This window comes from Coenobita brevimanus, chromosome 77 (genome assembly GCF_032717465.1).
Source record: "Coenobita brevimanus isolate Jiangsu-jjx chromosome 77, ASM3271746v2, whole genome shotgun sequence".
NCBI classification, from domain to species: Eukaryota; Metazoa; Arthropoda; class Malacostraca; order Decapoda; family Coenobitidae; genus Coenobita; species Coenobita brevimanus.
Window position 1 is genome coordinate 28,083,072 of NC_137030.1, and position 72,089 is coordinate 28,155,160.

A 72,089-nucleotide genomic window follows, 5' to 3' on the forward strand; every position below is an offset into this window, starting at 1 on the left:
CTCTCTCTCTCTCTCTGGATAATCGAGAGAAAAATGTTAACTCATATTTTCATCATCCTCTTCCCTCCTCTCTCTCTCTATCTCTGGATAATCGAGAGAAAAAAGGGTATCTCATATATTCATCCTTCTCATCCCTCCTCTCTCATTCTGTCTGATGGACGGTATTCGTATTTTATCATACATATCCTTAAGTCTGTGAATAGTTTTGGCAAACACTATTTCATCCGGTGGTGCATTCCACTGATCAGTTGCCTTATTTGGGAAACTGAATTTCCTTACGTCTTTATCACTCCTCTTTTTATGTATTTTTTTGCAATGTCCTCTTGCTGATACTTCCCCATAGGTTATATATTCATTTATGTCTTTTTCCCTTTTCCCTGACATGCACTTATGTAGCATAATTATGTCTCCTCTTCTTTTTCTCTTGTAGTGTTGATAGATTCAGTTTATCTAGTCTTTGTTCCTAGCATAGATCCCTTAAGCTTGGTACCCATCTTATAGCTGTCCTTTGTACTTTTTCAATCTTATATATGTGCTTTTTGAGATGAAGATTCCAAACTACTGATGCATAGGGTTGGCCTGATGAATGATGTTATTATCTTTCTCAGCATGTCTTCATTATATATGTGAATGCTATTTTCATATTAGCATGCAGTGTATACGTGTTACGTACCTTCTCACTGATGTGGTCAGCCAGAGATAGTCTGCTATTGATAATCACTCCTAGGTCCTTCTCCCTTTCTGATATGTGTAGGGTTGAACTTCCTAACTTATAATCCCAATCTGGTCTTTTTTTCACTTTTACCAACCTTGATGACATGACACTTGTCCACATTGAATTCCATTTGCCATGTATTGCTCAATTCATGAAGTTTATTTAATTCTTCTTTTAGCTCTTTACAAGAGTCCGCGATAGTAATTCTCCTTTGTATTTTTGCATTACCAGCAACAGTGGTGTTCCTCAGGGCTCTGTCCTATCACCAACTCTCTTCCTTTTATTCATCAATGATCTTCTAAGCTGTACATCTAACCCTATCCACTCATACGCTGATGACTCCACCCTTCACCTTTCCATTCGGTTCCCGCAACGCCCATCTCAACAGTTACTTCAAGAAACAAGGGATGAGGCTATGGCACACCTAATGTCTGACTTGGCTCATATCTCTGACTGGGGTAAAAATAATATGGTTGTCTTTAATGCTTCTAAGACTCAGTTCTTACACCTATCAACCCGACAAAATCTTCCACAGGTATACCCACTAATGTTTAATAATATTCAGATTAATCCTGCATCATCCTTGAACATGCTTGGGGTTTCATTTACTCGGGACTTATCTTGGAAAGATCATATTACATCTCTTGTAAAATCTGCTTCCAAGAGATTGGGTGTGCTAAGCCGACTCCGCTCTTTCTTTACCCCTGCACAATTGTTGACTCTATACAGGGTTTTATCCGCCCCTGTGTGGAGTACAACTCTCATGTGTGGGGAGGCTCCCCACATACAGCCCTTCTCAATAGGGTGGAGTCAAAGGCTTTTCGTCTCATTAACTCTCCTCCTCTTACTGACTCCCTTCAACCTCTGTCTCTTCGCCGCACTGTTGCATCTTTATCTCTTTTCTATCGCTACTTTAATGGTCACTGCTCCTCTGAACTGTCTGCTTGCATTCCTCCACCTCTACGACGGGCGCGTAGCACCCGTCTGGCAGCAAACTCTCATCCCTTTTCTGTCCAACTCTCTAATGCAAGAGTTAGCCGTTACTCCCAGTCTTTCATTCATGCAACAGGTCAGCTCTGGAACTGTCTCCCTCTGTCTGTATTTCCTCCTGCCTATGATCTCCAGTCTTTCAAACGCAGTGTGTCCAGGCATCTCAAAATGATCGGATCTTGAATTTGGCTCTCTATTGTATTTTGTTTTTCTCTTGGAGGGAACTGTTACTGCGGGCTCATGGCCTTTGGTTCCTTCTTCCTCGCATAAAAAAAAAAAAAAAAATTTAGATAGCTTTCATTTGCAATGTTGCTATCTGTATCATTTATATACACTAAGAACATAATTGGTGCCAACACTGAGCCCTGTGGAACTCTGCTAGTCACTTCCCTCCATGATGAGTATTTTCCCTTTAGTACTGTTCTCATTTCTCTTTTTTTGAGAAAACATTGCATCCAACAGTACACTTTGCCTCGGATTCCTCCTTGATATTACAGTTTCCATAAAAGTCTTTGGTGCGGTACTCTGTCAAATGCTTTCTTGAAATTTAAATAGATACTGTGCACCCATCCTTCTCTTTTCTGTAATGGTTCCATTACCCGGTCATAGTAGCACAACAGAGTAGTAACACATGATTTTCCCTTTCTGAAACCAAACTGTCTTCCTGTTTTCATATTGTGTTCTAGATGATTTCCGCAGGGCTGTACATGTCATGCGGAGCCATGTAGAGCTGAGAACAGACACCGAATGATTCAGTCCAGACAGCAGCTTGTTCAGGGTTGGTAGAAATACTCTTCAATCCTCCAGCTTCCTTTTCTTGCTTGATATAAATGTCTACTCCCCAGACTGATCATTGAATACTGCAGCAGCTCCTTTGGAATGACGACACACGTGAGTTCCATCAAGGAAATCTTTCTTGGCATCCTGTGGTAGGTGCTGCATATCCCGCAGTTGCCAGGTGATTTAACGTGTGTAATGATGACACCCACCAAAAAAGAAATATGGCAGCATCATCTTCAGACAGTGCTGCTGTTGTAGCCAGTCACCCTTGCACTCAGTTCTCAGGAACTGGTGTGCAAGCATTGTGGGTTTGATGAAGCAGTCCACCCAAACTTTGCCTGTAGGATGTTCCCTTGCCTTCTCAAGGTATGCAACAATCTCATTATGACCTTTCTCTCCTGTCTGCAAAAAATCATGAAGGAGTGCGGCAATGACCATACGAAAGGCTCACAATGCTTTTGGCCATGCTTTCCCCCTGAAGATACTGGTCAAACTGCCACATGCTGCACCAACAAGCTCCTCAGCACCAGTACCTTTCACGTTGTACCCAATTGTTCCTAGGAAAGACATCAATGTATGCACCATTCCTGGTCTCAGGATCACACTTTTCCAGCATGCGGGATCATTCCATTTGATTAGGCAGGCAATGATGTAAAGCTGCATGTCCAATGTTAAGTGTACGTGGAGCATACCAAGACTCATGAGTGTACAACTGAGGTAATCCATGGTCGTCATGACAGTGTCTGGATGAGGCGGAGGAGAGTCAATGAGTGGACCATACATACAAACCGTCTTGGGCTAGTGCGTGCCATCCTGAGACCGATCCTAGTGAACATTAAATCTTGATCATTCCTTTGGTTTGTCAGAATGAATCTGCGAGAAATATGTTGCATCTTTGCTCTGAGCTTTGTCCAGCTGACTGAGAGTAGTTGACTTTTGGTATGTGACCGAACAATCTCTGGAAGAGGCGGTGACTTCATATGCTTTGGTCCAGTGTAATGCTTAGTTGGGAGTGATCTTTGAGTAAGGCAGAGTTTAGCTGCTTCTTCCTTTCTAAGACTGGGAATTTTCAGACGCATCACACCAGGAGTATCACTGCCAGGTTGTATAATGCCTACTGGGTGCTGTGTGAGCTCTGTCACCATAGCATTAACCCGCTGCGTCCCGGAGACTTGAATTCACGTCCTCACATGATGTGCACTGATATCCCGGAGACGTGAATTAATGTGCAACATTGTAAGGTCCCTAATTTGCACAATTTTCAATTTTTGCGAGTGATTTCGCGAGTGATTTTTGGGACGTATACACGGAACACCTTTCTCTATTCCTCTACAAGATGCCAAGCAGGGACAATGCCTTACACCGCATAACCTCTCCCCCCCCCCCTGCACGCCATTGTCTCGGCAATTCACCTGTTACCAGTGACCTGGCCAATAAAGACATTCAGGGCCAGAGTGATTCCCCAATCGATGACAATGTGGAAGACAAAGTTTACATAGCATTAGAGGAAGAAACAGTCAGAAATGATAATCAGGTAATGTGGGAAGAAAAGGTCATAAATGGTGATGAGTTAGTGAGCGAAACAATGCTTATAATGCCTATATTACTGTTTGAAAACCAATATACTCTTGTACTACATATAAATTCGTACCAAGTAAATAAATAAATACTGTTTATGAGTGGATAAAATTGTTACCCTCCCATAGAACTCGTTTTCTTTGGTGCCAGCCTGTTAGAAAACCCAGTCAGGTAAGGAGGTACTCGTACCTGGATCGAGTATGTTAAACCTCAGGTGAGCGCATTCTCTATGAATTTTCGATTTTTCTCACCAGAAGCGGATGTTTGAGCAAAAAAAAAAAAAAATGTCTAAAAATGTCCTGTCTGGGGCGTACCACTGCCCAGAAAACGTCGGGATGGCGCGGGTAAATGGCACGACGCCCGTTGGGAGTGAAGACAACCAAATCATAGTTGTAACACCAGCTGAATATTGGACCAGTGCAGCATTCAAGACCCAGTGCTCTGTGGTACACTTCGCTATTTTCAGATACATACTTGGCAGCTGACTTTCGGAAATGCAAGACTTCATCATAGGACACTAGGATACTGTGTTCATTCAGGGTGTTGACAAGATTGGAGCTTCCATATTTATGGTGCCACGTCACCGAAGGTCCCAAACTAGTTTGATTGGTAGTTTTGCTGACATGATGCTGGATACACTGAGATAAAATGGGTGACGGTTTATAAGTCTCACTTGTAGACACAAGGCTAGATACAAATGCTAGGAGAGTTGGACTTGTGTCTTGAATGGTTTTATCACAAGTCACAATCCCGATGCAATGGAATGTTCCTGACTTCTTTCTTGACCCTTCTGACTGAGTGGTCAACATCATCATCAACATCAGAAGCTTCGGACAGCTTGACCAGTTTCAGAGTCTTGCCGACAAACTTTCGAAATCCAACAATCAATGAACAACCTTCTAAATGCAACATGACAATCTCCTCACCAAAATAGTCAAGTGCACAAGCATTTACTTTCTCGTAAGTTGACCTGCATTTTGAGTGTAAACATTGCGCAACTCAACAACTGTCCACGTAACTGACACATTGGCTTTCATATGATTGATCACAAACTTAAAAGAATCATCAACACATGACTTAAAGGATTCGGACTTGGTTTAGTCGATGGGCATCTTTCTAAAAATTATTGTAACATTTATTGTGGTACTGAGCATCTGCTGCGGAAAGATCATTTGGAGCACCATTGACCCTAATCTGTACTGCTCTGGACCAATCATCTTGGCGTTCATCACAAATGTTAAGTATCACCTGCTTGAAAGTGGGCTGACTACGCCTTTTTTCAGTCTCACACAAGTTCCCACCTTTTTGAATTTGGGGAGTCTTTCGGCTCACAGATGTAGCCACAGAATAAACAATCTCTTTTGAATACAAACTCAGGCACATGAGAACGGCTAATTCGTACAGGAGGCTCATCATTCATTGGCCAACCACTGGATTTTCTTTTGGTACCTATTATATTTCTAGACACGGATGTATATGAGCTCTAGCATGATTTGTGACACATCACTGATTCATTTTTGCAATGCAAGTATAGACTGAAGTTTTTCATGGATTCCATCACCACGCTCATGGCTTCTGATGATGAGTGTCCGTATTCCTGTTACCCCACATTTTTAAAACCCCTTCTTTCCTCCACAGGGTGCAAAGAAGAACTACATTGCCATATTACTATGCAGGACCTGCAAAACAAAACATTATAGTGCAATAGATTATAATAAAGTCTCTAGGTGGTTTGACAAAGACATTAATCATTAATCAGTATTTATTGATTTGAGCAATCAATATGCTAATTATGTCAATAATCCAAATTGCTCAAATATGCCAATTAACATCCGGCAGTTTCTGCATCCTTAGGATGTGTACATTTCGTTTCAAACATAAAACCTTACTGAACTCAACATTTCCAGGTTCAATGTAGGGCATATAGGGACGGCTAGTAGACTATTACTCATGTGATTCTCTTAAGATTAATCTTTATCAACTTTAATCAATAATTATAGTACTTTTCAGTTGCTTATTTGCACTTTCACCCAAATTGGATGTGATATTCTTTTTGGGTGGGTGGGTGGGTGGGCCCATCATCCACCCACTTAGTGTAGTGATACCCTGTTTTTGGAGTAGCTCTACACTGAGTGGCAAGCCAAATGATTTCCTGTTAACCAGGAAAGCATTTACAACGCTGGATGTAACCTTATAACCAGTCAAACACGTGTTCCCTACGGGACAACAAGTGGGTTGGCGGAGGGTTAGTGCCCCTCCCCGGAAAACAACTAACTAATAATACGAACAAGAAGCCTCAGACCAGGACTGATCAAAATGTGACGACTAAGGAACGAACAACGGGCGTGGTACGGATAGCTACATGGAATGTAAGGGGAGCAAATGATGAGGTGAAAGAAAGAGAGATTGTCCATGCGCTTGAGGATGCAGAAGTGGATGTATGCGAACTAACTGAAACTAAACAGAGAGGTGAGAGTGTGAGAGAATGGGAGTATGGATGAGGTTTATGCACGGGAGTAGGTGAGAATGAGACGGCAAAAGAAGGAGTGTGTATTGTTGTGAGTCACAAATGGAAGGAGAATATAAGAGAGTATGGATCAGTTGGCTCAAGGATTGTGTGGGGCAGAGTGAAAGTTGCACTACAAATGTGGGCGACTGTGTGCATGTATGCGCCAGCGCAAGGTCGTGCAAGCAGAGTGAGATAAGAGTTCTGGACAAATGTGGAAGTGTGCTTGGAAAAGTTTGAAAGGAATGAGTGAGTGTTTTTGATCGGAATGTTAAGGTGGATGGTGTAGTTGGTGAGTGGGGTGTGCCTGCAGAGATGGATGAGAATGGCAGTGATTTAGTTGACATTTGTGTCAGAAGGGTGTTGGTGATAACTAATACCCTCTTCAAGCACAAAACGATCCATAAGTATAGGTTGCGAGTGATGAGAAGGGTGGATGGTGAACTGAATGAACGGAAGGCAATGATTGATTATGTGTGCGTAGATGAAAGGATGAGGTGTGTAATGGATGCAAGAGTATATAGAGATTGGGGGACTGGACTTTCGGACCACCACTTAGTGGTGGTCAGAATCATAGTCCAAACAAAATGGAGAAATAGAAGAAGGGAAGGACAGGAGAATGTAGTTCTTACAAGGAGGGTAAAAAAGTTACAAGAGGATGGAAAAAAGGCAGAATATAAGAGGGAAGTGGAGGAGTGATTGGGTAAATATAGACTGGACCAGACGGGGGAAGTGGAAGGTGTGTGCAAGACATTCGCAGAAGAAATCTGTGCAGCATGTGAGGTGGTGTGTGGGGTGAGGAGAAGACGGAGGGGGATGCAGGGAACAGCATGGTGGACTGAACAGGTAAGAGAGGCTGTTGTACAAAAGAAGAAAGCATACGGTGAGTGGATGAGAAACAGGGGGGTCGAAGAAGTTGAGAGACGGAAGAAAGAGTTATATGCAAAGAGGATGAGAGAGGTGAAAAGATTAGTGAGAGAGTAAGAAGAGAGAGGATTAGGATTTTGGAAAGAATTTGAGTGTAAAGTGGAGGGAATGTTAGAAAATGTTCTGGAAAGAGTTAAAGAGAGCTAGACAGGGTGCCAAAGAAGTTAGCTGAGGAGTGAAAGATAAAAATGGTAGACTACTAGTGGAGAAGGGAGAAAAAGTGAGCAGATGGAAAGAACACTGTAGTGAACTGTTGAACATAGAGAATGAAAGTAATGCAAGTATAAGTGGCTGGTGAATGGCTGGGAGAAGGAGGGATGTGAGAAAAGAGGAACAAATCAGTAGGATGGAAGTTGTGGAAGCAATGAAGAAAGTTAAAATGGGGAAAGCCTCAGGAATTGATGGAGTGTGTAGTGAAATGCTGAAGCATGAGGGAGAGATAGTAATAGAATGGATGTGAAAGATTTGCAGATTGGCCTGGGAGGAAGGTAGAGTCCCAGAGGATTGGAAGTCAGGTATAATTATTCCCCTATACAAAGGAAAAGGAGAAAAAGAAGTGTGTGGTAATCATAGAGGCATTTGCCTTCTTAGTGTAATAGGAAAAATATATGGCAGGATACTTATTGGCAGAGTTAGGGAAATAACGGAGGAATCAGTTGGAGAAGAACAGGGAGGTTTTAGAAAGGAAAGACGTTGTGTAGATCACATATTCATTCTTAGATCTTTAGTGGAAAAGTTTCTAGAGAAGGGAGTTGTATGCAGCCTTCATGGATTTGGAAAAGGCATATGACAGAGTGGATAGACAAGGACTGTGGAAAATATTAAGAATAATGGAGTAGAGGGGAAGCTGTTGAAGATTGTGAAGAGTATGTACAGTATGAGGGTGTTAAGGCTGCAGTGTGTGTGGATAGTGAACTGAATGAATTTTTGTATTTGAAGGTTGGATTGAAACAAGGATGTGTCATGTCTCCATGGTTGTTCAATCTGTATATGGATGGGGTTATAAAAGAGATACAAGGTAGGGCAATGGATGTTGGAGTGGCCCTAGTGAGAGAGGGTAGTGTATGGAAACTCCCTGCACTGTTGTTTGCAGATGATACTGTGTTGTTAAGTGAAGACGAAGGGGAGATGCAAGGCTTGGTGGATGAGTTCGGGAGAGCATGTAAGAAACGGAATCTAAAAGTGAATGTAGGGAAGAGTAAAGTGATGGTCTTTGAGAGAAATGAAGTCAGTGAATGTACAGTGAGATTGGATGGGGAGGAAATGGAAAATGTGAGTGCGTTTAAGTACTTGGGTGGTGTGATGAGTAAGGATGGAAGTTTAGAGGGTGAAGTGCTTGAAACGGTGCAGCAGGGAAGAAAGGTTGCTGGTTCCATGAAAGCAGCGATAAGAAACAGGGAAGTGAGCATGGAAGTGAAAAAGCTACTACATGACAGTATTGTGATACCAACTCTAACTTATGGAAGTGAAGCTTGGACGTTGTTGGAGGGACAGAAGTCAAGAGTGAGAGCAGTGGAAACTAGTAATTTGAGAGGAGCCTGTGGAGTTACATGGAGAGACAGACTGACAAATGAGGAAGGGAAGGTGTGTTATGGTGTGGATGTGGATGTGATAGAAGCGTTAGGAGAAACACATTAAGGTGGTTCGGCCACGTAGAGAGGATGGACAGTGAGAGATTGACGAGGAGAGTGTATGTGAGTGAGGTGGAGGGGGGGTAGAGGGAGGGGGAGGCCAAGGATGAGATGGAGGGATGGAGTGGACAGGTATATGAGAGAGGGGTGTGTGAGCTGGGAGCTGGGCATAAAGGCCTCTGGCAATAGAGAGATAGATAGGGAGGACAAAGGAGTCGATGAAACTTTATTTTGTTGAAGTAACTTTATTTTTTGCCCATCTCTTGACATGAATAGTTTCGATGGACACTTTCTCGTAGGCGAGTCATCATATCCCGCCTTACTAAACTTTCATGCACCTCTTGCCACACGTACCGAAATGACAGCATCGGTACCCTGGGAATTGGCCGGAACACTCACTGTCGCTCAGACAGTAGTCGTGGGCTATGATGCACCAGATTCCAAAGGAGAAGGGGTCGGGGCACGGATCATACCTGGGGAGAAGAAACGCGTAGAAACAACCTCCTAATAGCATTCAGAAATTAGCCTGCATATAGCATACTCCTCCTCCTCTTCATTATCATCATTATTATCATTATCATCAACATCATCATCATCATCAACATCATCATCATCATCATCTTCATCATCATCATCATCAACATCATCATCATCATCATCATCATCATCAAGACCTTTCCCACCCACAACCTGGGTGAGGTAGAGTTTAGAGGGCCAAGGAGAAAAGGAAAATGGATAAAATTCCATAATAACAAACGTGTGCCCATTAACAACACTCCCATCCACTCACCATTGAAGCTCACGGAATCCTGGCTCCACAAACGCTTTTAAACATACTCCTTAAAACATTCAGAAATTACAACAAACATTAGAACACTCCTTACAGCATTCAGTAATTGCGTATTTTAACCTTAGCTTGGGAATGATTGACACCGCAATAAATATAGGTGACTAGCCCTGGACCCCACGCTTGTGACTGGGAAGAAAAGAGGATTAGATGAGAGAGAAAGAGAGAGAGAGAGAGGCTATATACGAATACATGGATACATATACACTCCTAGATACATACATACACACATTCTCGTAGATACATACATACATGCATACTCGTAGATACAGTGCATACATACGTACATACATACTCGTAGATACATACATACATACATGCTCGTAGATACATTCATACATACATACTCGCAGCTACATACATACATACATACATACATGCACATACATACATACATAACCAAGCAGAGAAAGAGACATCATTTTATAGACAGAGTAAAGCCGCCTGCCATCCCATCAGTGACATCCCGCCAAAAGCCCTCAACTCACACTTATACATCGTGCAATAATGTATAGTTCCGGTCAGCAGTTCTTTGACATTCCAAAAATGCATCAGAATCAAAATCTTCCTACTTAACCAGCAATATTCAAGCGAGATGAAAAGGTTGGAATCTTGCTTTGTTTGTTCTGAACCCCTGTGTGTAAAACTTGGGAGATAATCTTGTTGGAGGGAACGAAGGGAGCGAAAACACTAGTAAAGAAGGGAAGGTTTCGGCTATATCATTCACATCACCCAAAAGATGCTATTTCTAACACTGTTAAAGTTATGGAGACTATATGTACATCTTTGAAAAGCTTATGAAAAGTATTTCTCGTTATTTAATTGGCAATTCTGACGATTCCCCACCGCAAAAGAGAAAAAATAAAATTCAACACCAAACAACATCTAAAGTAGATATATTTCGGAAACTATTAAAGCTACAGTGGACCTACGCACATCGTCAGAAAGCTTATAAAAAAGAAGATAGAAAGACAAAGAAGAAGAAGAAGAGAAAAGAAATAAAAACAGGCAATACGTAAGTGAAATTTCTCAAAAATCGACAATACTTCTGACAAATGCCAACATACGCCAAACTCAGCCTCAAAGTGAAGTTATCTCGGAATTTATCAAAGCTACAGTGGATCCACGAGCATCGTTGTACAGCTTATGGAAATTTAGTGGATGTTTCTAGAGTAGCTTTGCTGAGCTGAAAATGGGTGATAGATCTCTGTCGTATGAACACATACTATAGCTATATGATGAAGACAAGTACATGTATAAGCAATCTCATACACAACCTAGGCTGAAGAATGTTTATAGATATATCTCAATGACATTTAAGTTGTGCTAAGGTGTTTGTTCCTGCTGACGACTGACTGACTTACGGGGGGTCTTTGGTGGGTGACGTAAGTCCCACCTCGGCCATACCCTGCAAGGAGAGAGAAAACACATTAATGCCGTTGTTTGACAAGTGGACAGATAGGAGAATAATAACATGAAGTAAATAAATAAATAAATAAATAAATACAACACAACCACCACCACTACCAACAACAGCACCAACTTCTGGACTACAACTACTGCAGTACTACTACTACTACTACTCCTGCTACTACTACTACTGCTGCTACTACTACTACTACTAATACTAATAATAATAATAATAATAATAATAATAATTAAAAGATAATAATAATAATTATAACGATTTCCAAATTCAGTCTAATGACATACTATTAATATTTTTCCTCATTTACAATTTTATTCAACTTCAGAAGGACCCTTATTGGTGAAGACCTGAAGGTGTTCATGAAGGCTGCATCTGACTCCCCTTGGAGGGAGAAAAGTCTTTCATAATCTGATTTAAACCATCCGACACCACGAGCGTCAGTAAGAACGAAAACACCAACATCAAGAGGAAAAATCTCCGCTTTGTATCATCCAGTTCTATATTACCCCATAAGCATAGTGCCCAGGACTATGCTACTTATTCCCGACATTTAATACGAGGGTCACCAGTTATTACACCCTGAGTGGCATTATATGAGCAACAGGCCCCAACCTTTCTTCGGATGTAAACTCTTTTGCGTCATCTGGTAAATTACCAATATGCTGGGAATCGAACCAGGGACTCTCAGATGAGAGCCAGGCAGCATACCACTACATCTGGTAAATTACCAATATGCTGGGAATCGAACCAGGGACTCTCAGATGAGAGCCAGGCAGCATACCACTACACCACGACCAGGTAAAAGTTAACTCACGTTGTCACAATCTTGTAACCAACGTCCCTCCGCCCCCACTCCCTCCGCTCTCATCTGAGAGTCCCTGGTTCGATTCCCAGCATATTGGTAATTTACCAGATGATTTTTCCTGTGTACAGTACAGGTTTCTCCCTTCTTTTGCGTCACATTTGGTTGGAGCGCCTTATATTACTAGACCACCAGGCGTCCATTGGGTTGTGTGGTTACCAGAAAACATATGATTTGTTACACGATGTGCTTCCTCTGTACTCCTTTGTAGACTACATCAGCTGAGTACAAAGATACAAAGGAGTACAAAGGACAGCAAACAGCAGCAAACCTGTTGGTCCTGTCCTGGCTGTTTGGTATGGGGAAGGTTGTAAATAACAAATCAACTCTACTAGTTAAAGACAAGGACAGATATGCAGGAAGGACAGTGGGCGTCCCCACCTACCAAAAACCAAGGAGAGAGAGAGAGAGAAAAAAATGTAAGGTAATTAGGTACTGGAAGAGGGGGATGAAGGGGGAGGGAGAGAGGGCGGGGGTGGGCGATGAAGAGAAAGGGAGAAGGAAGGAAGAGAGGAGTGAGAGTGAGATGCAACCCCTTACCCCCTTGTCCCTTTCCTCCACCTCTGTCATAAAACTAACTGTTATGCCGCGCAATCTGGTCCCGTCTTCTTGGGTTCAGGTACGGTGCGGACCTTGGGTTCTTTGTTCACGACCAGGCCAGAGTATGCAGACAAGGAGGGGAAGCCCAGACACTGACTGATCAAAGACACACATATATTAACAATAAAGCAAGTTACAAAACAATACACACTAAGGTCCGTGACCAAACCTAGTTAATACAGAATATTGACCAATACAGAGAAATATACCCTACACTTACACAGAGTAATTCCACACTGCAATACACTTGTAGTACACACAATACGTCAGGTGTCTCGCTAACATATACACAGAGGTGGGAGTAACACAACACTTCCACTACAGTTTACCTCGATATACACAGCTTGTGACGGGCGGGAATATATTCTCATTCCATAGCATATCCGCATGACATAGACGGAACCTTATACCAACTATATCACATCCGCGTGACATAGGCGACATATAGGCTGTCTTATGTTACACCTGCATGACATGGGACGGAGAGATATATCACTTATTACCTACTCACGTGACAGGGACGGAAGACACTATTGTGACAGTATTTTTGCATAACCTGGACACAGAGTAAAACCCTTAGTACATTCACTCGGCGTCGCCGGGATAGGACTATGGGGGGGGGGGCATGAAGTGTATGACAACTCAGGGACAGAGGCATGACACTGATACTTAGAGGGAGTCCACCGTGTATTGCACTGGGGGGGGGGGTCACACGTGGAAGATGGCCGGGGCCTCACGCCTTTGTCTGAGTCTTCCTGGGATTACAGTTCACTACACATGGGAGGGGGGTAGAGGCATCACTAGGGTCACTAGGGAAGGACTGCTTCATACAGGGTCATACTGTAACACTGATGGGGGATGTAACAACAGTCTCAGAGTCTTTCTACTCACGGGTACAGGTGGTGAGGGGCACCAGGGTGCGCCGAGGGGCCCGCTACACTGGCAGTCGCAGGTGGCGGCTGGGCGTAGGGGGCGGGCCGTCAGGAGTGTGTTCCCAGTGTAGGTCACTGGCGGGATTGCCACGGATCCTGCTGTAGCTGAAGGGCAGTGGTGGGCGGCCCTTTCTCAGTAGGGGCCCTGGGAGAGGGGTGGCCCTCAGGGCTAGGGCCGAATAGGGCCAGGAGGGATGCAGCACGGCGCCTGCCCTTCATTGTGGTGAGGGTCCTGGGGGCAGACCTGGCTAGGCCCAGGTCAAGGGTTGGCTGCGGGTTGGGCAGTGCCCTCACGGAGCTGCGATCCCATCCTGGGGAGGCGGCTGTCAGGGGTTGGCTGTGGCCGCTCGCTCTGGGGAAGTCCGGCAGTGTCTGTCAGTGGCGTGGGCGGTGCCGCAGTGATAGGATGCCTAGCCTCGGGGTGGTCTGACCCTGGCTGGTCTCTGGTGGGGTACCTGCAGGGGAGCTGTTCCCACCCTCCGTACAGGAGGAGTGGGGAGAGAGGCGCCTTGCTCTGCCGCAGGAGGGGCGGGCAGAGCAAGGGGCATCACCCTCACTAGGAACCTCTTGGATCATGGAGGGGGAGTGACCGGTGGTCTGCTCCCCGGCTTGGCGGGCCTGATGGTCCCTGCCGGAACTCCGTGTCAGGGCATGAGAAGGAGACCCAGTGGGCGCTCCTTCGTCCAGACAAACCCGGAGGGCACTGCCTAGGTTCCTACTCGGGGCAGTGGCCGAAGGAGATCCGGAGGACACTCCTTTGGGCAGCCACTTGTCCCAGGGACGACCGGAGGGGGAGGCCCGGTGGGTCTCCTGGTTGGCCCCACAGGTCCGGTGGACTCTGTCCTCCTGCCGTCGGGGGATGGTGCAGCTGGGGGACGACCGGTGGTCTGACCCTCGAAGGTAGATCCGGTGGATACTACCCCTGGGCCCGCCTCCCTCTTGGGGAGATCCAGTGAAGGTCGTCAGAGAGACATGCCGATGTGCTGGCTCCCGAAGGTGGGTGGTAGAGGGAGGAGACCCGGTGGTCACTCCTCCCACAGTAGATCCAGAGAACGCTACTGTGCCACTGCTCCCCTGGGGTATTGCAGGACGTGAGGCTCCAGTGGAGTCCCCTCCTCTTGTGAAGGCCGATCCGGTGGACATGGCGTCCAGAGGCCTGCTTGGGACTTGGCTGTTGCAAGTCCCACCCCGATTCTGGCAAGTGCTTTCTCCGTCAGAGTATAGTGCACTCAAACTGCGCACTGCCTGGTGGTCCGGCTGCGAGGAAGAGGAGTGTCGGGTCACGGGGGAGATATGTCATTTCCGCTCGGAAAGCGGAACAGCCTCCCCATCATCTCCTTGTGGGGTGGGGGTCACCTTCCTGTACCCTCCTCCTGGGATGGTGGTGTCTGGCTCTCTCCGCCGAGAGGGTGTTTCACTAACTAATACACACAAAAAGCTGGCTGTAATTTCAACCATGTAATTATCCTTCATCTAGCAAACCATAATGGCAGCTTTCTCTTCGTTCAAAACTAGGGATGTTATATTGAGTCAAGGTAACACGAATTAATTTTACCCACAAAACAGAAATTATGTTACTGTTCAACTCTTTCCTTTATATAGCAACCCTTTGAATACAGTGTTGAGTTGTGCTAGAGGCTTGGGGTGGAGGGGGAGGGCAGTGGTGCTGAGATATGACAATGAGATTTGGTGGGGATTTTACCTGAGTCTAAATATGCCAGGTTTATGGAAGCAATATTTAATTATTTTGTTGTTGTTGTTGTTGCAGATAAAATCAGGATAAACCTTCACTATAGACAAATCATTAATCCTCCTGCTTGTATATTCACAGGTTATCCACACACAAACACACACACACACACACACACACACACACACACACACACACACACACACACACACACACACACACACACACACACACACGCACACACACACACACACACACACACACACACACACACGCACACACGAACACACACACACACACACACACACACACACACGCACACACATTTTATATCTCGAATGTATGTATGTATGTATGTTTTTTTTAAGCTGGTAAGAAGGAACCAAAGGCTAGTAGCCCGCAAACAATTCCTTCCAAGAAAAAAACAAAAACAATACAAAAGAGAGCCAAATTCAAGATCTGTTCATTTCGAGATGCCTGGACACACTGCATTTGAAAGACTGACTATCATAGGAAGTTGAAAATACAGACAGAGGGAGACAGTTCCAGAGCTGACTCGTTGCATAAATGAAGGACTGGGAGTAACGGTTAACTCTTGCATTAGAGAGTTGGACAGAAAAGGGATGAGAGTTTGTTGCTAGTCGGGTGTTACGCACCCCTCATAGAGGTGGAGGGACGCAAGCAGACAGCTCAGAGGAGCAGTGACCGTGGAAGTAGTGATAAAAGAGAGATAAAGAAGCAACAGTGCGGTGAAGAGACAGAGGTTGAAGGGAGCCAGTAAGAGGAGGAGAGTTAATGAGACAAAAAGCATTTGACTCCACCCTATTGAGAAGAGCTGTATGTGGGGAGCCTCCCCACACATGAAAGTTGTACTCTACACAGGGCCGAATAAAACCCATGTATAAAGTCAACAACTGTGCAGGGGTAAAGAAGGTACGGAGTCGGCTTAACACACCTAATCTCTTGGAAGCAGCTTTTACAAGAGATGTAATATGATCTTTCCAAGATAAATCCCGAGTGAATGAAATTCGAAGCATGTTTAAGGATGATGCAGGATTGAGTTAAACATTAGTGGGTACTCCTGTGGAAGATTCTGTCTGGTTGATAGGTGTAAAAACTGGGTCTTTGATGCATTAAAAATAACAAGATTATTTTTACCCCAGTGAGAGATACGAACCAAGTCAGACATTAGGTGTGCCATAGCCTCATCCCTTGTTTATTGAAGTAACAGCTGGGATGGACGTCGTGGGAACTAACTGGAAAGGTGAACGGTGGAATCATCAGCGTACGAGTGGATAGGGTTAGACGTACAGCTTAGAAGATCATTGATGAATAAAAGGAAGAGACTTGGTGATAGGACAGAGCCCTGAATAATACCACTGTTGATAGATCTAGGAGAAGAACGATGGCCGTCTACAACAGCGGCTATAGAATGACCAGAAAGGAAGCTGTAGATGAAGACACAGATAGAAGGATAGAAACCGTAAGAGGGCAGTTTGGAAATTAAAGATTTATGCCAGACTCGATCGAAAGCCTTTGAGATGTCAAGTGCGATAGCAAAGCTTTCTCCAAAGTCCCGAAAGGAGGATGACCAGGAGTCTGAAAGGTAGGTGAGAAGATCGCCAGTGGAGCCTCCCTGACAGAACCCATACTGACGATCAGAAAGAAGGTTGTGATAGGAAAGATGCTTTAAAAATTTTTTATTAAGAATAGACTAGAAAACTTTTGAGACACAGGATGTTAAAACAAATGGACGATAGTTAGAGGGTAGGGAATGGTCACCTTTCTTTGGGACTGGCTGAATGAGAGCAAACTTCCAGCAAGAAGGAAAGGTACAAGTTGAAAGACAAAGGCAAAAGAGTTTACCTAGACCGGGTGTAAGCACAGAACCACAGTTCTCGAGGACAATAGGAGGGACTCCTTCAGGCCCATATGCCTTGTTAGTATTGAGGCAGGTGATGGCAGAAAGTACATCAGCTGAAGAAATTTTAATGTCAGCCATGAGGAAGTCAGAGAGAGGAAGTGATGGAGGAACAGCACCGGAATCGTATAAGGTGGAATCAGAGGAGAAAGTCTGAGCGAAGAGATCTGCTTTGACAGTAGGAGAAATAGCTACAGAGCCATCAGAGTAGAAAAGGGGAGGAAAGGATGATGAAGTATAGTTGTTAGAAAGTTTTTGGCAAGACGCCAGAAGGAGCGGGAGGAATTTGAGTTGGAGAGTTGAGAGCATTTAGTACAGGTGAAATTATTTTTAGCAGAGTGAAGAACAAACTCAGCACGATTCCGGGCAGAAACAAAAAGATGTGATACAGGGGTGGGTTGGCTCTGGTACCTTTTATCGACCCTATCCTTGTGGACAGCATTAGAACAAGCGTGATTAAACCAAGGCTTTCTTGCATTAGTCAAAGGATATGAGAAAGGAATGCATGCTTTCTTGCCCGAGAGAATAACCTCCGTAATGCGCAAGGCACACTCAGATGGCTCCCAGCCATGGAAGCAATAATTATTCCATGGAAAATCAAAGAAGTACTGCCTGAGGGCCTCCCAATCCATAGCTCCAAGGGGCCACAGTCAACATTTATTTGGAGAGTCCACAAGCTGTACTGGAGCGATGGGATAGGTTAGGATAATAAGGTTGTGATAAGAGGAGGCGGTAGCTGAATCGGTAGAGAGGTGGCCTGCAGTCCTGATGGGCCAAGGTTCGAATCCTGGCTGGGACAGGGAACAGTTTAAGGTTTGAATTTCATAAAAAGCAGACTTTCCTGACCTACCAGATGACCTGCCGACATGCCATAAAAGTACCCCCGCTAATACCAATACACAAGTCCTGTATGAGACAGCCCTAGCATGTATTCAATATGGACGGTGGGTGTTAGCGCCGAAGTGGTGATATGTGGAGGTGTAGGAGGCCTACTGGGCCTTGGAATAGGCTACTGCCCCCAAGATATAGGCCCTGAAGCCTTTGCTCAGAGTTGGATACGTAAAGAAAAGAAATAAAAGGCATAAGCAGAAGGATTAGTTGTAAGGAAGAGGTCAAGTATGTTGGAGCTCTCTCCAAGGCAGTCAGGGATACGGGGAGGGTGCTGTACAAGCTGCTCTAGGTCATTAAGGATAGAAAAGATGTAGGCTAGTTCACCAGGTGGATCAGTGAAAGGAGAGGAGAGCCAAAGGTGGTGGTGAACATTGAAATCTCCTAGAGTGGAGATTTCAGAGAAAGGAGAAATGGATAGAATGTGTTCCATCCTGGAAGTAAGATAGTCAATGAATTTTTGATAGTCAGTAGAATTAGAGGATAAGTAAACAGCACAGATATATTTAGTCAGAGAATGACAGGAGGGTCGATGCCAGAGAGTAGATAATTCAGAAGAATCAAGTTCAGGAACATGAGAGCAAGATAAGTCGTTGCATACATATACACAACAGCCACCTTTGGGTTTGAAATGAGTATAGAGAAAGTAGGACACAGAAAAGTGTTTGCTGTCAGTTGCCTCAGACAGCTGAGTCTCAGTAAGGAAGAGAAGGTGAGGTTTAGAGGAGAGGTGGTGTTCAACAGAGAGAAAGTTAGAGGAAAGGCCACGAATGTTGCAGAAATGAAGAAGAAATGAGTTAGACAGTAGTTCCGGGCAACTCTTAGAGTCGTCACCGGGAGAGGGGCGGATGGTGGGGGCATTTATGGTCCCCTCCCCAGGGACTCCGAGGCATCAGTAACATGCGCCATATTTAATTTTTCAATTTTGAAAAAGGAAGTGTAGTGGGTACTGTGCATGTAGTTTGGTGCTGACAGTTAGAGAAACATGTATTAGAGAGCATGCTGCCCTACTCTCTGTGTTACAGAAACATTGAAAAAGTTCAACAAAGGGGGATGGTCAGGAACTAGTCCCGAGGGCTGATGAAACGGAAGCTCCAGCTCCCTTTTTAATCAGCTTTCCATCCATTTTGGGACTACTGCCCTACTCGACAGGTGCTACAGTCTACTTCTCAGGTATGCATGCATGTAAGTATGTATACAGTCTGGCACCCATTTGATGACGTTATGATGAGAGTAATATACTCGTATGACTTCTACAGGTAGCCGTTCCTGCGCTGCTTTGATTTTCCTAGCTATCGGATCACAACACAGTAATACCCTCACCCCCTCCCCAAGCAAACACCACTTCCTAACCAGAACACACCCTACCAAACACACCACAATACCCCCAACACCCCCATCACAACCCCTTAGTGGCGTGCCTGTCACCTTGAGATCCAGGCACGTATGTGGCAAGGGAGGGGGAGGGTAGTGAATGCGGATAACACTATGGCCAGTATTATTGACAATGTATATATATCTACATATATATCTGTCTAAGTATATATCAATCTATTTATCTGTCTATATGTACCTATAGTATGTCTGTGGGAGGGAGTATGTGGGAAAGATAGGTTAAAAGGCAGTAAAGTAATAGGTGTTGGTGAGGTAGTAGTGGTAGTAGTTGTTGTTCTTTAGGCAGTCTGGCCGAACAGCCCAGAGTCCTTAAGGAAGGCCACGTCCAAGACTTGGCTTTCCCACAGAGCTCTCAAGGAGTGTATGTTGTGTTAGTGCATACGAGTGTGTGCAATGCAGTCTTCGACAATGTGCTTAATAGTATCGGGTACTGTGTTGTATCCTGGACAGGTATCAGCAACAGAGTCATTCAGCCTCTTCTGGTAACTCAGGAGGGGTTGATGGTGAGGTAGATGGATTTACTGAGCGGGACAGAGGACAGGTTGGACAGGAGGAAAATCAGGTGAGAATATAGTCCAGGTGCAGTATAATCCCAGACTAATATTGCCCCACTCAGGTTAGTACCAAGAGATGTCCGGGCATCCCATGTCAGACAGTAAAGAAGTGCATCTGTCAGACCATCATATCACATAACATACTTTAGTTTTCTTTTTTCTTTATGGTGGTGTTTACATAGGATTACATAGGAAAGCAAACAGCAACAGACCTTATGGTCCTTTCGAGGCTGCTTGTTACAGAGAAAACTATGACCACAAGATCTAACTCTACATGCTGAAGGACAAGGATAGTAAAGTAAGAAGGCTCCCCCCACCACCAAACACTCCAGGAAAAAAGTGAGAAAAACCACCACGCAACATGGAAAAACTGACATGGAAATTTCATTGGAAATACTGGAAAGGAAAAGTCACATTCTATAATACTTTGTCTATAAGCTACCCGATTGAGTAACCCGAAAGAGAAAGTAATCAAATAAACTAATAGTTACAGCATGACATTATAAACCGGTACATTGAGTTAATGCGAAGTCTGTGGGCATAACGTGGAAACTACACACTGCACAGTGTGGATGTTTAGGGGTGGTGCGGCAGCCTTTCCTGGCGCTTCATAGGGAGGCAGCGGTCAATCAGGCCCTAGCTCTGTTCACTCCACTGAGACAAGGAACTCTTCCGTGTGGGACAAGCACACAAGTTTCATCCTGAAGCAGTGACCCCTGTACATTAAAAAATCCCAATGGTTGTCACTTGCCTACCAGGGACCCTCAGTGATCCACAGCCCATCACAGGTCGAAAGTAGGAGTAGTGACTGTTTACTCCGGGCTATCTGTGCAGATCCTAATTTGTGCTTATATTACTTTCTTTGCACTGGGGAGATTGAAAAATATATAAGACGGGTTTCTTAGACAAAGGGGACTGCACAGTGCACAGTGTGGATGAACAATGCACAGAGTGGATGTTTAGGGGTGGTGCAGCAGCCTTGCCTGGCGCTTTCTAGGGAGGCAGCAGCCAATCAGGCCCTAGCTCCGTTCACTCCAATGAGACGAGGCACTCTAACATGTGGGACAAGTACACAAGTTTCATCCTGAAGCAGTGACCCCTGGTGCATTAAGAAAATCCCAATGGTGGTCACTTGACTAACAGGGACCCTCAGTGATCCACAGTCCATCACAGGTCGAAAGTAAGAGTAGTGACCGTTAACTTAGGGCTATCTGTGCAGATTCTAATCTGTGCTTACTGTATATTACCTCATTTGCATTGAGTAAATCAAAAAATGTATAATGACATGACACGACGCAATGTTAAGTTTACGGGGTGTCCTGTAGACATGAGGGGACTGCACAGTGTGGATGTTTAGGGGTGGTGCAGCAGCCTTGCCTGGCGCTTTTAAGGTAGGCAGGAGTCAATCAGGCCTTAGCTCCGTTCACTCCACTGAGACATGGAACTCTACCATGTGGGACAAGTACACAAGTTTCATCCTGAAGCAGTGACCCCTGGTATGTTAAAAAAATCCCGATGGTGGTCACTTGACTAACAGGGACCCTCAGTGTTCCACAGTCCATCACAGGTCGGAAGTAAGAGTAGTGACCATTAACTCAGGGCTATCTGTGCAGATCCTAATCTGTGCTTATATTACTTTATTTGCATTGAATAAATTGAAAAAAGTATAATGACGTGACGTGACAATATGTACGGGTACAGGAAGTGAATGGTGGTGCGAGGAAGTAAGTATGGCTGTGGCTGAGAAGAGACGTGCATATGAAGTGTGGCTGCAGAGGAAGGATGAGATGTCACATGAGAGGTATAAGGAAAAGAGGAATAGGGCAAGAAGGGCTGTGCGTGATGCTAAAGTGGCAGCAGATGAGAGGTGGGGTAGGCGGCTGACAGAGAATTTTCAACAGAATAAGAAAATGTTTTGGAAGGAGGTGAAAAGGGTGCGAAAGGGAGAGTCTGGGAAGGAAGAACGAGTAAAAGCAGAGGATGGAAGAATGTTAATTGAGGTGGATGCAGTAAGGAAGAGATGGGCAGAGTATTATGAAAGATTGTTAAATGTAGAGGAGGAAAGGGTGGCTTGATTGTGGCGGATGGAAGGGTGCAAGGAATAAATGTGTTGAAAGAGTTGAATGATTCTTTGATCACGACGGAGGAAGTGGAGAAGGCAGTAAAGGAGATGAAAACAGGGAAAGCTGCAGGTATGGATGGGTGTGCTGTGGAATGCCTGAAGGGTGGTGGAGTGACTATTGTTGACTGGTTAGTAAGATTGTTGAATGTGTGCTTTGTGAAGGGTATAGTGCCACTTGACTGGGCAAGTGCTTGTGTGGTCCCTTTGTATAAAGGCAAGGGTGATAAGTATGAATGTACTAGCTTTAAGGGTATAAATCTGTTGAGTGTTGTAGGTAAGGTGTATGGTAGAGTGTTAATTATGAGAGTTAGAGAGGGTACAGAGGGAGTGATCGGTGATGAGCAGTGTGGCTTTAGGAGAGGGAGGGGATGCGTGGATCAGGTGTTTGCGGTGAGACAAGTGTGTGAAAAGTATTTAGCGAAAGGCAAGGATGTGTTTTGGGCATTTATGGATTTAGAGAAAGCGTATGATAGAATTGATAGGGAGGCTTTGTGGACTGTTTTAAGATTGTATGGACTTGATGGTAGGTTACTAAAAGGGGTGAAAAGTTTTTATGTAATTAGTAGAGCGTGTGTAAGAGTGGGAAATACTGTGAGTGATTGGTTTCCTGTGAGAGTGGGGCTGCGACAGGGATGTGTGATGTCGCCTTGGTTGTTTAATATTTACATGGATGGTGTTGTAAGGGAGGTGAATGCAAGAGTTTTAGGTGGAGGTCTGAGTCTGGTGAATGTTGATGGTGGAGAGTGGAATCTGAAGCAGCTGCTGTTTGCAGATGATACTGCACTGGTGGCTGATTCAGAGGAGAGATTGAGACAGTTGGTAGAGGAGTTTGGAAGGGTGTGTGAAAGGAGGAAATTGAAAGTAAATGAGAATAAGAGTAAAGTGATGAAGTGTACGAGGTTGGTAGATGGTAGGGGGATGAATATAGTTTTGAATGGCGAGTTGCTTGAGAAGGTAGAGTATTTTAAATATCTAGGGTCACATGTTGCTGTGGATGGAAGAATAGATGCAGAAGTGAAGTTTAGAATAAATGAAGTAGGAAAGGTGCTGGGAGGAATGAAAAAAGTGTTTATGTCGTTCGCTTAGAATGGATGTAAAGAGAAGGCTGTATGGGGGTGTTGTGGTACCGACTGCATTATATGGGGCTGAAACATGGAATATGGGTGTAGCAGAGAGGAAAAGTTTGAATGTAATGGAGATGAGGTGTCTGAGGAGTATGTGTGGAGTGATGTGTATGGATTGAGTGCGGAATGATGAAGTGCGAAGGAGAACTGGAGTTGTTCGGGAGATGGCTGGTAGAGTTGAGTAGAGGATGTTGCGATGGTTTGGGCATATGGAGAGAATGGATAATGAGCGATTGGTGAAAAAGATAACTAGAGCTGATGTGAGAGATGTAAGGCTGAGAGGGAGACCACGAATAGGATGGATGGACAGTGTGAAGAGAGCGCTGGATGCGAGAGGGATGTCTGTTGAGCAAGGAAGAGTGGTTGTGCGTGACAGAAATAAATGGAGAGAAATTGTGAATGAATAAGTGATGACGCAGCCCTGAGGGGATATTCTCCCGCATTTGGTCTGATCATCTATTTCAGGTCAGGTACGGGTAAAGAAGATGAGTCTGTTATGATGTGGCAGGGGTAAACCAGCTCTGCTGTCGGGCCCTGCTGCGGATGTCACTGATTGCATTGCGCAGTTGACCCTTGTGCGGTGTGGTGCGGTGAGGATCTGTCCGTTCTCCCCTTTGGGGCTAAGATGCGAATGAATGTGTTTGAATGGATGAGTAAATGGGGAGTGTGTCGTCCTGTCTCGGCTACCTCCCTTGCCTTGGGGGAAGCAGCCTAGGTATATAGATAGACTTTGTTTTAACGGGATGTCTTGTAGACAAAAGGGGACTGAACTTACACGTAGCTATAAAAACAAGCTATTCGGACAGAAACAGAGTCAGCTGAGGATTCTCGTGCAAATACTTGTCTATTTCGTTTTTGAATGTCTCATATTGAGATACTGTTCACGGTATCTGAGGGTAATCTGTTCCAGCTATTTACAACTCTGTTAAATAAGAAGTATTTTGCTTCATGGGTTTGGAAATGCTTTCCCATAATTTTGAAGCCATTACTTCTAGTTTGACTCGACCGGTCTATATCAAAATATTTATTCACGTCTAAGTTGTCATATCCCTTCATGATTTTGAAAACTTCAATAAGGTCCCCTCTTAACCTGCGCTTCGTTAGGCTAAATAATTTAAGTTCTTCAAGGCGTTCCTAGTATAGTTTATTTCTAAGTTGTGGTATCATTTTTGTGATTCGTGGCTGAATTTTCTGTAATTTTTCAATGTCCTTTCTGTAGTACGGAGACCAGAATTGCACACAATATTCAAGATGGGAGCGCACTAGCGAGCTGTACAAGGCAAGTATGCCTTTTTCCGATTTAAATTCAAAAGTTTTTCCAATAAAACCCACCAGTTTGTTTGCAATTTTATCTGCCTTGGTGCACTGCTTACTTGGTTTTAGGTAATTTGGTATGATCACACCAAGATCCTTTTAATTGTCTGTACTTGATAACTGGATATTGTTCATTTTGTAATTTGCATGGACGTTGTTACTTCCAATATGAAGTACTTTACATTTTCCAGTGTTGAATTTCATTTGCCATTTTTCTGCCCAGTTTGCTAAAGTATTAAGGTCATTTTACTGCCACTGTAATTCTGAAGTTATTTTACTGGTTGTTTTAGTATCATCTGCAAATTTGGATACTTTACAATTTAGACTCTCATCAATATCGTTTATATAGATAATAAAAAGTATCGGTCCAAGTACCGAGCCTTGGGGAACGCCGCTGATCACATTATGCCATTTGGATTCCTTTCCGTTTATAACAATTCGCTGTTTTCGGTCTGAAAGCCAGTCTTGTAACCATTTCTGTATATTTCGGTTTATTCCATGTGCTTCTATTTTGCTCATGAGACGTTTGTGAGGGACAGTGTCAGTGCTTTTCTGAAAGTCGAGGTAAATTATATCTACTGCACTTGAGTCATCGTATGATTTGTAAACATCATGCAAGAAGTCCAGTAAGTTAGTTAAGCATGAACGACAATGTCTGAATCCATGCTGCGAGTCTTTAATTATATTATTTTCTTCTAGATAATTAACTATTTTATCTCTCATGATTTTTCCCATTAACTTGCTCACTATTGATGTTAAGTTGATTGGTCTGTAATTTCCTGGGTGCGATTTATTTCCATTTTTTGAAAATTGGTGTTACATTTGCTAGTTTCCATTAGCATGGAGCTTTCCCAGTACTTAAAGATTTGTTGAATAAGACAGAGAGTGGTAACAGTAACTCATTTTTTGCTTCTTTAAGAATTCTCGGTGATATTTTATCGGGGCCAGTTGTTTTATGTTCGTACTATTTAAGGCTGAAAGGATATCTTTATTATGGATAGCATAGTTACTAAGTACTGTGCTATTTGCTGGGTTTGTGGGTAACTGTAGGTTTCTGGTTGTGTTTTCAACTGTAAAAACAGACTCAAAGTAATCGTTAAGAATGTTTGCCATTTCGACCTCATTTTCTGTGTGTTTGCCATTGTTCGTTTCTAGAGGACCTATTGATGTAGTGATAACCTTTTTCTTTCTAATGTAATTGTAAAAGGATTTAATTTGCACGTATTAGCAATGTGGATCTCCAGTGCTCTTTTGCTTTGTTTAATAAGTCTTTTCGATGTCCGGCGTAGATTTTCATACTGTAATTTATCATTATTGTTTTGTGTAAATTTATATTTATGGTATGCCTGTTCTTTGGCTATTAAGTTACTTTTAATTTCACTGGACCACCACTTTGGTTTATTATTACCAGCTGGACGCCTGTTACGTAGTGGCACACATGACTTTACCACTTCATTAAAGTTTTTGGTGAACATTTCCCATGCTTGGTTTATGCCATCGGTTTCAGACATTTCATTCCAGTCTGTGTTTACAAATAGCGCTCTAAGCCTGGTGAAATCAGCTGTACGATAATCTGGGACCTTTTCTTTGCTCACTGTTTCTTTAACTTTTTCAGTAGTAATATTAAATTGTATAATTCGATGATCACTGGAACTAAACTCAGGTCCTATTTCAACGTTGCCGACTAGGTTATCATTTGTAGTCAAGATGATGTCTAGGATATTGTTTCCTCTCGTTGGGTATTCTATGTGTGGAGAAAGGGCGCTTTCTTGAAGATTCGTATAAAGCTCTTGTCCTGAGTGTGCCATTAGCGGTTCACCCCACTTTGTTACCAGTAGATTAAAGTCCCCCAAAATTACGCTATCCTCTTGACAACAAATTTCTGCAATTTGATCATAATTTTTTTCACGTCTCATTTGACTGGGCTGGAGGACGATAGACCAGCCATATATTTATTTTGTGTGAATTAATACTTAGCTGAACATAACTAGTATCTATGTTGGCAATACGGGGTTTGGATAGCACAAGGGGGTGGAGACTAGTTTTCACATATAGTACAACATCGCCACCAGCTCGATGTGGTCGCTCACAGCTGAAAATATTGTACCCTGTTACTGAGTTTTCCACTAGAAAGTCACGGTCAGATGTGTTAATCCAGGACTTTGTGATGCCAACAATGTCATAATTTTCTAGGTAAATAAGAGATTCTAAATCCTCAAACTTGTTATGTAGACTACGTGCGTTAACATAGCAGACTCTAATTCCATCCCAAACAGTTGATGATCTGACTTTGCGGGTATTTACGTTGAGGTTACTTCTCCTGGACGTGCCTCGTTTTTTTATTTGAAGAGGGCAACTTTATCGTGTAAAAGTCTACCTAGCCGTGCCGCTCCTACCGAGTTCAAATGGAGACCATCTTTCTGGAACAGAGTATGTTGCTCATAAAACTGGTCCCACAGATTGATAAAGTCGACTCCCTCTTGCGTGCAGAGAGATTTGAGTCGGTTATTTGTGCTGAAGGCCATATCATAAAAACTATTCTCTGCCTTGATTCTTGGGCATATACCAGATATTATCACATTAGTGGACTTAGTTTTGAATCGTCTGATAATTTCGTGATACTTTGCTAGCAGTTCCTCCGATCTATTGCACTTTAGATCAGTCGTACTAACATGGATGACGTATAGAGTTTTGTCATTCGCGTCTTCTGTGACCTCATCGCAGGCTTCTGTGATATCACATAGTCCACCTCCAGGAAAACAGTACCTCTTTCTGCTGCTGGGGGCGCGTCCACAAAATTCCTCCAGCTGACTGCGTACAATAGAGTCGAAGAGGGACGTGGCGACACCAGTATGGCCAGACGGTGGTTCTGGCCTGACATACATAGGTCCCTCAAATCCCTCCCTATCCTCCAGAAGAGGATGTTTGAGAGAATTATGGATGATGGAGTACGGAAAAGGCACAGCTTTGGCTTGGAGTCCACCGGGTTCTTATTGAAATGTGGATGGAGTTACAGTAGCTACTACCAGGTCACTTTTTTAGGCTCATATTCGGACCAGGTCATAGCCAGTCACGTCAGTTAAGTTCAGATTCATTTAGGAATCCAGTCAGGTTATGTAGCTTAGAACAGCACAGGTTAGGTGAGAGCCATTCTGGTCCAATTAATTCCATTCAAATCCAGCTGGGTTCATATAGATCAGTTCATACGCATGCAGACCATTCACGTCCAGTCCAGTATAATCAGAGCAATAAATAGCAATTCAGATTTATTTACCACACGTCAGGTCAGGACCTTCCAGGGCCATTCAGGGTCAACTACGTTCATTAAGTCCAATTAGATCCAGTCAGGATCATTATTGTCACTTGAGGTTCCATCATGCCCAGTGAGGTCAGTTCGTGTCAGCTTAGTGCCATTGGTCAAAACCTATTTCTGTCAGTCTAGTCCTTTCACATCATTTCACGTCCATGGAATCGAGCCAGGTCAGCAGAGACCGATTTGTGTAATGTCAGAAGGCGTGTACCAAATAACTCTCCTATCACTCAATTTTTTTTTTTTTTTCATATACGGTACATGATTTACTTCAGACAAGAGATATCTCAGGTTCTTCTAGGCTCCGTCAGTTTTATTCGTAAAGAGAGATCACTTCGGGTCATGCCAGGGAATGCGTATCCAAAAATCAGCCCCATTAGTGGGCATTTCAGGCCTTAAAGGTGTAGACAGTAAAGGTTTCAATCAAATCTTTTATCTTACAACAGGAACAGCAACAACAACAAAAATCAGGACGATACGTAGTTAAGCATACAGCTCTTCCACACACCTGAGGCTGTAAGGCACAAGTGTACACACATTGCAATTCGTTGCTCTGACGCCCATACAGCACAGCAGAGAAGAGGGAGGATATACATAAACATTCCTAACCTTAACCTGTGCACTGAACTACTTGTATATCTGTTTATCTTCACTCATGCAGCTACCAAACACTTTAAAATCCAATTAGAGTGAATATTAAAAAGTGGTGAAATAAGAAACTCATCATAAACCCCTTCGGTACAATGAGAGAGAGAGAGAGAGAGAGAGAGAGAGACAGAGACAGAGACAGAGACAGAGACAGAGACAGACAGACAGACAGAGACAGAGACAGAGACGGAGACAGAGAGACAGAGACAGAATCACAATTAAGCTCTCCAACTCACCAAGATGGATGCAATAAGGATGAGAATAAGCAGAGGTCTCATGCTGGCGGTGGACGTGGAGTGTGTGCGTGGAGCATGGCTGAAGGGGGTAATATAGCTCGTTTGGAGAGGAGGAGGTGGAGGGGGAGAGTGGAAGGGAGAGGTAGAGGGAGGAGAGGCATGGAGCGAAGGGGGGGGGGAGGGAAAGGGAGAGAGGGACTGAGGGAGGACGGGGAGAGCGGAGATGAAAGGGGTGGAGGAGTGGGATGGAGGTGTGGTGAGGAAAGTAGAGGAGAGAGGGAGGTGGAGGAGACGGAAGGAGGGGTGGAGGAAACGAAGAAGGGTTAGAGGGACTGGGGGAAAAATGAACGAGGGCTGAAGGGAAGAGGAAGTGAGTGACTGAGGGAGAAGGAGTTGACTAAGAGAGGAATGGAAGGAAATGAAGTGAGAGGGAGAGGGAAGAAGGGAAGATGGGACAAAGGAGTACAAAAGAAAGCAAAGAGCAACACACTTGTTGGTCCCTTCGTGTCTGTTTGGTATAGGGAAGGTTGCAACTAACGAAAGTATTCTACCAATTAAGAACAAGGATGAAAAGGCGGAAAGGCCCACCCCCCACTCACCAATCCATCCAGCCGAAGCAGGCAGGAAATAATGGGGAAGGATCACCATGCAGCATAGAAAAGCTGTCATGAAAATTTCGTAGAGAAAAACGGAAGGACATTGTCATTTAAAAATTTTAAATGAGAATGAAGTCAGTAATATATATCAGTGTTGTTCTGCGAACTACATCATCCGAGTTTTGAAAAAGAAAAATATATATATATATATATATATATATATATATATATATATATATATATATATATATATATATATATATATATATATATATAAACAGAAGTGTTTGATTCAGGAGTAAACATATTAGGCTGGGGGTTAGAAGACAGATACTTATGCAAGCGACCATTAAATTTTCGTACTGTATCACACTTTACTACATTGGGGGGCAAATTTTTCCATATATTTACAACTCTGTTAATGAAGAAATGCTGGCTCCATGCGACTGGAATCGTTTCCCAATTATTTTTTTCCATTCCTTCTAGTATAATTCGAGTGATCAACTGGGAAGTAGCTGTTGACAGCCACGTTATTGTGTCCTTTGAATATTTTAAATACTTGAATTAAATCTCCTCGTAATCTGCATTTAGTTAAGGTAAAAGGATTCAGGGCTTCTAAACCCTCCTCCTATGATTTGTTTCTCGATTTGGATATCATTTTGATCATCCGTCGTTGTACTCTTCCAAGGTTCTCTACATTTTTTTTTAATCAATAAGGCGACAAGAACTGGACACAATACGCAAAGTGAACGCAAAATAGAGAATTATAATTACTGATTAATATTCGAACGCTCTATCAATGAATCCGATTAATTTGTTGGCTTTCTTAACAGCCTACGTACACTATTTGCTTAGTTTAAGATCATTTATTATTATATTTCTCAAGCCTTTTTCATGACTGACATCATTTAGTTGAATACTGTTCATGTTGTAGCTGTTTTTTCCATTTCTATTTCCATTGTCTAGCAGTTTGCATTTATACAAATATTAAAGTCCATCTGCCAGGTTTGGGCCCAATTAAACAGGCGATCGAGGTCACTCTGTATTGCCTGCCTCAGTAAAGATGTGTCAATTATCGATCCACCAGAGCACATTGCCTCTGAACCCATGCGCATTCAATTTCTGAAGTAGTCTTTTATGGGGAACTTTATCAATGCTTTCTGAAGACAAGATATGCAATGTCAGCAGATCTGGTCTCATTATATATTGAATATATCGTAGATGACCAAGGGCAAAGGAATGGATTGAGAAGAAATGGAGGAGAGACGAAGAAATGAAGGAGGGATTGGGCAAAGTGAGAGAAAGGAGAGTAGGAGAAAAGAGGGAGGGGAAAAGAGAGGGGGAATGGGAGGGAAATATAGAGAGAGTGTGTGTGTGTGAGAGGAAGTGCATGAGAAGGGGAGGGAGGGAGGGAGAGGAAGAGGAAGGAGACAGGGAGGGAGAGTGAGTGAGGAAGCTGAGTGTAAGGGTAAAAATGGAGAAAAGCGTAGTGAGAGAGAAAGAGAGAGAAACAGGAAAATTTTAAGGAATTACCCGTATCGAGGCTACTAACAATTACAAGGGGAGGGAGATGAGAGGGGAAGAGGAGGGCTAGAACTGTATAGGGAGGGAGGAAGGGAAAAATCGGAAGTGATGGAGAGGGAAAGGTAGTGGCCTGGAGGGAAAGTAAGAGAGGAGGGAATGAAAATAATGAAGGGGATAAATACAGAGAGGGGAAGGGAAAGGGAGAGTTGTGGATGGAGATGGGAGGGGAACGGAGAGGAAAGCAGTAGGAAGGGGGGAAAGGGGAGAAGAGGAGGAAGGATAGGGATGGGGAGCTTAGGTGAAGGGGGTGAAAAACAGGAAAACCGGAGAAATGGTTGAGGGGGAAGATATGGAAGTTGAAAAAGGGAGTGGGGAATGATAGAGGGGGAGAAAGGGGGAAGGAAAGACTAGGAGAAAGAGGGGGGGCAGGGGGAGAGAGCAGAGGCAAGGGGGACATGGCAATGACACACCAAGGTTTTTGTTCTCATAACTTCAGATGGCTTCTAAACTTCTTTCTTTCTAGTGAATTTTCCTCATATGACACACCTTAACTCCTTCACCGCGGCCATTTACAGCATTTTCCTCATTATTCTTGCAACCTTCAGTCGATTTTATTCAGCTTGAGAAACACCGCTCGCACTAGAAGGGGTTATGAAGGATTTAATCTAATCCCTGAGGTTCGAACAAATGTATCCAAAGTTAAATAAAATCGTCTGGAGAGAGCAAGAATAAATCAGTCACTATGCCACCTGACTCAGGGGTTTAAAATAACTTGTATGTTTTTTATCTAGACTGTGGTGACACTAACTCCTTCGGTGGTGGTCAGCTGTCATGGTGACCGCGACTTCGATTCCCGGCTCAGGCAGAGAGCAGTTTAATTGATTGAATTTCTTTACAACAGACCTTACTGATCTATCATAAGAACCACCGACAAATAAATGCACTCCCGCTAATACCAATACACGAATCCTGTATGACTTAGCCCTGGCATTTAGTCAATACGGTCATTAGGTATTAACGCTTAACTAGTGACAGCGCAGCAATATATACTGGTAGGGGTGGCGTGACATGGAAAGAAAGATGGTTAGAGACTGGGGTAAGTAGTAGCTGACATGATGCGTCGTGAGGCATTACGAGTACAGTATATATAAATCTTCCCAAAGTCTGAATCTATGGTTGTTAGCCCCTTCACTTTTTATTACTGTTCTTTCTTTATCAGGTGGCTTTACACTGAGTGACAAGCCAATTGGTATCTTGTTTGCCAAGAAAACCTTTACAACTGTTGGTGCTAACCATATAGCCATCCCTACTTGTCAGCAAGTGGGTTGTCGGTGGGTTAATGGTCCTCCTCGTCAAATAGCTAACTCAAAGACAAACGGGACAAACGACAACCTTTTACTGGGTTATGGCGCCTTGTTATACTGTAGATAGATAGACAGACAGATAATATTTCATAAAAAGGTGAACACACAACTTTTTGCATATACAGTACGTACAATAGATTTATACACCCTCAATGGTGCAGTAAAATAGGAAACATGTACAGTACATATTTAAAATACAACTCATATGTATGCTACTACTACTACTACTACTACTACTGCTACTACTACTACTGCTACTGCTACTGCTACTACTACTACTGCTACTACTACTACTACAACACACACACACACACACACACACACACACACACACACACACACACACACAAACTAAGTACAGTCTGTTCCTATTTACGTTGATACTACCTCATGGTAGGTTCATGGTTTTGAACAAACATAATTCTAGATTTATTAGCATCAAAATCATTATCATTTAAACACCAAACGTCATATATTGTTAAAAATATGTTCTTTACTTCCCTTATCAGAAACAATTCATATATGTTCAGTAGACTTCATTTAAAATATAAACAAGGTTTCTTATGAAATTTATATGCAAACAGTATCTTATCCCAATTAATTAAGTGGTTAAATGTCATAAGGTCTGCCATTCGACATGCTTTATGGTTGCTTTCCAACTACTTTTACTTCAATATTTTCTTTCTTGCCTTGTGATATCCAATTGCAAACTTTTTGAGGAGAATATGGCACGTTGTTTTACAAAACCGTATTTCTGAGCCATATATACTTTTTTTTTTAATGGAAGGAAGAAAGAGCCGAAGACCAGGAGCCTTTAAACTGTTCGCTTCAAGAAAAACAAAATAAAACAAAACAAGATAAGAGAGTCAAATTCAAGAACTGTTCATTTCGAGATGCCCGGACACACTGTGTTTGAAAGACTGGAGATCATAAGCAGTAGGAAATACAGATAGAGGGAGGCAGTTCCGAAGTTGACTCGCTGCATACATGAAGGACTGGGAGTAACGATTAACTGTTGCATCAGACAGCTGAACAGAAAAGAGATGAGAGTTTGTTGTTAGACGGGTGCTACGTGCCCGTCGTAGTAGAGGAGGGATGCAAGTAGACAGTTCGGACAAGCAGTGATCATTCAAGCAGCGATAGAAAAGAGATAACGATGCAACAGTACGGCGAAGATACAAAGGTTGATGGGAACTAGTAAGAGGAGGAGAGTTGATGGAAGGAAAAGCTTTTGACTCCACCTTGTTGAGAAGAGCTGCATGTGGGGAGCCTCTCCACATGTGATGGTTGTACTCTACACACGGGAGAATAAAACCTGTCTATAAAGTCAACAACTGTGCAGTGGTAAAGATATGGAGTCTGTTTAGCTCACCCAATCTCTTGGAAGCATATTTTACGAGAGAGGTAATATGTTCTTCCCAAGATAAATGCCGAAAGAATAAAATCCCAAGAATGATGAGGCAGGATTAAGCTGGATATTGCTGAAAATTAGAGGGTACTCTATGGAAGATTTTGTCGGGGTGAACTGAGTAAGAACTGAGTTTTTGGTGCGTTAAAAGCAACACGATTACTTTTACCTCAGTCAGAGATATGAGCCAAGTCAGACATTAGGTGTGCCCTACCTTCATCCCTTGTTTCTTGAAGTAACTGCTGAGATGGACGCTGAAGGAAGCGAGTGGAAAGGTGAAGGGTGGAATCAAGAGCGAATGAGTGGATAGGGTTAGATAATCAGGTTAGAAGGTCACTGGTGAACAAAATAAAGAGAGTTGCTGATAGGACAGAGCCCTGAGGAACACCACGATTGATAGCTCTAAGAGAAGAACAGTGGTCGTCTGTAGCAGGAGCTATGGAATGGCCAGAAAGGAAACTAAAGACAAAGGCACAGATAGAGGAACAGAAACCGTCAGAGGGCAGTTTGGAAATTAAAGATTTATGCCAGACTCGATCGGAAGCCAAGAGTCCCTAAGGAAGGCCACAGCCGAGACCGGGCTTTCCCACAGAGCTCTCAAGGTGTGTGTGTTGTGTTGTTGGTGCAGGCGATTATGTGCAATGCAGTCTTTCATAATGTGCTTAATAGTATCTGGTGCTGTGTTGCATCCTGGATGGACATCAGCAACGGAGTCATCAAGCCTCTTCCGATAACTCAAAAGGGCTGGATGGTGAGGTAGATGGAGTTACTGAGCGGGACAGAGGACAAGTTCAGCGGAGGTAATCCCAGGTGAGAATATAGTCCAGGTGCAGTATAATCTCAGACTAATATTGCCTCACTCGGGTTAGTACCAAGGGATGTCCGGGCTTCCCATGTCAGGTAGTAAAGAAGTGCGTCTGTCAGACCATCATATCACAAAAGATACTTCTGTTCTCATTCTTTTCGGTGGCGTTGGAGAGGGACGCCTTCGCGTGGGGACACCGATACGACCAGACAGTTGAGCTTCCCGGTTATACATACATCCCTCAGATTCCTCCCTATCCCCCAGAAGGGGATGTTTGATTGAAGTATGGATGATGGGATATGGAAAAGGCACAGCTTTGAGTTGCAGTCCACCAGGTTTTTGTTTAGATGTGGGTGGGGTTTCAATCACTACTACTAGGTCACCTTATCGGGCCCACGTTTGGATCCGGTTAGAGGCAAACATGTCGGGCCAGCTTAATTTTTTATCCATTTAGGTCAGTTCAGATTTAGTTAGGAATCAAGTCAGGTTGTGTAGATCAGATCAGCGAAGGTTAGCTGATAGCCATTCAGGTCCAATTACTTCCATTCAAATCGAACTGGCTTCACTTCATATCCATGCACACCCTTGACGTCGAACCCAGTGTACTGAGAGCAATAAACAGCAGTTGGGATTTATATATGATAAGTCAGGTCAGGACCTTCCAGGGCCACTCAAGGTCAACTACGTTCATTAGGTCCAGTTAGATCCAGTCAGGATCATTATTGTCACTGAAGGTTCCATCATGCCCAGTGAGGTCAGTTCGTGTCAGCTTAGTGCCATTGGTTAAAACCTATTTCTGTCAGTCTAGTCCTCTCACATCATTTCACGTCCATGGAATCGAGCCAGGTCAGCAGAGACCGATTTGTGTAATGTCAGAAGGCTTTTACCAAATAACTGTCCTATCGCACAAATGTTTTTTGGAGATATGGTACATGCTTTAGTTGTGATAAGAGATCTCTCAGGTTCTTCTAGGCTCCGTCAATTTTATTCCTGTCAAGAGAGACCACTTCGGGTCATGCCAGGAAGGCATGTCCAAAAAATCAGCCCAATGCGTGAGCAATTCAGGCATTAAGGTGTAGACAGTAAAGGTTTCAGTCAAATCTTTCACCTTAGAACAGGAACAGCAACAATAACAAACACCAAGACAACAAATAATTAAGCATACACCTGTTCCACACACCTGAGGCTGTATGGCACAAGTGTACACACATTGCAATTCGTTGCTCTGACGCCCACACAGTACAAGAGAGAAGAGGAAGGATATCCATAAGTATTCCCAACCTTAACTTGTGCACAGAACTGTTTGTATATCTATTTATCTTCACTCATGCAGCTACCAAACACTTCAAAATCCAATTAGTGTGAATATTAAAAAGTGACAAAATACAAATCTCAACATAAACCTATTCAGTGCAATGAGAGAGAGAGAGAGAGAGAGAGAGAGAGAGAGAGAGAGAGAGAGAGAGAATCACACTTAACCTCTCCAACTCACCAAAATGAATGCAATAAGGATAAGAATAAACAGATGTCTCATGCTGGAGGTAGACATGGAGTGTGCGCGTGGAGCATGGCTGGTGGGGGTAACATATAACAGTTTGTTTGGAGAGGAGGGGGTGAAGAGGGAAAGTGAAAGGGAGAGGAAAGTAGCGAAGGGGGAAGAGGGAAAGAGGGATTGAGGGAAGAGGGGGAGAGTGGAGAAGAAAGGATGGTGGTAGGGGATGGAGAGGAAGTGGGGAGAGAAGAGGAGAGGGGGAGATGGAAGAGAGGGATGGAGGGGTGGTGGAAACGGGGAAGGGAGAGCGGGATTAAGGGAAAAAAATGAAGGAGGGATGAAGCAAGAGGAAGTGAGTGACTGAGGGAAAGGAGTTGAGTGAGAGAGGAATTGAAAGGAATGCAATTAGAGGGAGGGGGAAGAAGGCAAAATGGGACAAAGGAGTATAAAGAAGTACAAAAGAAAGCAAATAGCAACAGACCTGTTGGTCCCTTCATGGCTGTTTGGTATAGGGAAGGTTGCAACTAACGAAACTATTCTACCAGTTATGGACAAGGATAGAAAAGCAGGTAGTTTCCCCCAACCCACCAAACCTTTCAGCCAAAGCCGGCAGGAAATAATGGGAAGGATTACCATGCAGCATAGAATAGGTGTCATGAAAATTTCATAGGGAAGAGGGAGTGGAAATTTTAAGCTAAACAATGTACCTGTGAAAGAAGTTTAAAAAAAAATTTCAGTGTTTTTCTGCAGGTTACATCATCCAAGCCCCTAGGGTTTTGTAGCTGGTTACAAATCTTTCTGCCTCAAACATCAGAGAGCATCAGGCTGCCCTCTTGACACAACACACACATCTACATTATATCACATTGCTTTAAACCAGCTATCCTCTCTCCATAAAACACCAATCTTGTCATTACATATCATACACATTCCACAACACATCCCTGCTCTTCCCCCATAAAAAGAACCATGGCTGCTGCTATACTGGGAATTAGTGCTGTGGTTTCTCGGGTGATCACTACCGGCGGCGTGGGTCGTCTGCACAGGGCCCTCCTGGTCGTCATCAAGCAACTGTGCCACCTCCAGTGTTGCGGTGCCCTAAATCTACTCGTCAGTGCTATAAAATTTTCTTTTGCATTATGAGGGGACTTCACTCCAACATCAACTCTGTCCAAAATTTCCTCCAGTTTGAATCCCCAGATATGCTCTGATTTAGCTGGATTTAATTTTCCTGGTTATATCTTGATTCAAAAATTCAGACCCAAAGGAGGAGTATGTTGCCTTGCTAAATCAGAAATTGCCCTGGAGGAGATTACTAAATTTAATTGTCCTTATTTTGACTATTCCATATACAAATTAAATTCTTTTGGTAAAATTAAGTATTTCTGTTGTCTACCGTTCCCCTAATGACCCTCCAGAGCTGAGTTTATTTGACTCTGTCTTCACAACTATGTGTCCTCAACATTAATACTGCATCAGAAATTACTATTCTGGGTGACTTTAATGTCCATAATGTTGAATGGCTCACTTATTCAGCCAGAACTGATGACTCTGGTCTTGAATGTGAGCTATTTGCAGACTCATTTAATCTCACCCAGTTAGTCAGTCAACCCACCCGTGCACCAGACAACCCCGATCAAAATTCTCACCGATTGGACTGATTTCTGACAACCAATTTAGATAATTATAATGTCGATGTGAAGTCCCCCCTCGGATCCTCGGATCATTGTCTGATTCAAGCCACCAGTTTAACACCTACCACACCCACCTGCTTTGAGCCTGTCGTGATGACTAAATGGCACTACGACAGGGCAGACTGGGGGGGACTCCAAAATTTTTCCATGGATGTTCCTTGGACCTCCTTTTTCTGCCAGGATGCAAATTCCACATACAGGATTTCATTAAACTCGGCATGGAAACATGCATTCCCCATCATAGTTACAGAAAAAGATGTAATTCTCCTAAATGGTTTGACCACAATTGTGCTAGAGTAACAGAACATAAAACAATAAACTATAACATACAATGATCAAAACCAAAGAAGCCTTTAACTATTATAGATATATCAGAAACCATGTCAAAAGTATTATCAATCTTTCTAAATCAAACTTTCTACATAGACAGGCTAAAAAACTACTAAATAACCCAAATGATAACAAAATATTCTAGTCAACCCTTAATTCATTCAAAACTAACTTCACTACCACCTCTTCCATTCCACCGTTACAGTCCCCGAATGGAAATCTAGTAAGTGACCCACATGGAAATGCCAATCTTCTTGTTGACATTTTTTCTAAAACTCAACCCTAAATACAGAAAATTACAGTATTCCTGTACTTGATTTTGATTCCCCTCAAATACCTTCTTTCATGATTCACACCAGATACCTACAAGCTGTATTACAGAATCTCTCAGCAGACAAAGCTACTGGTCCAGATGAAATTCCTTCAATAGTACTTAAAAATTGCTCCTCAGTATTGGCTCCTGTACTGGCAAATTTTTTCCACTTATGCATCCATACCTCAAGTTTTCCAGCCTCGTGGAAAGAAGCAAATATCCATCCTGTTCCTAAAAAGGGGGCAACTTCTGATCCATCAAACTATAGACCAATTGCAATAACTTCCGTTCTCGGTAAAGTTTTTGAGACACTAATTAACAAACCATAGTCAAGCATCTAGAAATCAATAAATTTATCAATGATAGGCGGTATGGATTTAGACAAGAACGTTCAACTGTATACATTCTTTGCCTTCTTACCCATCAGATTAACAAAACAATTGACCAACACGGTGAAACACACACAATAGCACTTGATATTTCAAAAGCATTTGACAGCGTATGGCACCAGGCCTTATTGTCTAAGATGTCACACTATGGCCTTGCATCACTAGTTCCTCTAATTTCTTCTTACCTTCATAATAGAAAAATACGGGTCACGGTAGATGGAATTTATTCTCAGTTTCGTTCCATAAATGCTGGTGTACCTCAGGGATCAGTTTTGGCGCCAACCCTCTTTCTCATTCATATAAATGACCTATCTGTCACTCACAACCCAGTACACTCTTATGCTGATGACTCGACCCTTCATAGCTCTTTTACATTTAGTACCTCCTTTTCTATGAGGGAGGGGGGGGTGAGTTGGGGGGAGGGGAGTCAAATGGTGGGTGACAGAGTGACTTGGAGGCGTTTTGTCTGCGGCCATCCTTTGCTGGATTAGGGCGTCGGGCTATAGATAGATAGATAGATAGACCTCCTTCACACAATTTGGTATTATAAATTCCCAAATAAACACAGTAATTTCTCTGAACCAGGAGCTTTCTAAAATTAATCAATGGGGACAAACAAATCTGGTCTCATTTAATGCTCAGAAAACTAAGTACATTAATTTTTCCAACAGAAAGAATCCCTCAGACTCTCACATAATTTTAAATGATGTCAATATTCCCATATCCACTACAATTGATATCCTAGGTGTTACTCTAAACCCCAACCTTAGCTGGGCAGCTTATATTAAATCCCACGCTAAAAATGCATCTAAAAAAATGGGCCTTACGTACAGAGTTCGTGAGTTCTTCACTGACGAGCAGATGGCCACAACATATAAAAGTCATGTGCGTTCTCAGATCGCATACTGTTCACCACTGTGAAGTGGATTTGGAGCGGTTGCATTGAGGCAGTTGGACAAAATTCAAAATCAAGCCATTAAATTAATCAATAATCCTGCTATTACGCAGGACCTTCCTCCTTTATCAGTACGTAGAGATGTCGCTTCTTTAACATTATTATATCGATATTTTTACCGTAAGTGTTCCGACGAACTGGCTTCATTTGTGCCTTCCCTTCACATTTTCTCCCGAAATACTTGGGCAGCTGGGAGCGCCCATGAACTCACGCTCTCTCCCCTGCAATGCAGAACCTCATCTTATCAAAATTCATTTATCCTCAGAACTACTACTCTCTCGAATTCACTTCCTGAGAGTTGCTTCCCACAAACATTTAATCCACTTCAATTTCAATCCAGTTGTTATAAATCTTTTATGAATGGAGGATGCCTTTAGGCATATGGACTTTTTTTTTTTCCTTTGTTTTTCCTTCCTTCATTCATTATCTATGAATATATATATATATATATATATATATATATATATATATATATATATATATATATATATATATATATATATATATATATTAAATAACAGAACGGAGGAAGGAAAAACAAATGGGTAAAAAAAAATAATCCATACACCAGATTACTGGTGTCCTCTGTTCATAAAATATCTGTAACAGTTAGACTTGAACAGTTGTGGGTTGAAATTTGGAGGAAAACAACTCTGGGGAAGCGAGTTCCAGAGAGATGCAGTTCGGGGAATGAAAGAATTCTGATAGGCAGAAGTTCTGCAATATGGCTGAGTGACATTCCAGTCATGAGCGCTACCAGATGCCCGTGTAGCACGAGGGAAGGCATGGAGAGGTGGCACCATGGACACAACTTCGTCTGATCATTTGCCAAAAAAATATCTGTAAAATAATGCAAGGGAGGCAACATTCCTTCTTACTTGCAGGGGAGGTAGTTTATATGTAATGGCAGGGTTGTTAATGATCCTAACAGCTTTATTCTGAATTTTGTCTAGTTGTCTTAATGCAACCTCTCCACAACCATTCCACAAGGGTGAGCAATATTCAAGCTGATGAGAGCGCACATGACTCTTATAAATTATAGCTAACTGCTCATCGGCAAAGAAGTTACGGACTCTGTAAAATAATCCAAGTTTCTTTGAGGCGGTTTTAGCAAGTGATCTGACATGAGAGGTCCAGCTGAGGGCACTGTTAAGTGAGACACCAAGAATTTCAATACTTTTGGAGATGGGAATATTAGTAGCACTGAAGGTAATGTACGAATCTGGCAATATCTGTCTATTAGTAAACTGTATATATTTAGTTTTACTAGCATTAAAAGAGACAAGGTTGTTTTGTCCCCATTCACTGATTGTAGATAGATCTTGATTTATGGAGATGGCTGTACTGAGTTGAGAGGTAGAGATATTCGACTTTGTAAATGGATGTCTGAGTGTGAATGAACTATGTAGTGTTGAGTCATCTGCATATGAGTGAATGGGATTGTGAGTGACTGATAAGAGATCATTAATATGAACCAGAAATAGGGTTAGAGCCAGAACTGATCCCTGCGGCACGCCGGCGTTAATTGAGTGGAAATTCGAATATACATCATCTACTTTTACTCTTATTTTCCTGTCACTGAGATAAGAAGAAATCAAAGGAACAAAAGACGTTAGTCCATAGCAAGGGAGTTTGGACAGCAGGGAACGGTGCCATACTCTGTCGAAAGCTTTAGAGATATCAAGAGCTACTGCATGAGTTTCTCCAAAAAGATCAATTGATTGATGGATGGTATGAGTTAAGAGATTGAGTATGTCAATGGTGGATCTTTCGTGGCGAAAACCGTATTGTCTATCACTAATTAAGTTGTTGGATTCAAGATGTTTAACAATATGCTTATTAATTAAAGTTTCAAATACCTTACCAAGAGAAGATGTGACAGCTATTGGTCTGTAATTGGAGGGGTCAGACGAGCTTCCTTTCTTCGGAACTGGGTGGATATTGGCTTCTTTCCATGAATTTGGGAATAAAGAAGTACGTATGCATAGTCTGTATCATCATCATCATCATCATCATCATCAGCCGGACCTCCTTTCCCACCCAAGGGCAGGGTGAGGAATAGCAATGTCCAGACAGCCTAAATTTGCTCAGTCCAATGGGCCATGCTTTCACTCACTCATCATTCAAGCCCCCGGAATCCTGGCTCTATCATATATATATATATATATATATATATATATATATATATATATATATATATATATAGTAGGGCTGTCCAAATTTTTTTTCCCTTCAAATATTTCTGTACAAGGTTGTGTTCATGTCTTACACTCTGTATAGCCATTCTGCAAAATTTTGTGCTATTCTATGAAGAATTAGAGGTCGCCCAACTTGGCATTATTCCTGCATTCAACTACTTTGGTTCAGAAAACAGTGACTGATTTTCATATCGCACATAACATTTATTACAACTTCAAAAACAAAATACATATCTAAATGTGATCATGAAGTTCTTTCATCAACTGAGTTATTTTCCAGTCACTGTTTTCTTGGATGCTGTGGGCAACTGCTTTCGGTGGTTAGCCACGAGTTGTAGGAGATACTGTTTCTGGTCCTCGTTTCGGGTCAAGGTGGTATTGTAACGCTCGATCAGAGCAATACCAAGCTCCGTTACGTCATGAATTTTAAATAAGCTGTCAGGTGCTGAGACCGGCTCTTCATGTGACATGGATGGCCATTCCTTCTGGAATCGCTTGAAGAGGCTTGTTGCAGGACTTCCTGCTGGACCAGCAGTTGTGGCACATGCAGCAGCAAGGACAACTTCAAAAATATGATGCAGACAGGCAATCCATACAAGCTCGTGACCCAGCGCCTCTTCAATTCCAATACAAGCTCCACGATGCAGGCCAGTGTTTGATGCAGTCGTGTCGAAAACCAGACCTCTTACATGTGTCTACGTGCCATTGCTCCATAACTCGCAGCCATGCTTCAGCCAGAGCTTCACCTGTTCCTCTTTCGATCACTAGGACGCCAAGCAACTTCTCTTGGCCATTGAATGTAATTAGGATTGCAGCACGCTTTACATTTTTCTTATGTGCTTTAATATCTGGATGAAGTTTTCCATCCCAATGAAGGAAAACAGGTTCTTCTACCGAGAATGATTCCATAATTTCTTGAGCTGTTTGTTTCCACGCACTTTCTCTGTACTGACGAATAAAGCTCCGAGAACACGTCATCCCAGACAGATCACGTCCTAATGCCTGTACTACAGCACCTGTTATGAAAGCTGCATTCCTGACTGAAACATTTGTTCGGTCCAATGCTCCGATAACTTCTGACGATTTGAAAAATGTTAATGGTGTCATCCTTTTTAAAACATTTAGAGTGAGGAGCATCAGTTAAAGAATGAGTGGTACCAACACGTTTAAATTCATCTTCGTCTTCTGAAGAGGATAATGGGGACTCAGCAAACATTGTTGAGGTGTTTGCTTCTTCCAGCTGGCGCTGTTTCAATTGATATCTCTATTTTGCCATCATGTTTTTCTCCAATCTGTATCTTCTCCTCTCTTGCAGTGGTTTCCTTTCAATGCCAGCCATGCTACAAGAATGGACATTTTCCAGGTGCATGCATAAGAATTTCCGATGTTCCTCGTTGGCAATGGTGCTCATGGCATCATTGGCTGAAACATAGAATAGTTCCACACCGTCTGCTTTGAATATATCTTGGTTCATTTTTTCGCGATCACTTTTCCTGGTCCTATGCTTCTTTACTGCAATGTAGCGATCGAAAAACTTTCAAAGTTTCCGGACACAAGCATCTGTCAGCTGAGCCGGGATTCGAGCCCGGTCCCAGATCTCCATAACAGCCTGACAAGTCAGATTCAAACTCGTTGATATTGTTTGTGCTTGATCAACATGGTGGTACCGCACTAGAAGGAGTGCGTCCAACCATTTAGGTAATCTATGTTTTTGCAGGTTTCCAGTTGGCTTCCTTGAAAGCCGCACACCAGCATTCGTTCTAGTTTCAGCAATTTGAGCAAAATAAGAGGCACAAGTCTGAGTATTGCTTCCGGTCGGAAATCACATCAGAGTCTGCAAAATGAGTAAGTACGGTCAAATTTAAGGTTTTACTTTCGATCAAAAAACTATTTTTCAGATGATGATCGTATTCGTGATGAAGTTATTAAGATAAAAACACAAGAGAATGCTACATCATCTAAAATGCTTTATTGGGACGTAAAATGCAAGTAACATGTATATGCAGGGCTCTGTTAGCTCAGGATTATCACAATATGCATATGTGGGCGACCTCCAGATATTATTAAATCGTGCTGAAATTTCGTCCATAGCTTTGCCAGTCCATATGGACAAAAAACGTTTCTGGAGAATGTCCATGACCGTTTCGATTTTTTGACCTACTAAGTTGGACCACCGTATTATATAATATATATATATATATATATATATATATATATATATATATATATATATATATATTTATCACAGTTTATTACAATGGAGGGCAACTTGTTCCATTTACTTACAACATTGTTAAAGAAGAAATGCTTAGCTCCATGCGACGGGAATCGTTTGCCAATTATTTTACTTCCATTGCCTATAGTAAAATTCGAGTGATCAACCGTGTAATATTTATCGACAACCATGTTGTCGTATCCTTTGAATGTTTTAAATGTTTTAATTAAATCCCTTCGTAATGCGCTTTGTTAGAGTAATGAGATTCATGGCTTCTAAACGCTCCTTATATGATTTGTTTCTCCATGTGGGTGTCATTTTGGTCATCCTTTAATGTACTCTTCCAAGTTTCTCTACATTTTTTTTTTTTTGTAATAAGCCGACCAGAACTGGACACAATACTCAAAGTGTGGAGGAACTAGAGAATTATGTAAAGTTTGAATGATATTATCTGATTTATATTCGAAAGTTCTACCAAAGAATCCGATTAATTTTTTGGCTGTCTTAACAGCCTCCGTACACTGTTTGCTTGGTTTAAGATCATTTGTTATTATAACTCTTAAGTCTTTTTAATGACTGACATTATTTAGTTGAATACTATTCGTGGTGTAACGTTTTTTTCCATTTCTATTTCCATTGTCTTGCACATTGCATTTACTAGTATTAAAGTCCATCTGCCAATTAAACAGTCGATCGAGGTCACTGTATTGCCTGCCTCTGTAAAGATGTGTCAATTATCGACCCATCCGAGCTCATTGCCTCTGAACCCATGCGCATTCAGATTCAGAAGTAGTCTTTAATGGGGAACTTTATCAAATGCTTTTTGAAAATCGATATATACAATGTCAACAGACCTGGTGTCATCATATATACTGAATAGATCTTGGACGACCAAAGCCAAAGGAATGGATGGAAAAGAAATGGAGAAGGGGAGAGAGGGAGAAATAAAGGAGAGGTTGGGCACAGTGAAAGAAAGGAATGGAGGAGAAAAGAGGGAGGGGAGAAGCGACTGGGATAGGAAGGGTTGTGAGAGGAAGTGAATGGGAAGTGGAGGGAGGGAGAGGAAGAGGAAGGGGACTGGGAGGGAGAGTGAGGGAGGAAGCTGAGTATGAGGGTAAAACTGGAGAGAGAGAGAGAGAGAGAGAGAGAGAGAGAGAGAGGAAAGTTTTAAGGAATTCCCCGTACCGAGGCTACCGAAAATTACAAGGGGAGGGAAATAAGAGGAGGAAGAGGAGGGCTAGAACTATAGAAGGAGGGAGGGAGGGAGGGGCCAAATAGGATGTACAGGGAGTGAGGGAGGGGGGAGGGAAGTGGCCTGGAGGGAAAGTGAGAGAGGCGGGAGCGAAAGTAATGAAGAAGATAAACAGAGAGAGGGGGAAGGGGAAGGGAGAGTTGTGGGTGGAGAGGGGAGGGGAAGGAAGTGTTGTGGGTTGAAAAGGGAGCGGAATGGAGAAGGTTGATAGAGGGATAGATAGAGGAAGGCAGTTAGAAGGGGGGGGGATGGGAAGCAGAGGGGGAAGGATACGGGTGGAGAGCTCAGGGTAAGGAAGTGAAAAACAAAACAGGAGAAATAGTTGAAGGGGAAGATGGGGAAGGAGGAAAAGGGAGTGGGGAATGATTGAGGCTGAGAAAGGGGGAGGGGGAGAAGAGCAGAAGGATGGGGGAAGAGGGAGGGGGGAGGTGGCAATGATACATCGAGACTTTTGTCCTCATAACTTCAGAAGACTTCCAAAATTCTTTCTTACTTGTTCCTTTTCGGCATATGACACACCTTGACTCCTTCAACGAGGCCACTTAAAGGATTTTCCGCATTATTCTTGCAACCTTCAGACGATTTTATTCAGCCTGAGAAATACCTCTCACACCGAAAGGAGTATAGAAGGATTTAATCTAACCCCTTAGGCCAAAAGTTTTTCCAAAGTTTAAAATCATCTGGATAGATCAAGAACAGATCAGTACACTATGCCATCTGATTCCGAGGTTTAATATAATCTTATAAGTTGTTTATGTAGGCTGTTTTGACATGAACTCCTTCGGTGGTGGTCTGTTGTCCTGGTGACACAGACTTGGATTCTCGACTGGGGCAGGGAACAGTTTATCTGAATTTCGTTTGAACAAACCTTACCGATCTACCATAAGACCCACCGACAAATGAAAATACTTCCACTGATACCAATACACGTCTAGTGGTGACGTGACGTGGAGAGATAGGTGGTTACAGACTGGGAAAATTAGTATTTGACAGGATGCGTCGCGAGGCATTACGAGTATGTATATATCGCACTATAGTCTGAATCTGCTGTTCTTAGCCCTTTCACATTTTATTACTCTTCTTTCCTTATCAGGTGGCTTTCCACTGAGTGACAAGCCAAATGGTTCCCCGTATGCCGAGAAACCATTTACAACGCCATGTACTGTACGTGTTCTCTACGTGTCAGCAAGTGGGTTGGTGGTGAATCAGTTGTCTTATCCGTAAAACCACTAACTCACAGACAAACAACCAGCCCTTAAGGGAAAATGGCGTCCGGTTATAAATAGATAGATACATAGAGACAGACAAACAATTCGTTATTTCATAAAAAGCTGAAAAAACAACTTTTTACATATACAGTACAGTACGTAAATTTATCCACCCTCGGTGGTGCACTAACATAGGCACCAAGTGCATATTTAAAATATAACACATACCGGTATATATACAACTACACACACAAAAAGAATTAGGTATATATGTTATTCCTACTTACCATGATACTGCCTCATAGTAGACTCATGGTTTTGAACACATAATTCTAATTTAACAGCATCAAAGTTATTATCATTTAAGCACCCAACATCATGTAATGTTAAAAATATGTTCCCTACTTCCCTTATCAGAAATAATTCGTCATAGGTGTTCAGCAGACTTCTGTAAAAAAATACGCTAGGTTTCTTAAGACCTTCTTATGCAAACCGTATCTTATGCCGTCTGCCATTCTACTTGCTTTATGGTTGCTTTCCCAGTACTTTAATTTTAATATTTTCTTTGTTGCCCCGTGATATCCAATTGCAAAATTTTTGAGGGGAATGTGGCACGTTGTATTACAAAACCATAATGCTGAGCCATAAATACTAAAGCAAAATCTTTCAAACAATTGTCTAAAAACTCAAAAATCGACACTAGAAAATATTCTTGAAACAGTTAAATTCGTAATAAAATTCATTCCCACATCTGCTTATATCCTTACAGTTAAGAAAATCATCGTGAAGAATATAACCTAAATACTTACATTCTTTAACGATAGGTAGTTTTTGGTAATACAGTGTCATACATCGATCCAAGGACGTGTCATTTTCACCTATAAAATACATGCATGGCGACTTGGTGGTATTAATTTCAATATCTATAGCCACGGTGTCCTTCTCTAATATATTCAGTGGCGATCGTAGCCTGTTGCAGAACGAGCTAGAATGACTATGTCGTCTGCGTAAGTAATTACATTACTCATCTTATTACCAAGTGCACATCCTATTTTAGAATTTGACACATTTTTAAATGTTTTTCAAGAATACTCCCCCAGTATCCCTGCTTATATCTAGAGTATTCCAATTTACATTTGTATTAAAATCTCCAGTTAGTATAATTCTTTCCGATTTCTCTTCCATTTTATGTAGTAATGATCTTAAACTCTGAATTGTATTCTCTACCAGGTCCTCATACTCATCTCTTTCCCATGTGTTTGACTTGGGTGGCATGTACAAATTGGCTACAGTTACTTTCCCTTCAGATGTATTGATCTCAACTGCAATCAGTTCTACTTGTGAGGGTATATCTAGTTCTATTTCTTTGACCTTTAGATTTTTCTTAGTTAATATTATAATTCCTCCTCCTTTTTTTAAGTTCTTATCTCTTCTCCATATATTATATTCCTCTAAGTGTAGGATGTCATCTGATAGCCTTGGTGTTAATTTTGTTTCAGTTAGGCATATTATATGTGGTTCATTTTCTCTGACATAATCATTCATCTCTAATAATTTAGATACCATTCCATTCACATTTGAGTACATCAACTTAATCATCTTGTTTATATACTTGTCATGACTTGGTTCTACTACCTTCCTCCTTTTTATTCCCTCCTGTCTATGTACCACTTTCTTACCTGCAATCCTATTACTTTGTAAAAAAAATATATATTCTTCTCCTCCTCTGATCTTCCCTCATTTTTTGTTTTTGCTTCCTCCCTCTTCTCTTTCAGTAATTCCAGTTCCTCTTGTGTTAGGCATCTTTTTATCCATACATTTTTGAACTCCTCTTTTTCCATAAGATTCTTTGCATTTTTTTAGTATCTCCTCCACGGTGTTGACACTCTGGAAGGTTACCTTTAGGGGTCTTGACTTGCTTCTTTCCTATTTCCCTAACTTTTTGTGTTCCATTATGTCTTTACTACAGATTTCCTCTGATACTTCTTTCAATATGCTCATTACATTTGCCATCTCCTTATTGTCTCTTGAGATCTTGTTTTTTACTTCTTCCTCTTCTATGCCAGTGATTACTATAGATTTGTTGATATCTACTGAATCTCTGACTAACTTACGATTGTTTTGGATTATTCTTTTCACTTGCTTTTTAATGCTTTTTTTCTTCCACCCTTGTTTCTAAGTCTTTCTTTACTTTCACCATTTCAGCATAAGTGGTTTCCACATCATTTTTGTAGCTTTGCACAGCTCCATTCACCCGTGTTATCTTCTCAATATCACTGTTTTGGTCTATCAGACTGCTTACTTGCCTAAGTGTCTCTGTATCATTTTTGAACTCTTCCATAATACTCTCGTGGTTGACTGCTGTACTTCCCATTTCACTAATTTTTCTCCTAAGTGAACCCAATTCTACTGTCAATTCATCTATGGTTGTGTCTTTCTTGTTGACTTCCTTTCCTAATTTTTCTATTTCTTCCTTTGCAAGTGCATCTGTTTCTTAATTTCATCAATCTCATTTTGAAAAGCCATCTCTAGTCTGTGTACTCGTTCCACTAGTTTATTGTGAGTCTCCATTTCAACCAGTTCTTGGTAGAAATCATCGTCCTGCTTTCTGCCTTTATCCCTTTTCTTTTCCAAATTTGCTTTACTAAAGTATGTGGTCATTTTGCAGTTCTAAAAGCACTTGTGGTACTTACATTCCCTGGGGCAGTTGTAGACGAAACAAACGATCAGCTGATTGTGCGCATTCTTACTCTAATTTGTTTTCTTTTCTGTTTGAACAAGTCTTGCTTAAAACTTCTTCTTCTTTTTTTTATATTAGAACACCATTTAGTCTAACCTGGTACAGAGCTTGATTCATATACAGATACTAATTTAGGTAATGCCACTGGCCGAGTTGGCCGTGTATGGAGCGGTACGGCTTGCTTCTGGTCTCCTCGGTGCCTCGTGTGTGTGTGTGTGTGTTTGTGTGTGTGTGTGTCACCTAGCCAGTCTAACTATATCTAACCTCACATAATCTCACCTAACCTCCCCATACCTAACCTAAATTACTCAAACCCAACCTGACCACCGAACCTAACCATATCTAAAGTGACCTAATCTCATCCAGTCTCACTTAACCTAACCATACCTAACGTAACCCAACACAACCAAGCCTAGCATAACCCAATCCAACCCAACCTAACCCAGCCTAACCTAACCTAATATGACTCAACCTAAATATATCTAAACCGACCTATTCTAACCCCGTCTAACCTAATCCGTCTATACCTAATTCAACTGAACCCAGCCCAACCAAAAATGACCTAATCCAACCTAACCCTGCCTAAACTAACCTAACTTGGCTTCGTATCAGCCCATCAAACCTTCACTTAAATTTGCTGGTCTGTGAAAGTCTACCAGTGTCACACTCAAAGTTTGGCCCGATCTGTGTACAAGTGGTGTGTGTGTGTAGGGGGGGGGGTTCTTACCTAATTGTATCTTTACAGGAATGAATCAAGCTCGTACTGTCTGGTGTATTTAACCTTTTTTTATCATATATATCCTTAATTTTATGAATAGTTTTGGCACACTATTTCATTCAGTAGTGCATTCCACTGATCAATTGCCCAGTTCGGGACACTGAATTTCCTTACATCTTTATCGCCTTTCCTTTTATGTAGTTTTTGCAGTGTCCTCTTGCTGATGCTTCCCCATAGGTTCTGTATTCATTACTGTCTATTTTCTCCTTCCCTGATAGGCGTTTATATAGCATAATCATGTCTCCTCTTTTCCTTCTCTCCTGTACTGTTGGTAGATTCAGTTTTTCTAGTTTTTCTTCGTAGCTTAGATCCCATAAGCTTGGTACCGATTTTGTAGCTGCCCTTTGTACTTTTTCAATCTTATCTATGTGTTTTTTGAGATAAGGACTCCAGACTACTGATGCACACTCCAGGTTTGGTCTGATGAATGATGTTACAGTATTATCTTTCTCTGCATGTTTTCATTTATATATGTGAATGCTATTCTCATATTAGCAAGCAGTGTATACATATTATGTACCTTCTAATTCATGAAGTTTAATTCTTCTTGTAGCTCTCTGCAAGAATCTGTTAGTAGTTTTCCTTTGTATTTTTACATTATCCTTAAACATATTTAGATAGCTTCCATCCAGTGTTACTGTTTATGTCCTTTATATATACTAAAAACATAATTGGTGCCAGCACTAAGCTCTGTGGAATTCCGCTAGTCACTTCCCTCCATGATGAGTAATTTCCCTATAGTACTGTTCTCATTTTCCATTTTCTGAGAAAATTCTCCGTCCAACAGTACAGGTTGCTTTGGATTCCTCCTTGATGGTACAGTTTCCATGAAAGTCTTTGGTGTGGTACTCAGTCAAATGCTTTCTTGAAATCGAAATAGATACTGTCCACCCATCCTTCTGTGTGTGTTCTTACCTAATTGTAAGATAAGTGTGTGTGTGTGTGTGTGTGTGTGTGTGTGTGTGTGTGTGTGACCTAACCAGTCTAACTATATCTAACCTCCCATTATCTCACCTAACCTCCCCAAACCTAACCTGAATCACTGCAACCCAACCTGACCACTCAGTCTAACCAAATACAGCCTAACCATAACTAAAGCGACTAATCTCACCCCGTCTCACTTAACCTAACCATGCCTAAACTAATCCAACCCAGCCAAGCCTAAAATGACCTAATCCAACCCAGCCTAACCTAACTTAAAATAACCCAACCTATATATATCTAAACCGACCTATTCTAACCCCATCTAACCTAATCCGTCTATATCTAATTCAACTGAACACAACCCAACCAAAAATAACCTAATCCAACCCAACCCTGCCTAAACTAACCTAACTTAGCTTCATATCAGCTCATCAAACCTTTACTCAAATTTGCAGGTCTGTGAAAGTCTACGGATGTCACAAAGTTTGGCCCGATCTGTGTACAGGTGGTGTGTGTGTGTGTGTGTGTGTGTGTGTGTGTGTGTGTGTGTGTGTGTGTGTGTGTGTGTGTACTGTTCTTTGATTCTATAACCTACTTCAGTTTCGATGAGTAACGTGTATCTCTATATGGCCAAAATCTATACCTACTGAAACACATCTACCACCTCAGTATCACCTTGTCCTACGCTGACAGGCTGCCCTTTCTCCAACTCACACACCCTCTCTTATATCTCTCCACCTCATCACCCCACATCATCCTTGGTCTCCCGTTCTTCCTCCTCCCCTCCACCTCAGCCACATACACTCTCCTAGTCAGTCTCACACACTATCCTCTGTGCATAATCATCTGAGCATAACAAGTGAGTAAATCAAGAAAAAATTATTATATTGAAGTACTGACCTAAATCACTCAAACACATTCTTCATTAACTTGTCAGGACTCCATATTATAATAATACAAATCATAAATGATAGAATGATAGATGTAGGAATCTACATTACCATAATACAACTCCTAATAGATAGCATAATAGATAGGAACACCAGTAAAGCTAGGTGTGGGAACAGGAAATATGTCAGCAAGAGTTGAGCAAAAGAATGCCAGAGGGAACCAGAAGTGCTACATACACACAGACACACACAAGTTTCTGGAACCCGTACATACGGGTTATATACGTGACACAAGCCCTCCTAGACAAGGAAGGAAGAATTGGAGTCAGAAGGTGGCTAGCTACTGTAGCGAGAGGTGGTAAGAGAAGAGGGGTCCAGCGAGAACCTAGCTAGTAAATATACGCTCCTGTGTAATACACACACTGTTCAACTTAAACTTTCTCTCGAAGATAGTAAACTATAATCAAGACCCAGTATCCATCTTTAACTTCTCCTGTCTTTGACTATACGATAACTAAAATCAATCTCAAGATTTTCATATTATTAGGTCAAGATTCACAAGCTCCACCACCTGTTACCCATACAGCTTTTAGTATGCAGTTAACCTAAGCACACCTGAGCTATTGTTGTAGTAGTAGCAGTAGCAGTGGTAATAGTAGTAGCAGTTGTAGTAGTGGTGGTGGTGGTTGTGGTGGTGGTGGTGGTGGTGGTGGTGGTGGTGGTGGTGGTGGTGGTGGTAGTAGTAGTAGTTGTAGCAGGAGCAGCGATGGTGGTAGTAGCAGTAGTAGTAGTGTAGTAGTAATAATAATAGTAGTAGTAATAGCAGCGGTGGTGATGGTGGTAGTGGTAGTAGAAGCAGCAGTGATGGTGGTAGTAGTAATAGTAGTAGTAGGAGTAGTAGTAATAGTAGTAGTAGTTGCAACCACAGGCTTATTTGAAACATGTACCCAGTGGATTGCAGACTTAAAACTGCCCTTCTCTTGCAGTCACGATCCTACCTTCAGGGGACAGGGGGGCACATTAAGGCATATATACCATCATACCACCAACAGGGGACATGGGTGCATATTAAGGCATATATACCATCATACCACCAACAGGGGACAGGGGTGCATATTAAGGCATATATACCATCATACCACCAACAGGGGACAGGGGTGCATATTAAGGCATATATACCATCATACCACCAACAGGGGACAGGGGTGCACATTAAGGCATATATACCATCATACCACCACATAGACACCACAGTTCTTTTTGTGGGGGGAGGGGGTACAATTTTTTTTAGGGTGTAATATGTTCGTAGAACAGCATTTTTGGAGAGGGAATGGAGGGCAACAGGTTATGTATAGTGGAAGAAAGGGGTGGCAGGCACATCTTTACCTATGGTAAGGTAAAGTATTCCTCTTTTACTAAGAGAAAGGTGGCAACTCCTAGCTGGGGTTGGGAACGGTGAAGGCAGCCCCCCTTACCTGGGGAAAGGTGAAGGCAGCCCCCCTTACCTGTGGAAAGAGGAAGGTAGCCCCCCCTTACCTGGGGAAAGTTGAAGGCAGCCCCCTTGCTTTGCGAGGGGAAGGGGGGGTAGCCACATTTATTATGAGGGAGAGGGGGGCAGCCCCTATCATTTGGGATGGAGGAAGTGGGTCAACCTCCCTTTTGGGGGAGGGGAAAGGGGAGCTTTCCTGCTTTTATTGGTAGGGAAAGGGGGCCAGACCCCTCTTTGGGGCAGGTGAAGAAGGCTCCCTGTATTAGGGTGAAGGAGTGGGTAGCCCCTCTTTTTTGTCTGAGCTAGAAAGTGGACAACTCCCCTATTCTGGAGGAAAGGGGGGATCCCTTTTGGGGAATGGGAACCTGGGGATCTCAGTCTGCCATTATTTTTTATTAGGGGATAGGGAGTCGCAGCCACCTTATCTTGGGGTAGATGGGTTATCCCCCTTTTTATTTTGTGAGGAATGGGGCATCCTGTCCCTCTTTTTTTATCTGTGGGGAAGAGGGTGCAGTCCTTTTTTTTATTTTGTGATGGATGGGGCGCCCCTTTTTTATTTTGTGATAAAAGGGGGCAGCCCTCCTTTTCACCATGTTCACGTCTAGATCAGCCCGGGTCCCCAGGCAAACTCTTGGCTCCCCTCCCCATATTTAACATTTTGTCTGAATTAACGTGTGCACTCTGTGTAGAGATACCTCCCCCACCTCCCACCCCTGCCATCAAGCCAGGGTTTGTCCCCATCTTGGTCCCTTTTTTTGTGAACACCCGGGCAGGCCACTGCTCCACTGATGGTGATCACCACTAGTTTTCAAGTCAGCGAGATGGCAATTTTCCGTCAAGTCAGCGAGATGACAATTTTCCATCTAGCTAAAGTAAATGGAGTATAGGCTGCATCGATAACATCCAGGAGGATAATTATAATGGTATGATGTGTAAAATAAGTCACTGGCAAAGTACAGTACAGGCAAATGTAAAACAAAGACAGTATTTTTACTTGCTTCTTTATTAAATTTTGACATTAATCACTGTTTGAAAAACTGGATGTCCATAATAAAATATATGTAAAACTCGTCATAAAAAAAATGTGACTCACAGTTACTGAGGAATTATGGGACCGTTGGCAAGCTGCCTGAGAGGTTCAATGTGAGTGGACATTTTTGTTATAATTCATAGTTAAGTAATGTCGTGGTACAGTAATGTTCCTGTCCAGGTATTAATCAGTGTCTAGTGCAAATATAGGTGGGTTGAGGTAGTTTAATTAGGGTGTTATTATTGTATACAAGGAGGATAAAAAGGCAGTGATTACTTGGTTGAGCAAATATAGGTATTATTTTACAAGTTGCCAAATGCAGTTCAGGAATACTACCACCATAAACGCATAGTATATTACCTAAGAATGATAATGCACCCACATAATCCCATTCGGAAATTGATATTAACAGAGATAATGAATTTAATTATAATTTTCCCCAAAACCATACCTTGGATCTTCATTGGCCAGTCCATGTAAAAAATGCGTGCGTTCGTACGTGTGTTTCTCTTTCCTTCGACTGTGCATGTGTCTGCTAGGTCTGTTTCACCCACTCATAGGTATACTTTAGGTCACGTGATGGTATTCTACCAATCAATTTGAGGCAGGGTCTTTGATTCCATCTAGGTGGAAAATTCAAATTCTTCTCGCTATGGCTTCCAAAGAAGGACGTGATTTGTGCCCCGAGTGTAATATTGATTATTTACGAGCTAATAAGCATTACCAGTCGGTGGTTTTTCACGCAAGTTGAGTTATTTTTGCCTTCGTTTTCTGTCGAGAGTTCTTCATTTCAGCTCCTCATCCAAAGTTCATGATTGGAAAAGAGATAAAATGAAGCATTCCCAACAAAAATGAAGGTCCTCAAATCTCAAAAAAAAAAAAAAAAACTGTACTGCACAATCTGGACCATCGTATCTTTAAAGTAAGCATTCCACTGCAGCAGGTTAGGTTTGGTTAGGTTAGGTTAAGTTAGGTTATGTTGGTTAGGTTAGGTTAGGTTGGTTAGGTTAGGTTAGGTTAAGTTAGGTTAGGCTGATTAGGTTAGGTTAGATTAGGTCTGTTTGGTTTGGTTATCCAGTTATGCAATATGGTTTTCTGGTGGTTTTTGAAGTGATTTGAATTATTTTTGCCTTTGTTTTCTGTCGAAAATGCTTCATTTCACCTCCTCATCCAGTCAAAGTTCATGATTGGAAAAGAGGGAAATGAAAGCATTTCCGACAAAAATGAAGGTCAAAATTAAATTTCATCAAAAACTACCACAAAAATATACTGCACAACCTTGGGAGTGTATTGGCAACTTGTAAAAATTTACCCCTAACCTAACCAAAAACCGACGGAAAACGAAGGTAAAAATCATTCAAATCGTATCAGAAGCCACCAGAAAAATATACTGCACAACCAGTTAATATAACCAAAGAGACCTTACCTAACCTAACCTAACCTAACCAAACAGACCTAACCTAACCTAACCTAACCGACATAAAACGAAGTCAAAATCACTCAAATCACTTAAAAAACATCCAGAAAAATATGCTGCACAAATGCTTGACCAAACAAACAGACCTAACTAACCAAACCAAACCTAACCTAACCTAACCTAACCTAATGTGCTGCAGTGAAATGCCTACCTTAGAGAGACGATGGTCCAGTTTGTGCAGTATACTTTTCTGGTGTGTGTGTGTGTGTGTGTGTGTGTGTGTGTGTGTGTGTGTTAATACAATTTGAGTTATTTTTGTCGTCGTTTTCTGTCGAAAATGCTTCACGTCACCTCTTCATCCAGACAAAGTTCATGACTGGAAAAGGGGCAAAATGCATTTCCGAAAAATGAAGGTCAAAATCACTCAACTCTCATCAAAAACTAGCAGAAAAAATACACCGTGTTTTCTCAATAACTCAACGGCTTCCTCTGGTTCTGAGTGGAAATGCTTAATAACACATAAATAATCAATATTACACCCAATGCTCAGATCACATCCTTCTTCATTAGAAGCCATAGCAAGAAGGGATTGAATTTTTCACCCAGAAGGAATCAAAAGACCGCGCTTCAGACTGACTGGTAGAATACCATCACGTGACATAAAATATGCCCATGAGTGGGTGAAACACACTTAGCAGACGCATGCACAGTCGACGGAAGGAGAAACACATGGACAAATGCACACATTTTTGGTATTATTTTTAGTGGCTCTGGTGTAGATATATGGCCCACATAGGATGACACTTGAATACCTGAAGAGAGGTGACTAAGATGAATAAATAAATAAATCAATCAAATCGCAGTTCTTGGGTTCGATGTTTGTGAATATGAGCAAAGTATCTCAAACAGATGGATCTATTATCTTAGTACCCCAGATTACACAACATCTCTTACTCTGGCCTTTTCTGTATTATTAAGAGTACTAATAAATACAAAAATAATAACTGCACAACTATCACAAGGCAGTTCATACGTTACGGTCACAGTTTCTGCTCCCATAACATTTTTTCCTCGTACTTTTAAGTTTGTCTTTTGTGGTCTAGAAAACACATGGGAACACTCATTTGGCATTTTGAATCCCCTGCACTCCATGGCTCCAATTTACTTAAGGGATGAGGAAAGAGATGAGCGTTGTTTGCATAACTGAGAAATGTCAGAGCCACTCCACGAAGGCACTGCATGTTTTACTTTGCAGAGATACGTTTTATCAATGACTACATTAATCCATATTCATTATCATACATCATATCAATAAATCATAAATCACGTAAATTAACCTCTAGGCGCCGATTCATGTCATATGATGTGTGGTCCATAGACAAAGGTTCACGTCATATGACGTTTTAATTTTTCGTGGGCATATTTGAACTTCCTAGTGGGCCAGATTGACTCAGTGTATTGTCATGGCCTGTCTGGTGCGCAGGGTGATGCTGGCTGGCGGTGGTATGGGGCGAGGGTGAGGGTGGGGGAGGGTGGCGCAGCCATGAGGAGAAGTATGGTGGAGGGTGGTGGGAGGCCCGCATAGGGAGAGCTTGACCTTGAAAGCCAGCAACAGAGAGTAAGTATGCACTTTTGATGTGTTTTTTTGTCATTTGTGATTGATTTGTAATGGAAAAAAAATATTTTTTGAGAAAAACACAATTTCCAAAAAAATAGCCTGGTTCTGGGGCGTGGATAGGTTGATTCACCCGCAGCTCCTAAGGGGTAACTCTTCTGTACCTAATACTGAAGACACACTGGGGATAATAAGCTGAGGAAGCACCCTTACATCCCTTCTTGAGCAATTTACTGTCTATTAAACCCTATTGTCTTCTGTGTTACATGGATTCTTCTGATACTGCCATGCACTGCATAAATAATCCACAAAAGGATATTAATCAGCCATATCCGAAAATAAATCGCTAAAGAAAAGGTGTTAGGGAGCTTCATAGCCAACGAGAATACGAGCTTCTATCTTTGATTATTTCTGAAGCAGGTGAAGAATTCATTATGTGTCTGGGCTCTCTCTCTCTCTCTCTCTCTCTCTCTCTCTCTCTCTCTCTCTCTCTATATATATATATACAGGGTGTAACGCGACGTATGACAAAAACTTACACCAATGATCTATCATGTAATTTTGAGTATATTTTGTTCTATAGACATATGCTCTCTGCGATCCCAGTTCAGTACCCAGCTTCGGCTGTTTTGTGTAAAAGCTTCGTCTCTTGCATGTGCCATTGGTTGAGAGCTTCGCAGGGCGACGGGAGACGAGTATTATTAGCTTATACTGTACTGTACATGAAAATCCCATATCCTATCAGTACACATGAGTTTTAAGAAGAAACTTTACGTAGTCTATTGATTCTTTAACATCAAGGCACGCATTCATGCAATTCTTTTGCACAAATCGACTGTAATTAAGGATCAGATTCAAATTTTATGGCTTGCAAGGGAGTAGGGAGGGAGGGAGGACAGGCTGGTGTGTTGTTGCCAGTTATGTAATATTTGGTTTGTAGGATGTAGCTACCAGCATTGTCATAACACCCACAGCTCATTCAGTGAAAACATTACCGTACTGAGTGACTAGCATCACTTTAAATCAGGAGTAATATTATTGTTCATAACAATTTTTCTGCTGCAAGTAAACGTGGCACCATTTTTTTCATATGCTGACGTGAGAACAGTGATACAGGATTGCCAATGTAAAGACTATGTTGCTAGACCTATTTTCTTGCTTCTACTTGCGGCACTAACATCTGGCAACATGATATCTAGCTACATTCTGGATATTTTACCATTTTTAGGTGATATTCTAGAGATTTTATCGTATTTTCTAACGATGTTTTGCAGTGTTTATTATCAAGCGACATTCTAGCAAGTTTTCAGGACTAGACTAGCGAGCTTGATGAGGAGGACTTGGCAACCCTGCGTCCACTCATTTGAACGGGAAGATTTGCGGGGGAGGCACACACTTCAAATACTGTTCTCCGCGTTCTGTTGTTCACCGGGTTCAGCTTCACATGTTCATGAAACAGCATGCCACGTACGTACAGCAATGAAGAATATGCAGACATCGTGTATTTTTTAACGGATTCTGCGATGATAATGCCAGTCTGCAGAGAGGAACACAGGTGGAGATACCCATGGCGCCACGTTTACTTGCAGCAGAAAAACTGTGATAAATAAAATTTTTCGTGACATAAAGTGAGGCTAATCCCCCTTTAGAATAACGTTTTTTTCACTGAATGAGCTGTGGGTGTTATGATAATGCTGGTAGCTACATCCTACAAACCAAATATTACATAACTGGCAACAACACACCAGCCTGTCCTCCCTCCCTCCCTACTCCCTTGCAAGCCATAAAATTTGAATCTGATCCTTAATTACAGTCGATTTGTGCAAAAGAATTGCATGAATGCATGCCTTGATGTTAAAGAATCAATAGACTACGTAAAGTTTCTTCTTAAAACTCGTGTGTACTGATAGGATATGGGATTTTCATGTACAGTACAGTATAAGCTAATAATACTCGTCTCCCGTCGCCCTGCGAAGCTCTCAACCAATGGCACATGCAAGAGACGAAGCTTTTACACAAAACAGCCGAAGCTGGGTACTGAACTGGGATCGCAGAGAGCATATGTCTATAGAACAAAATATACTCAAAATTACCTGATAGATCACTGGTGTAAGTTTCTGTCATACGTCGCGTTACACCCTGTATATATTACCATTTCAGTTATTATAAGGCCATTTATCCCGTCTCTACCATGAACTGCTGCCTTAGTTTATTTTTGTTTTTCCTTACAATGATCTGCTACTCTTCTTTATTCCTGCTACTTACATTCACTCCTTGCCACACCCGGCCACCAGGCAGCAGTGTGACCTACGTCCCTTGCTGCGACAGTTACGGCCACTCTGACATTGGTCGTACTAGTGGAAGCAGACACACCCGATGGAGTTAGGGTCCGGCCACGTCAGCGATCTGGGGAAGAGAAGAACCTGACGAGGAAAACACCCAACAAATACAATCCCTGATTTAAGAGGAATTACAAGGAAAATACTCAAATATTTCCCCAGACCAATGAACAATAACAAGGAAAACACTCAAATATTCTCCCAGACCGAAGCAGTACCAAAGAAAACACTCAACCCAGACCAAACAGCAATTCGTCAGTCTGGGGAAAAGAAAGGTGTACTACTGTGGACAGGAGAATCATTATAATTCCTAGCATAACAGTTCTGACGCTCTTAACACATTATTGTGAAAAGTGTGTTGGCTTCCTAACATCGCATCACTAGGTCTCAGAAGTTATTGGTCACAGTTCTTTATTTATCGTAAGGAAGCGGATCGTTGTTTGAATGTCCGCAATAGTACATGGCATGTAAAGCAGTCAATAAATAATATTCCCCAAGACCGTACAGCAGTTTATCAGTCTGAGAAAAAGAAGAATGAGAAAGGAAAGGAAAGCACTGGCCAAGCAATCCTCCAGACCAAAGAGTAATTCGTCACCTAAGAAAGTGTTACTGACAAGGATAGCACTCAATACTCCCCTCCCCGAGACCGAAGCGCAATTCATAGATCTGAGAATGAGTGTTAGTGTAATCCTGTGTGTTTGGAGTCTTGGCACCACATATTAGGTCTGTTTATTCTGCACATTACACCACCATATCTCCTTATACATTTCTGATGAAAACTATATCAGTATCAAAACTATATAAATAACAAGTGAGTACGAGTGTGTAATACGTATAATAACTCCATAAGAGAAATGTACTACGAAGCCTCCTATGTGACTTACAATACAGCAAAGGAATCAACAAAGACCACATTTCCTTAAGCTAAGCCGAAGAAGTTGGTTACGGCACTTCAGCAGCAATCTGAGGAAAGGACATCAACCGTCGAAGGAAACTACCCAACAAACATTCCCCCAGACCGAATGAGCTGTGGTCTGGGTAACTGCAATTATGTGACAAAGAGCAGACCATAACTGACAAGCAAATCACCCGACATTATCCCAGACCAAGAGCAATTAACTGATCTAGGAAAAGAAAAGCTTAACTGAGAAGGAAAACACAAACATTCAAACATTCCTCCACACCGCAGTGCGATGGACTCAGGGCAAGGCAGCGACCTAAGAGAAATAGTTACAGGAAGGCATATATACTGTAGTGTACTGGTTATGGATCTATGGATCTCTTTCTTACCTAATAAGGGAAACCAAGAATGGCATGGAGGGATGGAGTGGAGAGATACTTGTGAGAGGGGGCTGTGAGCTGGAGGTATGGCAGCCAAACAACAGAGGACAGGACGATGTGGAGGCGATTTGTGTGGCCACCCCTTAAGGGATTAAGGCATCTGGGTGCAGGTAGATAGAAATTTGAGCATGACTGAAAAATCCAATCACCAACTAATGTTACTAACAGACGAAATACATCCAAGTCACCTAGGTACCCTTGTAATATATGCTATAGTTGCGCTCAGGTAGGTTGTCAGTTAAAGCTTACAACTGTTTCATTTATAAACTAGTTGCACTCAGGTAAGTAGCTTATCTGTTTACGTTTGCAAATTTCAATTAGCTAATTCATCTCTGACTGGGAGAGTGAGAAGAGTATGTTGATAGTTTGCTGATTAACTAGACTATTTTTACAATAATTTGGGCCAGATTTCATATTTTTGTACCTTATTTCGCGTACGACAGTAGCTGAAAAATACAGTACCATGAGTCTACATCCATTTCATAACTCTTTTTCGTGACTAACGTATTCCACTCATAAAATATAGTTACAACACGGCATTCAAGATGAAGACAGCAGTTTTAGGCTCACTACGATGATGTATTTTGTAGTCTGTTATGGCCACCACCAAACAATTATATTCGGTTTTTGAGAGATTTTCCTAACTGGAAGGGTTAGACATGATGGTTATAAACCCTTTCACAGCTGAGACCTTTCATAAAGCTATAAAACCACCGACAACAGTCTTGATAAGGTCATTTTTCTCTTGCTGTGTTACATCTCTCAAAGCCAGTTCCTCGGCATTCCTTTTTGCTACTGCTGAAGGCAAGACGGAACTTTTGAAATGTCTGTCTATATAATTTGAAGCCCAGAGTGATCGATGGCTAAAACGGTAATATTCCTTCATGTGGTTAATGAGGACAGCAAGTGGACAAGTAAGTCAAATCCAACCTCTCCCTCTTGGTTGAACAAGGGCGGATACAAACACCCCCTCCTAATAAGAAAACATCGTCAGATTCTCTACTAAATCTGCCATTACCAGAGTGGGCGCCCCTTTACAACAACCCGCTTGAAAATGATGTGGGTTTCGTCTTCCGACTACAAAATACATACTGAACCAAAGACCAATGGATTATGAAATGAAGCAGGAAAGCAGAGGGCATGCTGTGTGAAATGGGTCAGCATAACAAGCCAGAGAGGAGTAAGGAGGTGTCTCGCTCACGTCATCTGATCAGCAGCTACTCAGTGATACAACGACGCATGTGCTAACTGCTGCATCACAGCTATCTCCGTTCAGTCATCCTCCTTGCGAACAAACCCTTTACGGAACACCTTCAGCACAATCACTATTAAACACTGAAGTTCGGTAAAGTATATTGTCTTTTATGGCTGCTATATTCAGATCTACTAAAGAGAAATTTTTCGATTATAAAGGAGTTAAATTTAGAATACGAGAGGTCTTTCCTAAGCTGAATAAAATAGTCTTTAATTTAGAAGATGGAACAAGGCGTCATCGAACTGAAAAGATTAAATTACTCACTAATCACATTTGTTTTGGCCAGCTGTATATTGATGATATAACTGATATTAATAACTACCTCTGATTATGGTACTGAACAAGATCATTCACTCCCGCGAGACTGTAAACATAAACTGAGCATGGGTCGACCGCCAGTGAATCATTTGAAGCAGCTACGTCTTGTGTTTACATCAGCCCGATGACGTCTCTCTCTCTCTCTCTCTCTCTCTCTCTCTCTCTCTCTCTCTCTCTCTCTCTCTCTCATGTTTTTCTTTCCTTATCACTCCTTTTTTCTTTCATTCTTTTTTAACGTCTTTCTATGTACCGTATCTTTATTCACGTCATTCTTTTTTTTGTTTTGTCTTTCTTTTTTCACGTCTTTTTTTCCGTCACTCTTTTTTCACGTCATTCATTCATTCTCTTTCCATGTCTTTCTTTCTTTTTCACGTCTTTTTTCTTTAATTTCTTTCACGTGTTTCTTTCCTCCTATCTTTCTTTCTCTCTACTACCCAAAACACCGATGTCGCGTTTTTTCATTACACATTCTTGCTCTCTTAATATATTCAGTTTCGGGTAGACTTTTTCGAATTGCGGGAGGTTATGCTTATCTCTCCTTTATCGCCTTATCACTAGATGTCCTTGTTGTGATAAATTTAACTGGAAAATAAGGAAGAAGCTGCAAAATTACGTTATCGCTGTGGAGGGGCGAAACAGCATAGGGGAGAGGGACTGAATGAAAATTGAGGTAGATCAGAATATTGATAGTGATTGCTTCAGTTTCCTTAAGATCAGTGATAATGACGATGATGATGATGATAATGATTCTGGTGCTGATAATGATGATAATAATAATAATAATAATAATAATAATAATAAAAAAGCAAAACATCAACAACAAAACAACAATAAATACTACTACTACTACTACTACTACTGCCACTACTACTACTGCCACTACTACTACTTCTACTGCTACTGCTACTACTACTACTACTTTTTTTTTTTTATAATAAATCACCTCCATCCATTGGTGAACTATATTGTGAAGATCAAAACCAACCTTGCTAATACAGTTCACCATTTGAAGTTGTAATGTGAAGGTTAACACTAACCCTCATATTACAATCCGTTGGCCCCAAGCACGCCAACGGCTGTGGTTACCAACCATCTACAGTACTATTACTATTATTGTTATTTTTTTTAATTGATATTACAGTGTAAATAAAGACATTAAACTACTGGAGTCGCTGGTCTATGCGACTCTCGACCACTGTAGCTTCGTAATCCATACCCGCCAGAGAGACAGGCCTGAGGGCTGATGATCTTGTGCCTCTGAGACATAGCAGAGCAGACCTCACGAGGGAGAATGAGAGTCGACATCTCATCCAGGCCATAACAGAACTCTGCGGTTGACGTTTCTTCTCAGAAAGAACCTCTGCCAGTCTCGAATAGAATCTCACTGCCTCTGGACCCATCCCACCTGATGTCGTGAACACAAGGGGAGTGAATCGACCGTGGTCCACATGTTGGATCCTTTCTTGATAATTTCTATTTTTTTTCTTGCTCATTTCTCTTGTGTGCAGCTTCGAGAGACAGTTCACGATGACATGCTGCCATGGGATCGAATATCCTGATGTCGAAGAACGCCCTCTGCCCACGTGTCCAGAAACCTCGAGCACTGACATCCACTCTTGCATCATTTGATGTATTTGCTGTTCTGTGGGTGAAGTGCTCGCCGTCCAGGGGCAGCAGAGTTGGCTCAGTCGTGACATCATGGCATATTTCCTGCAGCATTTTGGCAGTGAGGTCGCGTACTTCATCGTGTCGGATGCAAACAAAGCCTCCCTTCTTGCATACCATTGCATGGTTTGCATCAAAGGCAGTGCCACAAGCACAGTGTTGAGGTAGGGTCTCTATTGGCCACCCATATCTCAAGGCTATGGCATCAATAAATTCTTGTTTGTTGAAGTGGAAGCCCTTTGCCTTGAGACGCAGGGTTGTGAGCCAGTTCGATGCCCCAACCTCCTGTGCAATTTCAACTCTTCTGCACTGGTCCGGTGTTAGATGTTCGATTATGTGCTGCAGTTGGTCTTTTTGTCTTGCTTCACGCTCCTTTCTTATCTGTGTCTTTATGTCTTTCTGCCTTTGGTGGTCGATTTCACTCGTCTCAACCTGGGCGCAGATCTTCTGTGACAAGGATTGGGTGAGCCTGAGTGAATTTCTGTGTTCATAGCTTGCCACGGCTATTGGATTTATAATGCCAAGGCCTCCCATCCTGGGTGGTAGTGCTAGAAGGTCCCTCTCTTCTGGTGTGGGGATGTGGCCATTGGTTAGAGATGGGAGGAATGAATCCCTGATTGCATCCTCCAGTGGCTGTAGCAGCAACTCGATGTCTGGTATGGTCCTCATCACGAAGGTCCACTTGTGCTTTACACCACAGGTAAATGCACTGTATGCTGCATGGGGTTCTGTTTTTACGTGGCTGGATAGTGTATGAATTTCTTCTACCCATGTCTTTACCTTGTCACTCACATATTTGTCTTTGAATTCCTTGGTTCCAATCACAGCCCCTAGATGCCTCTGACCTTCCTTAGTCACTATCAAGTTTGTGCCTCTAAATGCTTTTTGTCCATCTTGATAGTAAGCTGGTTTCACGATCAAGATGGACTTACTGGCATTAGGGTAGTAACCTATTTCAGGGCCATGAGATGTTACAAGGTTCCACCATTTCCTCACATCTGCATAGGCTACCTGTTTTACATTGGTGGCCTCGTATTTGATCTGTTGTTGCAGCACTGTCATCGCCAGGGCGTACATAGCCATGGCAACGGGGTCCCCCTGGGTAGTTCCCTCTGTGGACTGGATTACACCGACGTCGTGAGCAGCTGTCTCACCCACAATGTAGAGATCTGCTGGTTCTTTGTAGGTGTTTTCCACATACTGGGCAAACGCTGGGCATTTAACCTTGATATTGTGCAGCATTGCCTCCCGGTTGATGGAATTAAATGCATTTGAGGCATCAACTAATAATACTGCCTCACAGTCCTCTTCCTCAAATATTTTCCTCATGGAGTGAACTGCTGCCTCACCTCCTGCCGGCTGGCCTGCACACACCTGGAGGTTGCCAACTGCCTGCTTCACATCATCTTTCACCACCTCCATGATGCATTTTCCTATAATCCGTCTTAAGACTTCATCCACCCCGATGGGCCTGCATCCAGGATTCTTATCAAGGGGGATTAGTCTGCAAGCCGTCAGTGCTTCGATGTTACTGCACTGACTTGAAGCCAGCTTCCTCGCCAGTGAGGCAATGGTGTTACATAGGTCTGTTGCTGCCTCCCCAAACTTGATGTTACTGAGGATTGCTCGCCAAGATTTTGCATCCAGGCCTGACAGTCCTGCCCCTCCCTGTGTGTGCATTGCCTTCCGCCACACCGTATCTCTAGTTATCCTGTCATATATGATGGGATTGGGAGGAGTGTAGTTGCCGTCAAGCTTTGACTGGGCACTTGCTTGTCGTGCAGTCGGATGTTTTTCTTTTAGTTGTTGCATTGTTTCATCTGTCAGGTCAAGCACTCCGTTTGGTGATTCAGCTGACAGGGATCTTGTTGCCATCGAGACCTTCCCCTGTCTCATCTTGCTGCCAAAAATCCTTGCCACATCGTTGGTATTCTGATTTCTTCTGCCTCAGTTGTTTATTCTCATCTGCAAGACCCTTGCTTCCTCAAGTAGGCTGTCGATTTCACCTCTTTTCCATGTTTCAACCCGCCTTTGGATGGCCTTAATATTTTCTACAAAGCTAGCTCTCAGGCGGGTCTTGTTGAGGAAGAGATGTGGTATTAGTGCAAGGACCTTAAGAGAGAATGAGGCAATGGGTGAGTTATTATTATTACCACTACTACTACTACTACTACTGCCACTACTGCTACTTCTACTGCTACTGCTACTACTACTATTACTACTATTACCACTACTACTATATACTACTGCTACAACAACGAAAACAATAACATCAATAACAATAATAATAATAATAATAATAATAATAATAATAATAATAATAACAGTTTTATGAACACATATAAATAAAAAAAATATGTTAAGTGATAGTTTCAGAAGCCAAATAAATAAACAGATAACAAAAAATCGGCACAAATATATGTAGAATAATGGCACAGGGACATTTTCCGAAGAGGTTCAGAAAAAAAAAAAAAAAACATTAAGCCATGAGCAAAAGTTCGCTGACAATCTTCTGTCAGCAGTGTGTTCTGCCATCCATGTTCCTCATTCCTCCCCAAACGACAAAGGGCATACTTCCTTCTCATACTCTCATCTGATCTGTTTCATATTGCTATGTGGGTCCTTCAAAAACTTCTCTGCCTCACCCCAAAAATGTCACAGGAGAAAGACGGTTCTTCTATTATTTCTCAACGTAGTCTGCCCTAAGTTCCAAGTGCTTGTTCACCGACGTTCAAGTATTGGTATCCTGTCGCGGAAGAAGGTCGGAGCCTGAATGCCCAAATATGCCTCAGCAGTATGGATGACTTCATCGTCACTCCGAAAATGGTGGCCACGCAGTTGAGATTTCAGTTTGGGACGCAGGTAGAAGTCCAATGGAGCCATGTTGGGTGGGTAAGGAGCATGCAAACAGTTCAAAGTCAGAGTTGGGTGCTTTAGCCACTGACACCCGTACCGGGTGGACAGGAGCATTGTCCTGAAGCAACAGCACTTCAGCTCGCAGTTTTTCTCTTCCTTGATTGCTTCTGATGCATAATAGGCCTCATTAATGGTTTGATCGATTTGAAAGTAGTCCGTTGTGTGAACTGCCTCAGTGTCCCAAAACACTAAGGCCATCACCTTTCCAACAGGTGCCACTTGCTTGAATTTTGGGAAAGGTAAAGAATCGTTGTGTTTTCATTCCTTGCTTTCATTCTTTCATTCAGGTTCAAAGTGGTGAACCCATGTCTCATCCTGGGTCACAAATCTCCGGAAGAATCTGGCTGAATCAGCCTGGAAACGAACCAAAAGTTTCATTGGAGTTTCCAAACTGGTCAGTTTCTGGTCTGGTGTCAACATTCTGGCCAACCATCGTGCAGACAGCTTGCTCATACCTAAGACTTCAGTCAAAACAGTGTGCATTGAGCCGGCACTGATGCCTATGGTGTCGGCTACTTGTCTCACACAAACATCTGTCATTCAAGACAATGAAGTGAATAGTCTCCACTTGATCGTCCGTAGTTGATGATTTTGAGAGTGGGTCATCTTCGGTGATCTCCCTGCCCTGCTTGAAGTCAGCAGCCCACTTCTTTATGATGGAATAACAAGGAGACTCCACATCAAAAGTATTAACCATGTCTTCATGAATTTCCCCGGGGAGGGTTATACTCTTTGTTTCCATAAACGTAATCACAGCACAGGCTTCTCCCTTGTCCATTTTGGGGTTTGCTGTTACCTGTCGGATTTCAAAGGGTTTCACCTGCAAACTAAAAACGAGTATATTTTCCATGAGTAAGAAAAACTTGCCTTACTCATGTGATTGTCTGAAGATTAATCTTTATCAGCTTTCATCAGTAATTGTTTTTCTGTTGCTTATTTACACTTTCAGCCAAAACGAATATTCCTTTTTTTTTTTTCAAGAAAGACAATAAAACTTTATTTTGTTTAAGTAACTTTATTCTTTCACATCTCCTTGAATCAAGACACGGAATTTAAAAGATGGGGTAAAAGTCTTCCTCAAAGGGGGTTTGGCCCCACTCATGGGACTAAAAGCCCCCTTTTTTTATAATTCAGAAATTCACCAAGGCAATCATAGTTCACACGAAGCATTGACAGGGAGTACCTAAGTGCTAAATATAATGGCCTTATATCTGCGACATGAATAGTTTCGATACCATGGACACTTTCTCGTAGGCGGGTCATCATGACCCACCACATGTAACATCTATGCACTCCCTCCCACACGTAGCCACCAGACAGCATCGGGACCCAGGCAGTTTGTAGGAACACTCACGGTCGCTGTGGCACTTGTCGCGGTAATAGATACACAGGCGCCCAAAGGAGTTAGGGTGCGGACACCGAGGATACCTGAGGAGAGGAAACGCATTGAAACAATCTCCCAATAGCATTCAGAAATTGGCCTGCACAGACCATCCTCCTCTTCCTCCTCCTCCTCCTCATCATCATCATCATCATCATCGACATCATCCAGTCCTTTCCCACCCCTGAGCTAGGAGAGGTAGGGTTTAGAGAGGCAGAGAGAACTAAAATCGATAAAATTACATAATAATCAATGTGTGCCCATTAACAACACTCCCATCCACTCACCATTCAAGCCCACGGAATCCTGGCTCCATAAACGCTATTAAATATTCTCAAACCATTCACAAGTTTCAACACACATTAGAACACTCCTTACAACATTCAGTAATTACGTATTTTGATATCCTTAGCTCCGGGATGATTAGCACCACCATAAATATAGGTGACATTGTAGCCTAGCCCTGGACCCGTACGACTGTGACTGGGAAAGAAAGAAGACTGGAAGAGAGAGAGAGAGAGAGAGAGAGAGAGAGACGCTACATACATACATATGTACATACTCGTGTGTATATATATATATATATATATATATATATATATATATATATATATATATATATATATATATATATATATACAGATAGATAGATAGATATAGATATATATAGATAGATAGCTAGATAGATATAGATATATATAGATAGATATATATAGACAGATAGAAAGATAGATATATATATATAGGAAAATAGATAGGTAGATATATATATATATATATATATATATATATATATATATATATATATATATACTCTTAGTCGTAGATACATATATACAGTAGACATACATACTCGTAGATACATACATACATACATACACGCATAGTCGTAGATACATACATACATACTCGTAGATACACACATACTAAGGTCGTCTTGATATACAGGCCCGGAGGAGAGACTAATGATGTCACAGGATGTGGCCACAAATTCCCTCTGCCATGCGTACACATTTAATATTTGATTACTTATGTATGGCCATTATTGTTTTTGATGATTATTAGTGTTAATACTAATATTAGTTATTATTATTATTAATATTATTATTATTATTATTATGATGATGATGATGATGATGATGATGATGATGAACATTAAAAATTACTGTTCTCGAATTTAAGGCCTAAAACATTGTAATGAATAGATGTGTTCTGATGCAAATTTTATAAGATATTAGGATACCTGTCTGCGTAAAGATTATTTATCACTGTACAAACTGAAAACAATTGTTTTACTTGCACGGTAATATAACACACAAATCCGGGTTCGCAACAACGTCGGTGACCCACCTTTTGTCCACCTGGATGTTGAATAAAACCCACTTGAATAAACCCAATATTATGTCCACTCTATTGTTTTTAATGCATTTACCTGCATGAATTCCAGGGGAATTTGAAAAATGACGTATAAACAACCTACACACAGGTAAAAAACTGAATAGCTGAAGAAAGCAGAAACAGAACACCAAAGGAAGAAAATATAGACATTATATGTATACACATAATCAACCACTATTGTATAGGTTAAGCTTCTGACTACAATTGCATTGCATCGCATATATAATGTGCCTTTTTTTCTTAGGCTAGGTATAAGTAAAACAGATATACTATTTTATAAGCATATTGTTATATAACTATCTTCCAATCATCAGTAATGTTCGTTTTTTCTCCTCTCCTTGTTAGGTAGGGTCAGATCATTTTAATATCCATCTAATAGCTTCTACCATAAAGCAGTGCAACAACTTTACCTAACTGAAATGGGGACTAAATTAATTTTATAAAAAATAATGAGTATTAGTTAAAGACTTGCCCAAGAGCAGTTTTACCGACCTGATATTTGTCATTTAAATAATAGGTTTCTTTATCATATTTTCATTTCTATTTATGTTCTAACCGGCGCAAATCACTTTTTAAGTCCCTCTCTTCAAACTATAGGAAACATGAGTAGCAATAAAATAGACCCCGGCCTGGCTAAAATTCATAGTTAGCTAACAATTCTTGTCATCATTTAGGCATAAGATTTAGGCAAAGGCATTAAATTTGGCTTTGAGTAGACCCATACACCTTTCTTCTTGGCCTAGGCTAGGCCCATGCACATTTTTCCTGGCCTGGGTTTGGCCTATGCCCATTTTTCTTGGCATGGGCTAGGCCCATACATTTCTTCCTGCCTAGACAAGGCCCATCAATGTTTTTGCTTGGCCTGGGCTTGGCTTATAAATGTTTCTTCTTATCCTAGGCCAGGCCTATACTTGTCGGTTGATATCCTTGTTACCTAGATATTTCACTGAATACATAGAATTAAAAGAATAAATCAAGCCACCATTGAGTAGCCTAGGTTATTTTGCATGGAATGAAGGCATCAGTAACCAAAGTAACATCTCAATACGACTGTGATCCAACAATATATACTGTATTATGCACAGTTAATAAAGAACACTGAGAAACTGAGGCTGTGTTGTAATTTTGTTGCCTAACGTATTTACGAAAACTACTGTAACCTAGAAGATATCCACTGTTGACAATCTGATACCTCTAATTTCTCATTTAAAATGCTTTCAGTAATAGCAATGATGCTTTTCATGCATTCCAGTATGGCTATACATATTCAATAATACGTGTATGACTTACCGTGAACGAAATCCAGATGGGAGAGAGGAAAACTTCAAATAAGTGGGTGAATTGTAGGCGTGCCTCACTGTTTATAACATGGCGGGTGGGCTGGCGGAATACTACAATGGCCACCGATTGTGACGTCACAGTGAGATATTGGAGCGAGACCGGGGTTCAAATCCAGACGGCCTTGCACATACATAAGGTACATATATGCATACATAGATAAACAGAGAAGCAGAAATATGTATAATACATATACACATACACACACACACACACACACACACACACACACACACACACACACATATATATATATATATATATATATATATATATATATATACTGTATCTCTCTCTCTCTCTCTCTCTCTCTCTCTCTCTCTCTCTCTCTCTCTATCTCTATATATATATATATATATATATATATATATATACATATATATATACATATATATCATCACCATCATCATCATCAGCCGTTTGAATATCCACTGCAGGACCGGCCTATCCTGACCGAAGTCGGGACGATACAGCCAATGTAATAGAGAGAGAGAGAGAGAGAGAGAGAGAGAG

The 72,089-nt window shown here is 41.9% G+C and overlaps 1 long non-coding RNA gene across 1 annotated transcript; it reads right to left on the bottom strand.

Moving 5' to 3' along the window:
- Positions 1-9,367: 9,367 nt before the first annotated feature.
- LOC145408528 (uncharacterized) lies at positions 9,368-29,106 on the bottom strand. Its single transcript, XR_013898932.1, has 3 exons — positions 29,000-29,106; positions 11,339-11,382; positions 9,368-9,600 (listed from the first exon to the last, which is right to left on the bottom strand). It is a non-coding gene; the product is annotated as an uncharacterized LOC145408528 (long non-coding RNA).
- Positions 29,107-72,089: the final 42,983 nt, after the last annotated feature.